The sequence below is a fragment of the Rhincodon typus genome, chromosome 2 (genome assembly GCF_021869965.1).
Source record: "Rhincodon typus isolate 14 chromosome 2, sRhiTyp1.1, whole genome shotgun sequence".
Lineage (NCBI taxonomy): Eukaryota > Metazoa > Chordata > Chondrichthyes > Orectolobiformes > Rhincodontidae > Rhincodon > Rhincodon typus.
The window spans coordinates 3,691,924-3,764,012 of record NC_063333.1 but is presented as its reverse complement, the minus strand read 5'-3'; the positions used below and the strand labels follow the sequence as shown (position 1 = coordinate 3,764,012).

Genomic DNA, 72,089 nt, shown 5'->3' with positions numbered 1-72,089 from the left:
GGACTCACCAGGGTCCTACTTTGATTTCCAAGTTAGGTTTTCCCGATGTCTAGTTTGTTTCATGCATTTGGTAGGATGGGAGGTTGAATATTACAGGGCAAGTTGTGCTATTAACATGTTCTATGAGCATTAATACCTGTTGGAAGAGATCTAGCAGCTGCCTAGCAAGAATCTCATCATGCTGCTTGGAAAAGCACAAAATAAGGAGCCAGATATTCCCAATGCCAAAATGAGACTTGCCAGACTTCTCATCCAATTCTGCCACAAATCTCGCTATAGGACATGTCACCCAGGCTCCTGTGTGATTCTCACACAGGAAATTGCTCGACCTGCTGGGTTTTTCTGGTACTTTCTATTTTTATTTTTCATATCACTATTTTCTCTTTTGCCATTCATCTTAAATTGATGTATTTTGGTTCTCAAACTTTCGCAATGGGTAAAATTTATCTTGATTTTGTTTACATCCCTCATAATTTTGAACACTTCTTTCACATCCCTTCTTCTGCCTGTTACTTTTCCATGTGCCTGAATTTCATTTACCTTAGAACTATTTCCATCGGTCCTTGCAACCCAAAGCCAAAATGTAGTGTCTAGAACTGGATTCAAAATCCAGTGGAGGCCAGAACAGTGTTTTATTGCTTAAATGTTCCATATACCTTCAATTTTGAACACCCAATCTCTACTTCTCATTCTCTGTCCCTTGAAACAAGGAGAATATTTATCATGGAGTATATCCATTCTCTCCTTTTGACATTGAGTATGATTCAAATTATAAATAGAAAAGCCTCTGTACAAAAATATTGCTCCCACTCTTAATTTTAGATGTGTTGTATTTAGTCTTGCATCTGCTACCATTCTTAAGACTCTCCAGTGACAAAAACTATTCTTGCTATTGAGGGCGTTCAGCAAAGTTTCACCAGATTGATTCCTGGGATGGCAGGACCTATGTATGAGGAAAGGCTTGGACTGACCAGGCTTGTACTCGCTGGAATTTAGAAGAATGAGGGGGGTGATCTCATAGAAACGTATAAAATCCTGATTGGACTGGACAGGCTAGATGTGGGAAGAATGTTCCTGATGTTGGGGAAGTCCAGAACTACGGGTCACCATCTAAGAATAAGGGTAAGCCATGATGAGGAAGAATTTCTCCACTCAGAGAGTTGTAAAGCTGTGGAATTCCCTCCCATAGGAAGCTGTTGGGACATGTTCATTAGATATATGCAAGAGGGAGCTGGATGTGGCACTTGCAGTTAAAGGGATCAAGAGGTATGGAGAGAAAGCAGGAATGGGACACTGAGGTTGCATGGTCAGCCATGATCATATTGAATGGTGATGCAGGTTTGAAGGGCCGAATGGCCTACTCCTGCACCTATTTTCTATGTTTCTATGCTTCTATGTGGGTGGTTACCTAGTTACCACTGCTAGGTACAACACAATATGCTGCAATAGAAGTTTAGAAGAAGAGTCACTAGATCCAAAATGATAACTCTACTTCTCTCCACAGATGCTGCCAACCCTGCTGAGTTTTCCCACTAATTTCTGTTGTTGTTACTGCAATAGCAACTTTATTTCCATTAAGAATCCTGTTTGAAAGGGAACAACAATATTGAACATTGACCAAATACAAAAAGAACAGAAGCGAGTCAAGAAATGCTAATTCAGCAATTATACAGGCTTAAATTTGTGAAGTCTGTCAACTGTAAAAGAAGTTTTAATTTCTGGGAAATAAATGGATGCAAATTCACCTTGAGCAATTATGCAGAATGGGTGATGGTGAATTCATAGAATCTCTACAGTGTGGGAACACGCCATTCAGCCCAACAAGTCCACACCGACACTCCGAACAGCATCCCATCCACATTCAGCGCACCCCCCCACCCTATCCCTGTAACCCTGCATTTCACACGGCTTAGCCACCTAACTTGCACATCCCTAGACACTATGGGCAATTTAGCCAGGCCAATCCACCTAATCTGCACATCCAGTGGGTAGAAACCAGAACACACAGAGGAAACCCAAACAGACACAGGGAGAACATGCAAACTCCACACAGTTGCCTGAGGCTGGAATTGAACCTGGTCCCTGGTACTGTGAGGCAACAGTGCCAACCACTGAGCATCCATGCCACCCATTGGCTAACACATTTACATACTGCAGTATCTGCCAGCATCTGCTCTCTCAAAATATCTCAAATATTGTGCTTCAATAGCATTTTTTAACATTCATTCAGGGAATGTGGGCTTTGCTGACCAGCATTAAGTATATTCCTTAGTTGGCCTCAAAAAGATGGTGGCAAGCATCAATGGTGGAGAGAGTGAATGTTTGTGAGTGGATGCCAATCAGGTGGGTGGCTTTGTCCTGAATGTTATCAAACTTAAGTGTTGTTTGAGCTGCAGTCATTCAAGCAAATGGGGAATATTCCACTGTACTCCTGACTTGCACCTTGAAGATAGTGGACAGGCTTTAGGGAGTCAGGTGGTGGGTTACTCACCACTGTATTCCTAACCTCTGACCTGTTCTTGTAACTATTGCATTTATATTGATAGTCCAGTTGAATTTCTGGTCAATGGTAGGCCCCAGGATGTTGATAGCTTGGAATTCGGTGATGGCAACACAATTGAATCTCAAGAGTAGCGGTTAGATTATCTCTTATTGGAGAGGTTCATTGCCTAACATTTATTTGGCATGAATGTTACTTGTCACTTGCAAAACATTGTCCAGATCTGTTTGCATTTGAACATGATCTTGTGCAGTATCTGAAGAGTCATGAGTAAGAACATAAGGTACATAAGAAATTGCATCAGGAGAAGGCCATCTGGCCCATCGAGCCTGCTCTACTACATAATAAGATCATGGCTGATCATTTTGTGGACTCAGCTCCACTTACCCACCCGTTCACCATAACCTTTAATTCCTTAACTTTTCAAAAATCCAGCTTTCAGAACAACATTATTGCAAGTTGTGCTTTCATCAGCAAACATCCCCACTTTGACCTTATGATGGAGGGAAGGTCATTGATGAAGTAGCTGAAGAGCACAATACCCTAAGATCTCCAGCATGAATGAGATGACTGACCTTCAAAAACTATAACCATCTTCCTATATTCCAAGTATGACTCCAACTAATCAAGAGTTTTCCCCCGATTCCTATTTATTCCAGTTTTGCTCAGGCTTCTTGATGCCACACTCAGCTAAATAGGGCTTTGATGACAAATGCTGTCATTCGCACCTCACTGCTGGAATTCAGCTCTTGTCCATGTTTGAACCAAGGCTGTAATGAGGTCAGGAACTGAGTGACCCTAGCAGAGTCCAAACTGGATGCCATTGAGCAAGGTTACTGCTAAGCAGATGCTGCTTGATAGCACTGTTGATGACACCTTTACTGATGATTGAGAGCAGACTGATAGGGCGGAATTGGCCAGGTTGGATTTGTCATGCTGTTTGTGTACAGGACATACCTGGGCAATTTTCCACATTGTTAGGTAGATGCCAGTGTTGTTGCTGTACTGGAAGAGCATGGCTAAGGGTGTGGCAAGTTCTCAAGCACAAGTCTTCAGTATTATTGCTGGAATGTTGTCCGGGTCCATTGCCTTTGAGGTATCTAGTGCCTCCAACTGTGTCTTGATAGCACGTGGAATGAATCAAATTCGCTAAAGACAGGCCTCTGATTTTGGGGACACTGGAGGAAACCGAGGTAGATCATCCACTTGGTACTCTGGCTGAAGACTGCTGCAAATGCTTCAGCCTTATCTTTTGCACTGATGTGCTGGGCTCTTCCGTCATTGAGGATGGAGATATTTGTGGAACCTCCTCCTCCAGTGAGTTGTTTGATTGTCCACCACCATTTATGACTGGATGTGGCAAGACTGCAGATCTTAGATCTGATCTGGCAGTTGTGGGATGGCATAGCTCTATCACTTGCTCCTTATGCTGACACCCGAGGTAGCTTCACCAAATTGATACCTGGTACTGATCCTGGCATGCTCTTCTGCACCTGCCATTGAACCAGGGTTGGTCCCCTGGCTTGATGGTAATGGTTGAGCGGGAATATGCCAAGCCATGCGGTTGCATATTCAGATGGAGTTTGATTCTACTGCTGCTGAATGTCCACAGTGGCTCACAGATGCCCAGTCTTGAGCTGCTAGATCTGTTTGAAGTCTGTCCTATTTAGCACAGTGACAGTGCTGTACAACACGATGGAGAATATCCTCAATATGAAGGCGGGGCTTCATTTCCACAAGGACTATGTGGTGGTCACTCTTACTGATACTATCATGGTCAGACGCATCTGCAGCAGGCAGATTGGTAAGGATGAGGTCAGATATGCTTATCCCCCTCGTTGGTTCCCTCACCATCTGCCAGAGACCTAGTCTAGCAGCTATGTCCTTTAGGACCCGACCAGCTCAGTCAGTAGTGCTGCTGGTAAGTCTGATAAGTGGGGAAGATGCTGTTCTTGCATCAGTTCGTAAGCGTATTCAAACTTTTACATCTTCTGCCTAACAGAAGAGGGTGGAAGAGAGGAGAACCGTAGTGGGAGGGGATTATGTTGGTTTGATTTGATTATGTTGGTTGCTTTCTGATGCAGCAGGAAGTATAGCTGAAGTTAATGCATGAGATACTTTCTCCAAATCATGAGTACTTTCATGGCTGGTGGCAAATTGTGCCTGTAATGTACACGATCTTTTCAAATGTCAAATGTCCAATAAAGGATGGCAACAAAGATTGTCCACTAATGGCAATGATCAATTTTATCCCTTAGAAGTGTGAAAGGAGTACATATTATTCAATATATATCATGAAAAAATATGCAGCAGCTGGCAGATCAACTCTGTTGAATGATGTCATATCAACCTGAACGACTTCTGGGAATGCAACCTGAACATTTACTTAGGTATCTATGGGAATATGTGCTTTCAATACTGCATTGATCCATTTTCAGCAACATAACTACCATCGTATTCAGCAACTACCCATAGTCAATAAATACTGGTCTTGATAATATAGCAGAAGTATCCCTTTTCTATCCAGACATCAAGTGGAATAAAATTAGTGAGTAAATGTCAGCAGTTTGAAAAAATGATAACAAGTCAACAGAACAATTTATATCCCTCCTGAATTTTATACTCACCCACGTAAAATCCTACACTCATGACCGCAGGAGTCACTGGATCATAGAATATAGAATACAGAACATAGAACAATTCAGCACAGGAACTGGCCCTTCTGCCCACTATGTCTATGTCAATTATGATGCCATTCTAAATTAATCCCAGCTGCCTACACATGGTCCACACCCCTCTATTCCCTGCCTGTTCATTTGTCTGCCTAAATGCCTCTTAAATATTACTATCGTACCTGCTTCTACCACCACTCATATTCCATGTACCTACCACCCTCTGTGTAAAAAAAGTTTTCTCACACATCTCCTTTAAACTTTTCCCCTCTTACCTTAAACCTATGTCCCCTAGTATTTGATATTTTCACCATGGGAAAAAGACTCTGATAGGAATGAGATTATGAATGTGTATTTGTTAGACCCTCTCTCTGTATTTCTCAAGGCAAAAGACCCAGTTCTCAATTTGTCCAGTGACACCCATACTACCACAATCCAAGCAGAGAACCTAGCAGCATAAAAGAGAATCACATTATAATTAGATGCTTTCGACATGCATAAATTATATTTCAGAGATCCTGGGGGAAACTTTCAACCAAACCTGTCCATGAAGAAACCAACAGAATTGGATGCACTGCTGGTTTATCCCACCTAAAGTAACTCTCCTCTAACTTCAATAGAGAGTAGTAATATTGAATAGGGTTTAAAACTGCCCTTCCACTCAATTTCATTGAAATTCCACCTTGCAAATTCAAAGTTCTATCTCTAGAAACAAGGGAGCAGAATGATTCACTGAAATCAGCTTACAAAAGTGTTACCAAGCAGCAGTCAAAACATCTATTTACAGACTAACCATTAAGAGAATCACATGATTGGTTAGCTGGTGTAGCCATATCCTCCTCCTCCTCTGGTTCCTCTACCTGGCTACAAGTCCTTTGCAGAAAGGATAAGATGAACAACCATCCTGAGATGACCAGCTTGAAGCTTTGTGACATATGAGAAAGCCAATAATGCAATCAGGCTGCTACTGCAAGCATCAAATTATGATTCACTGCATTGTAAGAGTTAAAAATTGTTTCAGCTGAACAACAAAATGTGGTTGGTGCCATACAGAGCTACTTGAAACATTGGGAAGAGCAGGCCTTAACCTAAGGTTCTAAGGGAGGCCTCATTCTTTTTCAATTCAATTAGAAGTTAATAATAGTCATTGTTTTTCAAAATAGGAGCAAGACCTCTAATGTCCTGCTCATGGTCCCAGTAGTGGCACACACTTAGGCCCAAAATACTACTGAAATTTCTAAGGAACCTGACTGTGCTCAAATTCAGAAGTTACAGTATGCTTGAATGGACTCCAGATGTTCTTGCACTGTCTTGCCAAGACATCCTAGCATATATATCTTAACTGACAGCACATATATTTCCGTTGATTTCTCTGACTACTCCTAGCAGGTACAGAGCAGGGGTACAATGTTTTAGGTCAAAATGAGTGTCAAAATCTTCTTGTCATCCCAGAAGCCTCTGCCAATTCACTCCCCCACTCTGTGGCTCCATTCACCCTATCACCACACCAATGTTTCTACTTCCACAGAAGGCTAACGAAGTTCAGCATGATCACAATGGCTCAACAATTTTTAAAGATGCACCTATCCTATCAGCATCCTATCCAGATGCCTCACAGCTTGTGCTCTGCCCAAGACCACAGGAAATTACAAGTTCAGAACACAGCCCAGTCATCATGAAAACTAGCTTTCCTTCCATTGACTCCGTCCACACTTCCCGCTGTCCCAGGAAAGGAGCCAACATGTTCAAAGACCCCTCCTACCCTGTTTATACCACACAACATGATGACAGGTATTATCAGTGCAAAGTTGGGACTTTGTCTCCACAAGACTGTGTGGTGGTTGTTCTTACCAATACTGTCATGGACAGATGCATCTGTGGCATGGAGATTGGTAAGGATGAGGCCAATTAGAAATGGACAATAAATCCTGGTCTAGCCAGAGACAGCCACATCCCATGAATGAATAATTTTTTTTTTAAAATGCCCAGTTTAGGTCCCACCAGGGCCACTCCACTACTAAACTCATTACAACCTTGTTGAAACACAGACAAGAGAGCTGCATTCTACAGGTGAGGTGAGAGTGAAAACCTTTAACAGGATGCATTTGACTGAGTGTGGCATCAAGGAATTCTGGCAAAACTGGGGTCAATCAGTAGCAGGTGAAAATCTCTCCAATGGTTGGACTCATATCTGATGGTTGACTAAAATGAAATTAAATCAAGAGGAAAAAGTGACATGGAGTCGGAAAGCATAGAATCTGTGTGAGAAGAGCTGAGGAACTGCAAGGGAGAAAAGTCCCCAGTGGGAGATGTTAATAGTAGTAGTCCCTCTAGCAGTAGTCAGGATGTGGGAAAGAAAATAAATCAGGAGATACAAAGGCAAGTAAGAAAGGCACTATTACAATAATCATGGAGGACTTCATTATGCAGGTGGACTGGGAAATCAAGAAAATTGTGGAATGTCTGCAAGATTTTTTTTAGAGCAGCTTGTGGTAGTACCCACTACGGAACAGGGAATTCTGGATTTGGTGATACTACATGCAATGAGGAAGACTTGATTAGGGAGCTGCAGGTGAAGGAATCCATCGAGGGCAGTGACCATAATATTATAATTGAGTAAAGGTAACTACAAAGACATGAGAGAGGAGCTAGCCAGAGTTGACTGAAAGGGGAGCCTAGCAGGAAAGATGGTGGAAAAACAATGGCAAGAGTTTCTGGGGCTAACTCAGGAGGTACAGCATAAATTCATTCCAAGTATAAAGAAATATACTAAAGGGAGGACAAGGCAGCCATTGCTCACAAGGGAAGTCAAGGACAGCATAGAAGCAAAAGAAAAAGCATACAATGTGGTGAAGATTAGTGGGAAGTCAGAGGATTGAGAAGCCTTTATAAACCAGCACAGAATAACTGGAAAAACAATGGGCGGGGGGAGAAGATTAAATAAGAGAGTAAGCTAGGTAGTAATATAAAAGAAGATTAGAAGATTTTTTTTAGATATCTAAAAGTAAGAGAGAGGCATGAGTGGACATTGGACCACTGAAAAATCTGGTTGGAAGAGTAGTAATGGGGAACAAAGAAACAAAGGAATCAAATAAGTATATTGCATCAATTTTTAGAACGGAAGACAGCAGTGTACCAGAACATCAAAAGAATCAAGGAATCAAGATGAGTGTAGTGGCCATCACTAAGGAGAAAGTGCTGGGGAAGCAGAAAGGTCTAACAGTGGATAACTGACACAAACCAGATGGACTATACCCCAGAGTTCTGAAGAAGATAGCTAAGAAAGTTGTGGAAGAATTGGTGGTGACATTTCATGAATCACTAGAATGAGGGAGAGTCCCATGGCTCATGTAACACCCGTATTTAAAAAGGCATGCAAAAGTACGGAAATATAGGCCAGTTAGCCTGGCCTTGGTTGGTGGTGAGATTTTTAGAGTCCATTTTGAAGGATAAGATTGGTGGAATACTTGAAAATGCCTGGTAAAATAGGGCTGTGTTGGCATGGCTTCATTAAGGGGACAAATCTGCCAGAATTCTTTAAGGAGGTAACAAGCAAGTTACACAAAGGTTAGCTAGTGAACATGATCTATTTAGATTTCCAAAATGCCTTTGACAAGACACCACACAGGAGGCTACTTAATAAGATAACAGCCCATTAGGGACAAGGTACTGGTATGGATACAGGATTGACCGACTGGCAGAAGGCAGAGAGGGTAGATAAAGGGGTCTTTTTCAAGATGGCAGCCAGTGACTAGTGGAGTTCCACAAAGGTCAGTGTTGAGAGCGCAAATATTCGCATTATTCATGAACGATGTAGACAAAGGAACCAAGGACATTTTTGTTAAGTTTGTAGACTACACAAATATAGGTGGAGGGACAGTAGTGTTGAGGAAGTGGGGAGGCTACAGAAGGATTTGGACATGCTGGGGGAGTGGGTAAAGAAGTGGCAGATGGAATACATTGTGGGAAAGTGTGAAGTTATGCACTTTAGTAAGAAGAATAGAGGCATAGAATATTTTCTAAACAGGGAAAGGTTTCAGAAATCTGAAGCACAATGGCAATCCTAGTTCAGTATTCTTTTAAGGTTAAGACGCAGGCTAAATTGGTGGAAGTCAAATGTAATGTTAGCACTTATTTCAAGAGGGCTGGAATACAAGGACAAAGGTGTACTGCTGAGGGTGTGTAAGATTCTGGTAATATTGCACTTGGAATATTGTGAGCAGCTTTAGGCACCATTTCCAAGGAAGAATGTGCTGGTGTTGGAGGTGGTCCAGAGGAGGTTGACAAGAATGATCCTGGGGATGATGAACTTGTCATCTGAGGAGAAGTTGAGGACTCTGGGTCTGTACTTGATTGGGTTTAGAAAGATGAGAGGGGATCTGATTGAAACTTACAGAATACTGAGAAGCCTGAATAGAGTAGACACGGAGACGTTTCCACTAGTAGTAGAGATAGGACGTGAGGGTATAGCTTCAGAGTAAAGGGATGACTCTTTAGAACTGAGCCCTAATGGGCACTTATCTTATTAAGCAGCCTGCTGTGTGGTATCTTGTCAAAGGCATTTTGGAAATCTAAATAGAACCGAGATTACAAGGAATTTCTTCAGCCAGATGGTGGTTAATCTGTGGAACTCATTGCCACAGAGGGTTGGGTGGGTTAGGTCACTGAATGTATTTAAGACAGAGATAGATAGACTCTTGATTGGTAAGGAAATCAAGGGTTATGGGGAGAAGGCAGCAGAGTGGGATTGAGAAATGTATCAAACATGATTGAATGGCAGAGCAGACCCTTCTGCTGGCTTTTTTGTCTTACCAATCCTCTGGCTTCCTAGTTATCTCTTTGGCTTCCTAGTTATCTTCACCACATTATATTATTTTCATAAAACATAGTACATTGAACAGAACAGCACAGAAACAGGCCCTTCAGCTCTCGATGTTGTGTCTGCCCTTGGTCCATATCCCTCTATTCTCTGCATATTCATGTCCTTATCTAAAAGTCCCTTAAACACCCCTAACATATCTCTCTTCATCACCATCCATAGCAGCACGTTCCAGGCACGTACCACTCTCTGTGTAAAAACTTGCCCCTCGCATGTTCTTTGAACTTTCCCCCTCTCACCTTAAACACATGCCCCCACTCCTCACAACACACATCCCCACCCAACCCCCTCCAGTATTAGACATTTCGACTCTGGGAAAAAGATCTGGCTGTCACCGTATCTACGCATCTCATAATTTTACAGACTTCTATCAAGTCTCCTCTCAGCCTCTGCTGCTCCAGAGAAAACAACCCAAGTTTTTTTCTAGCCTCTCCTTATAGTTCTAATCCAGGCAGCATCCTGGTAAACCTCTTCTGCACCCTTTCCAAAGCCTCCACATCCTTCCTGTATGTGGCAACCAGAATTGAATGCAATACCCAAAGTGTAGCCTAACCAAAGTCATATAAAGCTGCAGTATGACATCCTGACTCTTGTAGTCAATGCCCCAACCAATAAAAGTGAACATGCCTTATGCCTTCTTTACCACTCTACCTATTTGTGTGGCCACTTTCAGGGAGCTATGGACTTGAACCCCAAGATCCCTCTGTACATCAATGCTATTCAGGGTCCTGCCATTAACTGTATACTCTTCCTTAACATTTGATCTCTCAAAGTGCAGCACTTCACACTTACCCAGATTAAACTCCACCTGCCACTTCTCCGCCCATATCTGCAAGTAATCTATATCCTGCTGTATCCTTTGACAACTTCTACACCATCCGCAATTCCATCGATCTTTGAGTCACCTTCAAACTTACTAACCCACACATCTACATTTTCATCCAAGTCATTTATATATATCACAAACAGCAGAGGTCCCAGTACAGATCACAGAGGAACACCACTAATCATGGACCTCCAGGCAGAAAAATACTCTTCCACCATTATCCTCGACCTTCAATGGGCAAGCTAATTCTGAATCCAAGTGGCCAAGACACTGTGCATCTTAATTTTCTCGATGAGCCTACCACGAGGAATCTCGTCAAAAACCTTACTAAAATCCATGTAGACAACATTCACTGCTCTTCCCTCATCAATCACCTTCATCACCTCCTCAAAAATTTCAATCAAGTTAGTAAGGTATGCCCTGCCCTGTTAAAAGCCATGCTGACTGTTCCTAATTAGGCCATGCTTTTCCAAATGCGTGTAAATTCTATCCCTAAGAATTCTCTCCAATAGCTTCCCCACCATCTATATGAGACTCACCAATCTATAGTTTCCTGGATTACCCCTATTTCTCTTCTTGAATAGAGAAACAACATTAGCTACTCGCCAAACCTCCAGGACCTCTTCAGTGGCTACCGAGGATACAAAGATTTTAGACAAAATTCCAGCAATCTCCTCTTATGCCTCTCAATAACCTGGAGTAGATACCATCAGACCCTGGGGATCTATCCATCTTAATACTCTTCAGGAAATCCAACAGCACTTCTTTCTTTGATCTCAAAATGCCCTACCATATTAGCATTCTCCACACTAATCTCACGATCCTCCACATTGCTCTTCTAAAGTTTTTGAGAAGATTTGTAGCTCCAGTTGTGGATGAGGTTGCAGACTTGCTCGCTGAGCCAGTATGTTTGATTGCAGACATTTCGCCACTCTGATACGTAACATCGTTAATGCGCCTCCAGTGAAACGTTGGTGTTCCATCCCGTTTGTTATTTATATGCCTCGGTTTGCTGGGGTGGTTGGTATTACTTCCGGTTTTGTTCTTCAGTGTATTGTAAATTGGGTCCAGTTCAATGTGTTTGTTGATGGAGTTCCGGTTGGAATGCCAGGCCTCCAGGAATTCCCTGGCATGTCTCTGTTTGGCTTGTGCTATTATGGATGTGCTGTCCCAGTCAAATTCGTGTCATTCTTTATCCATGTGTATTGAGACCAGTGAGAATTGGTCATGTCTCTTGGTGGCTAGTTGGTGTTCATGTATCCTTATTGTCAGTTTACTTCCAGTTTGGTGTATGTAATGTTTCTCAGTCCTTGCATGGTATTTTGTATATTAAATAGTTTTATCGGTTGTGGGTATGGGTTCCTTTACTGATGAATATACCCACAACCAATGAAACTAATGTAATATACAAAATACCATGCCAGGGAATTCCTGGAGGCCAGGCATTCCAACCAGAACTCTGTCAACAAACACATTGAACTTGACTCAATATACAAACCACTGAAGAACAAAAACAGAACTAATACCAACCACCCCAGCAAACCAAGGCATATAAATAACAAGCGGGACAGAACACCAACACTTCACCGGAGGCGCACTGACAATGTTACCTAACAGGGTGACGAAACATCTGCAGTCAAACACACCGGCTCAGCGAGCAAGTCTGCAACCTAATTGTTCTTCTCGCTGAATATTGTCATGAAGTACTCATTTGGGATCTTGCCCATATCCTCTACCTCCAAGCACAAGTTCCCTCCTTTATCCTCAAGTGGGCTACCCTCTCCCTAGTTATCCTCTTATTTTTAACATATGTATCAATTGTATTGGGATTCTCTTTAACCCTACTTGCTAAGGTTATTTCATGGCCCCTCCTTGCTCTCCTAATTCCCCTGCTTGAGTTCTTTCCTGTTTTCTTTATATTCCCCACAGGCCCTTCTGATTTTAGTTTCCTAAATGTTACATATGCCTCATTTTAATCTTTTGACTAAATTCAAAACCTCTCTCGTTATTCAAGGGTCCCTTACCTTGCCATCCTCATCCTGCTGTTTTTTGGCTGTCTCTGACTTCATTTGTCAGCTACAGTTGCATCATCCTCCCTGTCACATGTTTCTTCTTACTTGGGATGCATTTCTGTCATGCCTTCCAAATTACCACCAGAAACGTTTTTTTATTCACTCGCAAGACATGGGCTTTGCTGGCTGGCCAGCATTTATTGACTGTCGCTAGTTGCCCTTGAAAGGTGCTGGTGAACCGTCTTTTCAAACTGCTGCTGTCCATGTGCTGTTGGTAGACCCACAATGCCCTTAGGGAGGGAACTCTAGGATTTTGACCCAATAACAATGAAAGAACAGAAATATATTGCTAAGTCAGGACGGTGAGTGGCTTGGTAAGGAACTTGCAGGTGGTGATGTTCCCATGTATCTGCTGCCTTGCTCTTCTAGATAAAAGTAGTCATGGGGGGTTGAAAGGTGCTATTTTACGGATCATTGGTGAATTTCTACAGTGCATCTTGAAGATAGAATGCACTGCTCTGCTGAGCATCGGTGGTACGGATGGGAGTGGATGCTTGTGCATATGGTGCCAATTCAGCAGGCTGCTTTGTCCTGGATGGTGTCAAGTTTCATAACTATTGCTGGAGATGCACTTATTCAGGCAAGTGACAGCCATCACACTCCTAACTAGTACCTTGTAGCTGGTGGACAGGCTTCAGAGAGTCAGGAGGTGAGTTACTTGCTGCAGTATTCCTAGTCTCTAACCTGTTCTTGTAGCCATTGTGTATATGTGGAGAGTCCAGTTGAGTTTCTGGTCAATAGTAACCCCATGAATGTTGACAGTAGTTGATTCAATTATGGTGACACCATTGAATATCAAAGGGCAGTGGTTCAATTGCCTCTCATTGGACATGGTCAATGCCTGGCACTTGTGTGATGCAAATGTTACTTGCCACTTGTCAGCCGAAACCTGAATATTGCCCAGATCTTGCTACATTTAAACATGGACTGTTTCAGCACTTGAGGAGTTGTGAATGGTGCTGAGCATTGTGCAATCATTGGCGAACATCCTCACTTCAGACCTTATGATGGAAGGAACGACATTGATGAAGCAACTGAAGGTGGTTGGTCATGGGCATTCTGCGGATGTCCTGGAGCTGAGAACTGGGCTCCAAAAACTATGTCCACCTTCTTCTGTGCCAGGAAAGACTCTGAACAGTCGACTGATTGCAATTTTGCTCAGAACTCTGGATGCCACACTTGGTCAAATGCAGCTTTGATATCAAGGACTATACCTCACCTCTGGAATTCAGCATTTTTTGTCCATAATTGAGTCAAGCTGTTATGAGGTCAGGAGTTCAGTGGCCCTGTGGGAATCCCAAACTGGGCATCACTGAGCAGGTTATTGCTAAGCAGGTTGTACTTTAAAGCACTGTTGATGACAACTTCCATCACTTTACTGATGATTGAGAGGAGACTGATTGGGCAGTAATTGGCCGGGTTGGATTTGTTTTTTTTTGTGTACAGGACATACCTGGGAAATTTTACACATCGTCAAGTAAATACTAGTGTTTTAACTGTACTAGGACAGCTTGGCTCATGGTGTGACAGGTTCTGGAGCTCAAATCTTCAATCCTATTGCTGGAATGTTGTCAGGGCCCATAGCCTTTGCAGTATCCAATGTCCTCATCTATTTCTTGATATCACATGTAGTGAATCGAATTGGCTGAAGACTGGTATCATCTGTAATGCTGGGGGCCACTGGAGTAGGACAAGTTGGATTATCCACTTGGCACTTCCTGCTGAAGATTGTTGCGAAAGCTTCAGTGTTATTTTTGCATTGATGAGCTGGACTCTTCCTTCATTGAGGATGGGGATATTTGTGAAGCCTACTCCTCCAGCGGGTTGTTTGTCACCACCATTCATGACTGATTTTGGCAGAACTGCAGAGTTGAGATCTGATCTATTGGTGGTGGTATTGCTTGTCTCTGTCTGTCACTTGCTGTTTGGCAAGCAAGTATTACTATCTGGTAGCTTCACCAGGTTGATATCTCATTTTTAGGTAAGCCTGGTGCTGATCCTGGCATGCCTTCTTGCACTCTCCATTAAACCAATGTTGATCACCTGACTTGGTGTTAATGATTGAGTGGGGGAGTTGCCAGGCCATGAGGTTGCAGATCACGCTGGAGTACAATTCTGCTGCTGCTGTTGGCCTACAGAATCTCAGGGATGTCCAGTCTTGAGTTTCTAGATCTGCTCAAAGTCTGTCCCATTTAGCAACGTGATAGTGCCACCGAAGTATTTACTGTGGAGTAAGACATGGAAGTTAGGGAAATTGGGGGAGAAAATAATGATGTCTTGAAAACTGTCCACATTAAAGAAGAGGAGGTGCCTTACACAACAAGAAAGCGACAGGGACAAGTTACACTGACTAGTTGGCATAATTATAAAGACTATCAGGAATCAGAGACAGTGCATCGGGGACTCCACGAATAGTCCTTTATTCTCCAGGTATGTGACATCATCAGATTGTGTTGAGCTTAGTGGAGCTTCAACTTGAACTCTTCAGAAAAAAATCCTATTTTGAATCCGGCCATGGTAAATTGAAAATTGAAAAGCTGAATGGAAAAAAGTGACCAAAGAACAGGTTATTGTAAAATCTCAATTTGCAAATGTCTTTTGGGGAAGGAAATATTCTGTATTTAGCTGATCACGTCTAAATCTGAAACCAATCCCACACCAATGTGGTTAACACATAGCTACTTGGAATGGGTTGGATATATTGTTGTGCTTTACAGGGCACTGAGGCATGAATAATAAAACCAACCTTGTTAACAATACTTCCACCTCGAGAATAAGAGAGAAAAACTCAATTTTTCATGGAGAACTGACAACCTGACTACGTTTTCCAAATTATTTTAAATCTCTGTTCTCTGAAAAACCCGAAACGAAAAACAAAATAGAAATATAAATTCTGAAGCAGATCTTCGTTAAGTCGTTGGATGATCCACACCCGGACACAGCAAAAACAAGTTTTGCCTCGAGCTTCTTGGATCAGCGCGCGCAGGTTCCAACGGACACTCCATCCTTTCAGGTTTGCCTTCGCGCCTCACCTGCCGGGGAGGGGGGCGGGACTACGTGCCTACGCGATGATGTCAGGTGGGGCCGGCAGGTGGTGTGGATGGGAGTGCGCTTGCGCGGAGAGCAGGTGCTAGGTAGGTAATTGGTGCGGGAAAGGGGAAAGTACAGGAGTCTTTTCCGGCTTGGTTGTGCCGTTTCCAGGTGAAGAGGATAGCAGCCGCTGGCTTCTCTCATACGCTGTGTAGATAGACAACACTGAGCCCACCTCTCCTGTCCTGCGATGGAGAAGCGGCTGCAGGTGAGGTCGTGGATAACAAGGTGTAGAGCTGGATGAACGCAGCAGGCCAGGCAGCATCAGAGGAGCAGGAAGGCTGACGTTTTGGGTCCGGACCCTGCTCCTTCCGCCTCAGTCCAACCAAGTGAGCTATGTTGGCACTCCTCTAAGACCGATTCTCATAGACCTGCTCAACCTTTCTGTCCTGTGCTTTCCATCCGTGACTCCGAGTGGTGTGCTGTATTTGCTTTACCCTTTCAGCCTGCATTCGATAAATCGAATGAAGAAGATGACGTTATTGAGCCCGGGACGTGCCTGCCATTTTTTTTTCAAGGAGGGAAGAAAATCAGTTTACATGGGGAATGACTCAGGCATCTCTGTTTTAAGCTAAGGTGTGAGGGCAATCGGTGAATAAGCACTGACCAAGCCTAGTCATTTCATTACTGCTTAAGCTTCTCAACCATTAGTTTTCTGGAATGTAGAGGGATTTTTTTTAACAATCCATTGTTATTTTTAGTTGCTTTAAAATTCTTTAATGGAATGAGGGCGTTGCTGGCTAGGCAGCATTTATTGCCTATTCTGAATTGGCCAGAGGGCAGTTCAGAGTCAACCACTGTGAGACTGGAGTCACGTGTAGGCTGGACCAAGTAAGGATGGCAGTTTTGTTCCCTCAAGGACATTAGTGAACCAGATGTGGATTTTTCTGACAATAGATTAATGGTCTTAGACCCTTGATGAAGGGTCTAGGCCCGAAACGTCACCCTCTCTGCTCCTATGATGCTGCTTGGCCTGCTGTGTTCATCCAGCCCTGCACCTTGTTGTCTCGGATTCTCCAGCATCTGCAGTTCCTACTATCTCAGATTAATGGTCTTCATTAGATTCTTAATTCCAGGTATTTTACTTATTGCTGGATTTAGTCCAGAGACCCAGATAATACCACCAAGCCATTGTGCCCCCCCCCCCCCCCCGACCCGGGTTTGTTTGTTTGTTTGTTATGTAGATCATGTACCTGTGTGTTTCTTAGACACAGTAAAGAGAATCAAGAATGCAGGAAGGAAACATTGGCACAAAATTGTGGGTCAAAGGGCCTGTACTGGGCAGTACTGTTCTATGAAGGGGGCTGAGACCTGGTTAGAGGCTTTGGGTGAATTGTGTGAATACTGTCCTTACAGGATTGAAGCTTAGGTGAAGGATGGCTGACTGGGCTTACTGAAGGAAGATGACTTAAACTTTATTACAGTATTGTCTTTACTTCTTTGGGTGTCTGGACCTGACTAAAGGGAGGGAGAATGAGCTGGGATTGTGTGAGATGCTGCAAGCACAAGTTTGTACTGGAAAATGAGGTACATTCCAGATTGTGCTCTTTGTACAAATTAAAATTTAAATCTAGGGAATGAGTGAGAATGTAACAACTTTTCAAGCCAGGCAGTGGTTAAAAATTCAAAAATCGGGGAGAGGAGGATACAACTAGAATTCCTGATCCAGGCAATCTAAACTCACTTTTGATCTGTTTCTGATAAATAATGGATTAAAGAACTTGTATTTAAGATCTGCCTTATATAACAACATAACCTAACACTTTACAACCAAAGAAGTGTGTTTTAAAATATACTTTTTAATTATCAGGTTACAGAGATAACCTAACCTCCTGGTCACCACCCATTTCAACACCCCGTCCTACTCCCCCTCCGACATGTCTGTCCTTGGCCTCCTCCAGTGTTGCAGCGACTCTGAATGCAAACTTGAAGAACAACACCTTATCTCCTGCCTGGGCACCCTATAGCCTGGAGGACTCAACATTGAGTTCTCCAATTTCAAAAAACCTTACCATCCATCCCCACTTCCCCTTCCATTCCACCTTCTGACCCTCACTTCCAGCCACCAACCGGATCCATCCCTCCCATCAACCAACCAGGTCGTATCTACCACCAGCGTCCACCTATCCCCTCAATTCTGCCTCCACCCCTTCCCCAGTCTCCCAAAAAGATTCTGCCTCCACCCTTTCTCCCCCACCCCCACATCCAGTCCTGAAGAAGGGTAACACCTGAAACATTGACTGCTCCTTTCCTCCCGATGGTGCCTGGCCTGCTGTGTCCTTCCAGCCTTTTCTTTGTCTACCTTGGATGCCAGCATCTGCAGTTTTTTGTCTCTAACTTGTGATTGGATAGTTTGTAATAGCAGACAATGCATTGTTAGCCACAAACAGTCACCATTAACAGCTATTCACTCTCCTGGCCAGATTGTTATCCACTGCTTTGTCTGTCCAACTGATCTTTTCTCTTTGGGCTCTATCTTCAATCACTTATCGCTTACCCCTCCCCCTACCCAATCTTCCTAGCTACCATCCTTTCTAAGGAAAGGTCACCAGACTCAAAATATTAACTCTAATTTCTCTTCACAGATGCTGCCAGACCTGCTGAGCTTTTCCATGAATTTCTGTTTTTGTTGCAGTGAAAAGTATTGTTTTGCATGCAATCTGGCAAATCATATTTTGCATATGTACATCAGTATAATAGAACAGATTGCAGTATATAGTCTTACAGCTTGGGAAGGTGTAGTGAAAGATCAACTTTTATATATGAGAAGTTCTTCCAAAAGTCTGATAACAGCAAGGGGAAAAGCTGTTCTAGAATCTGTTGGTACATGATGTCAAGCTTACACTTTCTGCCCGATAAAAGAGCGTGAAAGTGTGTATAACTGAGTTAGGAATGTTTATGACTTGGAGAATTCACTGGTGATTTGCCCATATGCTTGCTGCTCCTGTTCTTCTAGGTCACCAGTTTGAGAAGTGATTTTGAAACCTTGGTATGTTGCTATGTCTCATCTTGTAAGTAGTACAGTGTTATGTAGCAAGAATGGCAACTGATTTGCATACAGAATTTAGTGTTAGAATTAGATTTTATTGTCATGTGTACTCAAGAACAGGAATACAGTGAAAAGTGTACAAAGTTGCCATTCTCCAAATCTTAAAATTCTGGTTTTTTATTTTGCATTTTTAAAAAAACGAGAAGAAATAAAAGAAACAGAGCCAAAAGAAAAACGTCCAGATTTTAAAGTCCTCATCCAGATAAAAAAGAAAAAGTACGGATATTAAAGTCTTATCTCACTGTGCCTAGCCCTGGCCTGGAGTTTCAGTCCATGTCTTCTTAGGACAAGCTACACCAATCGCCTTTGCTACTGTTACATTGAGATGATGAATGACCAGACTTTGTGTGTGTCTGTGTGTGTGAGAATATTGGTTGAATGATAAATATTGATCTTGATACAAAGAAGCTCTTCTTCACATCTTCAAAAAGTGATATTTTAGGTCACTTGAGAAGGCAGAGCTGCAATGTAACATTTCATCTGAAAGACAGCATTCCTTGTGCTACACAGATTGACAGGATCATTTCTATTTTAAGAAAGGATACAAAAAATGTTTGTTTTATTATAGGTAACAAGAGGGCAAAGAAGAGTCATGTTCTACATCTAGCATCCTAATACAAGAGCTCCTGGAATGTGACAAAATGCAACATTAGACAAAACAGTATATGATGGTAAATAATTGGTTTCAGCCTGGAAAAAACTATTGAATGAACCTATAGCATATCAACTGCTTGGGAAAGTTAAATATAAAGTTTGTATGTAAAGATGGTTCTACGTGAATCTCCTTTCCCCAATGCCTGTGTCCATGGCTTACACACTGCAGCCTGGGGCTTGATTTTCCCCTGTTTCTGGTCACTGGATCACATGGTAGCATCTTTTAAGCCAACAACTTATGAGCAGCAACAGAAACAAGAGCAAGAGTGCTATGTTTGGCCACTGGAAGTTTTCTTCAGATTTCTTATGTATGTGACTTTGTTGGTAATCTCTGTGCCATTGGCATTAATTGGATTCATCATCTGGGCACCTTTACAAATAGTGAGAAGACCCTTCAATTATTCCTGTGTGAAAACCGCAAAAGTATACATCCAGGAGGAGTGGATGGGATATGGAGAGGGCAAAGGATTTAGCTTTGTGGAGGCAAACTTGTGTTTTCTGCCTAACTGCTTGGCCCGCTTTAACAATCTGTCTCAGACTCAAAGGAGAGCAGTTCAGATTGCCAGCCATATCAGCGATTCTGTCAACCGGCCAAGAATTAAGGTTTGCGTGGACTCTCCAACAAGTGTGACTGCCAGCTTTCAGAACAGCCCCTTGACTGCTGTTAAACAAGTATCCTGCAGCGCGACTGGAACACAAGGACCCAGAGGGTCAGTTCTGGCTGTAAACAACCTACACCACATTGATAGCTCAGAGGAGAGCAGTGAAGTAGATAATGTCCACGAATGTTTGGATGCGCATCAAAGCAACAAGGATCCTTTGGATCTTACAGTGATGGAAGGAAGCAACCTGTCAAGTGCCTTGGATGAGATGCCACCCAATCAGCCTAGCAAGCAGCAAGCTCTGTCTTTCAACTCTCTGAAGAGCCAGGGTAAACCTCAGAAAAAGCGAAATGTGGAAGATGATCTACCTGCAGAAATATCTCCGCTCTTTCCTGCTGACGTAGCCTTTGTCTGTCTTCTGGAAGTGTTTGAGAAACGGGCAGCAGCCAAACTGAAGCAACTCCTTCAACCAGCTTTTGGACACATCCTTCATGATGTAGGTGTTTATGGCTTCCAAGGATGTTGCGAGTTTAAATTCTTCAACAGCGGTATCTTCCTTGCCAGCCGCTATCCCATCCTAGATGCCAAGTTTCATTGCTTTCCTAAGATCCGAGGAGAAGATGGCCTTGCTGCTAAAGGTCTCCTGTGTGTTAAGGTAAGGGAGGATTTATTTCCCAGTCAGAATCTTGACATACACGTTGTCTGCATTTTGAATGATGTTATGTATCGCTGAGTTAATTTCTGTCCTCAGAAGCTTTTGGATTCGTGCACTACTCCAGAGACTTGAGCACAAAATCTAGGCTCACCCCACAACAGTATCGAAGTGCTACACTGAAGTCTGAATAGCATGCCCTCATTTTCTATGTATGAACGTTCAAGCACTGGACTAATTTTTGCTGCTTTGTTGAATGTTAACATCAAGCCTTAAAAGAATTCTGAACTTCACTCTTAGCTACCTGAACTTTCTTTGTGCACATGGCTTAATTTTTTTATTTGATCTGATCTGAAGAATTAATTGGGCCATGGAATAAAAGATGGGTGGGAGGTGAGGGAAAGGGTGGCTGTTGGCTGTGGGATTCTGGAGTAAAACCACTGCTGGACATAAGAGGACATAGGCTGTGAAATGGGCAAACAATGGCAGATGCAAAGTGAAATGGTGAGTACATTGCTAAAAGGAGACCAGAAACCAAAGCTTTTCATCTTGCCCTCATAAATGGTGTATAAAAGGGTCTCTCTCTTTCAAGTCTGTTTCTTGCAAGCTAGCTCTAATGAGTACAAGATGAAAAGCTTTGATTTTGCTATGAGGTTGTTTCCCCTTGTTTGTGGGAGAGTCTGAGACTAGAGGGTGTGATCTTAGAGTAAGGAGTCACCCATTTAAAACTGATAAGGAGAAAGTTCTTCTTTGGTCATCAGTCTGTGGAGTTCTTTACCACAGAGGGCTGTTGAGGCTAAGTTATTAAGTGTGCTTAAGGTTTTTAATTAGTAATGGAATTGAGTTATGGGGTAAAGGCAGGAAAATGGAGTTGAGGATATTCAGATCAGCCAAGATCTCATTAAATGGTAGAACAGACTTAATGGGCCAATTGTCCTATTCTACATCTAAGTCTCGTGGACAAAGTAAAATTGTTCTTGGAGAACACACAAGGCGAAGGATTTAGGTAGATTAAATATTTAGAAGCCATTTCCAATGACAGAGTCCGAACCAAAACAGCCTAGCTTTAAGGTGATCAGCAAAATTCCTAGAGACGACACAAGTAGTAGGAGCAGGTGAAGACTTTATGGCCACTCAAGCATGTTCCATTGTTCAGTTACTGAACTTTAAATCACCTTTTGCTTTCTGTTCAATCCTCTTTGCCTTGCTAAATTTCTGGAGTCCAAAAATTCATCTCCCATCTTGAATATACTTTAATGACTGAACACCACACTGACTGAAGTAAAGAGTTCCAAAGGTGAGTTAAACCTGCTTACGCAACAAGTCATTAGGGTTTGGAATGTGCTGCCTGTTAAGGTGATGGATACAGATGCAAAAGTAGTTTGGAAAATTCTTTGAAAAAAAAACTGAGAATTATTTAGTACCCTAACTAGTATGAATTTTCTCCAGTTATTTTGAAAAGTAATGCTGTGAATCTTGTTTCTGTGCTCCACTGTTCAGTTAAATAGACATTGGAGATGCTATGTATCAAAACCTTGTATGGCATAGCCGCCATGTCCAATAATGTAGCAATCTCTACCAAAATAGAAGAAAACATGAATAGGCTTGCCAAATGGGGTGATAAATGAAATCCAATACATAAATATTAGGTGATTCATTTGGGAAAGAGAAATAGACTACCTAACCTCTTGGAAATTGAGAAATTAAATATTGGTAAATTTTGAAGAACTGGAAGAGTGCAGCGCCACTGCAAAATGTCTTGTCAATTCAAACTGCACCAGAGAAGAAACAAGCAGAACAAAAAAAAAATGCTTGATGTGTAATTGCTGAATTATTTTTGTTGCGGTGCCCTTGAAATTAATTTATGCACAGCACCAGTTCCCTGGCAATCATGAGTATGAATATGACTGATCATACGTTTGGATGGGTTGCTTGCTTGCTTGCCAAGGTAGGATTTGAATTAAAATCCTGATTATTCCAAACAGAGGCATTCTTTACCCTCCTCCTCCTTTCTCAGTGCTGATCCAGCATTTTTGATTTCCAGCCATTTTTTGATCCTGACCACTTAATTTACATCAAATATTGGATGGGGAACCCAACGGGAATGTACAGCTTAGTGTTGTTAAGAAGCTTGCAAAACAATTGGAATTCATCCCAAATCTGAGTTGTTCCTGTTCAAACCAAATGGCCACCTTCTCTGCCATAAAGACTCTGACTCCGTGACCTGAAGCAAACAAAATGCCTCCTTATCTTCACATCAACCTGAGCCAATATGCTCATACTACCCAATAAAAACTGCCCCAGTAAGACATGTTTCATGTGCTGAAACCAGTGTCCAGGCAAAGTTAATAACTGAGGCTGTAAAGAGGGCTTTAAACAGATTCAGAACAAAATAAGTGAATTAATGGCAAAAGTTAAGGGATTAATGAGTGTGGTAGTACAGCAGTCATGGAAACATTGCTGCCGGTAAATTAAAGTTGAGAACTAAATATTCAGGGGTATATGACTTTTCAAAAGGGCAGATAGGAAGGAAAGGTTGGAGGTAGCTTCATTAGTCCAAATTGTAATAAGCACAATAACAATAAATAATTCTGGATTGAGAAATGTAGAGTACATGTGAGTGGAGGAGGTAAGAAATAATAAGGAAAGGAACACACTGGTGGGAGTAGTCCTTAGGCTACCTAGCAGTAGCAATCCTGTAGGATAGGGCATGAATCAGGAAATAATGAGGGCATGCAAAAAAAGTCATGACTTTATAGAATCACAGAATAATAAAATTTTGCATTACAGAAGGAGGCTTTCAACCATCTTGTCTGCACCACCACCTGAAAGAGCTACCCAGCTGGTCCCATTGTCCAGCCCAATCTCCATAGCTCTCTAAATTCATCACTTTTAAATATATATCCAATTCTCTTTTGAAACCTCAGAATCCACCTCCATCACTCTCTCAGGCAGTGCATTCCAAATCCTAACAACCCTGACTTTAGAAGTTTCTTTTCATCTCATTCCTAGCTGTCTTGTTGACAATCTTGAAATTGACCCCTAATTATTGACATTCCAACTAGTGGAAACAGAATACCGTTTTTTTGGCCTACCAAAATTATTCACAACTTTACCTCGATAAGGTCACCTCTTAATCTTCTCTGTTCCATGGAGAATGAGCCCAATCTAATTTTTTCCTTGTAATGATCTTGTAAATTGGGAAATCAAATTAGCAAAGAAGAATTCATGGAGTGTACTCAGGATAGTTTTCTAGAACAATATTTGCAGCTTTTTAGCGACAACAAGGTGCAGAGCTGGATGAACACAGCAGGCCAAGCAGCATCATAGGAGCAGGAAGGCTGACGTTTCGGGTCTGGACCCTTCTTCAGAAATGGGGGAGGGAAGGTGGTTCTGAAATAAATAGGGAGAGAGGGAGAGGTGGATGGAAGATGGATAGGGGAGAGGATGGGTGGAGAGGAAACATACAGGTCGAAGATGCGGGGATGGAGCCAGTAAAGGTGAGTGTAGGTGGGGAGTGAGGGAGGGGATAGGTCAGTCCAGGGAGGACGGACAGGTCAAGGGGGCGGGATGAGGTTAGTAGGTAGGAGATGGGGGTGCGGCTTGAGGTGGGAGGAGGGGATAGGTGGGAGGAAGAACAGGTTAGGGAGGCGGGGACGAGCTGGACTGGTTTTGGGATGCGGTAGGGGGAGGGGAGATTTTGAAGCTTGTGAAATCCACGTTGATACCATTGGGCTGCAGGGTTCTCAAGCGGAATAGGAGTTGCTGTTCCTGCAACCTTCGGGTGGCATCGTTGTGGCACTGTAGGAGGCCCAGGATGGACATGTCGTCTGAGGAATGGGAGGGGCAGTTGAAATGGTTCGCGACTGGGAGGTGCAGTTGTTTATTGCAAACCGAGCGTAGGTGTTCTGCAAAGCGGTCCCCGAGCCTCCGCTTGGTTTCCCTCATGTAGAGGAGGCCACAACGGGTACAGTGGACGCAGTATACCACATTGGCAGATGTGCAGGTGAACATCTGCTTGATGTGGAAAGTCTTCTTGGGGCCTGGGATGGGGGTGAGGGAAGAGGTATGGGGGCAGGTGTAGCACTTCCTGCAGTTGCAGGGAAAAGTGCCGGGGCTGGAGGGAGTGTGGAGCGGACAAGGGAGTCACGGAGAGAGTCCCGCTTTGCAGAACACCTACACTCGGTTCGCAATAAACAACTGCACCTCCCTGTCGCGAACCATTTCAACTCCCCCTCCCATTCCTCGGACGACATGTCCATCCCGGGCCTCCTGCAGTGCCACAACGATGCCACCCGAAGGTTGCAGGAACAGCAACTCCTATTCCGCTTGGGAACCCTGCAGCCCAATGGTATCAACGTGGATTTCACAAGCTTCAAAATCTCCCCTCCCCCTACCGCATCCCAAAACCAGTCCAGCTCGTCCCCGCCTCCCTAACCTGTTCTTCCTCCCACCTATCCCCTCCTCCCACCTCAAGCCGCACCCCCATCTCCTACCTACTAACCTCATCTCGCCCCCTTGACCTGTCCGTCCTCCCTGGACTGACCTATCCCCTCCCTAACTCCCCACCTACACTCACCTTTACTGGCTCCATCCCCGCCTCTTCGACCTGTCTGTTTCCTCTCCACCTATCCTCTCTTCTATCCATCTTCCATCCGCCACCCCCTCTCTCCCTATTTATTTCAAAACCCCCTTCCCCTCCCCCATTTCTGAAGAAGGGTCTAGGCCCAAAACGTCAGCCTTTCTGCTCCTATGATGCTGCTTGGCCTGCTGTGTTCATCCAGCTCTGCACCTTGTTGTCTCGGATTCTCCAGCATCTGCAGTTCCTACTATCTTTGCAGCTTTTTAATCTGTTTCTGTTTTCTGTCCCTTTCTATACCACTCTGGGTGTCATTGCCTGAATAACTGCCCTGCAATGTACCATATCCTTTGCTTTGTAAGGCTAAATTTCTCCTGTCCTGTACCCTCCTGCTTTTCCTTTTATTTTCTAAACCTGTGTGAATACGCTTTGCTTTAAAACTTCAACACTTAAGTGTCGTCCTTTTTGCAATCCACTTCCCTGTGGTGTGTGGGCCAGGTTAATAAAAAAACACTCCTGCAATGTGTCAGTCGGCAGCAACAAATATATCATAAAAATCTTTTTTACTTTCAGATCCAGGTTGGTTTGACTCAGAAAGGCCAACAGATTGTGGGGTATCTCAGCTGCACTCACCTGCACGCCATAGCAGGTAAAGAACATGGGTTGTTGGTCATTGAAGTAACTGAAACTGATTTGAGCTCAGGGCACTACCCTGAGAAACTCTGTCAAAGCTTGGGGCAGAAATGATCAACCTCTGAACAATCACAAGCATTTTCATTTGTACCAGGTATGGCACCAACCAGTGTAGAATTTTCCCTGTTTCCTAAGGGTTCTAAACACCACACTAGACATTATATGTAGCCTTGATGAAGTCAGTCTCTCCAACCTCTCATGGAGTTCAGCTGTTTTGACCAGGATTGGATTAAGGCTGTAATGAGGTCTGGTGCAGTTTGGTGGAACTGGTGGGCAGATTGTTGGTAAGTGTGACTTGACGGCATTCAATGATAATTTTCATTACCATTCTGATGACTGGAAATAGATTGAGAACAAGACAGCCTGATCTGAGGCTTGCCTAGTTCTGCAGTTGAAGTCTTTAGTAATGCCACTAGGCTGTTGTCAGGATCTGTAACCTTCAGGAGTGAAGTCTGGTCCCTTTGACGAAGATGATCCCAGGCAGAAACACATTAGCTTTGTGTCCTGTGGAGAAGGACACTGAAGTCCCATGAACACCAACATTCATTAATCTTTTACAAATTAAAAAATATTTTCCTACCAAGGTCAATAGCTTTATATTTCCTCACACTAAGTTCAATCGTTTTTCTCCACTCACTTAAACTATCAGCATCCCTTTGCAGAACATTATGTCCTCCTAACTTTATAACCATCACACCTGTATACATTTTCATATTCTTTCATAGAATGTGAGCATCACTGGCTAGGCCAGTAATTTTGCCCATTTCTAAAGAAAATATGGTGAGTTCCTTTCTTGAATCACTAGTCGATGTGGTATTGGTACACTCGGTGTGATTACACTTCATCAATGTCATTGACATAGATTATGAATGAGGCCCAGAATTGAATCTTGTGCCACCTGACTAGAAAATCTTTCAACCTGAAAAATGACCCATCTATCTCTGCAGCTTGTTTTTTTTGTTCTAAAATCTTACCATATTAACACACTGCTTCCCCCTTATTTTTTGTCACTTAGATTTTGGTAATTAAATTACATCCACTTGTTCACCTTTTCCTAAAAGAGCAGAATATGCTGAGCAACAAAAGAAAAAAAATGAAATTATTATCAGCATTCCATAATGAGTATTTGTTTTTATTCTTTATTGGGATATCAGGATTGCATTCAGGGACAGCATGTGTTGCCCATCCCACAGGTTGATCAGATCCTACTGTCAAAAATATTTTCGAGAAAAGATTCAGATTTGTGATAGAAGCAAAATACTGCAGATGCTGGAAACCTAGAAAAGAACTGAAAATTTAGGAGAGACACAGCTGGTGTGGCAGCATCTGTAGCAAAATAAACATTTGCTGTGTAGGATCTAATAGTCTTCTCAGAAGTAGGAAACATTCAAAATGAGTACGGGGCAGGCACTGGGTTAGGGTGGATGATGGGGGAGAATGTGAGATATATTAGGGGGAAGCGATGGCCTAGTGGTATTATCGCTGCACTGTTAATCCAGAGACCCACATAATGTTCTGGGGGATCCAGGTTCGAATCTCGAATCCAATAAAAGATATCTGGAATTAAGAATCTAACGATGACCATGAATTGATTGTCGGAAAAACCCATCTGATTCACTAATGTCCTTTAGGGAATGAAACTGCCATCCTAACCTGGTCTGGCCTACATGTGACACCAGAGACAACCACATTGCTGTGGGCCTGAACTGCCCTCTGAGCAATTAGGGACAGGTAATAATTGCTGCCTAGTCAGCGATGCCCTCATCCCGTTAATGAATAAAAAATATCTGTTACAGTGCAAAAGACTGATGGCATAATATGCCAAACAAGGCAAGTGCAAGGTAAAAAGAGGTGGAAATGGGACAAGTTTATTGCCCAAAGGCAAATCCTTGGCTCAATGTCAGCTGGTCCCAAGGCATTTCCTTGGCTATTTTTCAAGTGGCTTGCCCATTGCCGCCTCTTCAAAGGGACAGGATGAGGAGGCATGTCCCAAGTCTGTATCCAACTGGAATGGGAATTGAACTTTGGAACATCATAAGATGGTTGTGGTTGTTGGAGATCAGTTCCTGGTTTTCTGTTTCAAAATATCTCGTACAGGAGTTCCTCAGGGTGGTGCCCTAGGCCCAAGCATCTTCAGCTGTCCATCAATGACCTTCCCTCCATCATAAGGTTAGAAGTGAGGATGTTGCCGATGACCATTCATGATTCCTCAGATACTGCAATAGTCCATGTCAAAATGCAGCAAGACCTGGTATGGTCAAGGTTTTGGCTGAAAAGTTGTAAGTGACATTTGCATGCCATATATGCCAAGCAATGACCATTTCTAATAACATACAATATAGTCATCACCCCCTGACATTCAATAGTGTTACCATCACTGAATTCCCACTATCAACATGCTGGGGGTTACTATTGACCAGAAACAAGAAATATTCCCCACTTGCCTGAACATGTGTAGCTCCAACAACACTCAAGAAGTTTGACACCATCCAAGTCAGAGCAACCTGCTTGATTGACAATGCATCCACAGACATCACTCCCTCGCTACCAAAGTCCAGCGGCAACACAGTCGGTGCACTGAAGAAATTCACCAAAGATACTTAGGCAGCACCTTCCAAACCTGAAAACACTGCCATCTAGAAGGACCAAGGCAATGGCTGCATCAGAGCACCACCACCTGCAAGCCACTTACCATCCTGTTTTGGAAATATATCTCCATTCCTTCAATGTTGCTGGGTCAAAATCCTGGAATTCTCTCGTTAATGGCATTGTGGGTCTTCCTACAGCAGCATGTGGATTTCAGCAGTTCAGGAAGGCAGCTCACCACCACCTTCTGAAGGGCAACTAGGGGTAGGCAGTGAACACTGGCCCAGACAGCAAAGCCCATGTCCCATGAATGAAGAACAAAAAACCTGTTGGCTGACTAGCTAACCAGCTAATAGAACAAATTATGGTGGTGTTACAAATTACTAGAGGTTGTCAGTTTTTGTATTGCACTGTACATGTACTATGGGTAGTGATGGTGGAGATCTGACTTTTTTTTTGTCCATTGCATGGCTGATCAGGAATCTCTTGCTCTCTGGTCATGTTGTGCAGTCAAAGGATTTTCAAGTTTAACATGTAACTGTTTGGCTGTGTTATGAATACACCAAGTCCTGAGGTGAGATTCAAACTTGGGGCTTCTGGCTCTGGCAGGAACACTGCCCACTTTGCCATGATACCCCAGAGAACAAAGAAACAAAAAATGTCTGGAGGAGGTGTAAATGGGAATAACAGATCCATGAACAACAGCTGGTGTCCAAAAAACCAAGCACAGTGAAGGTTATGACTTGAAATTGTTGAACTCCACCACCTATAAGTTCCCCTCCAAGCCACTCACCATCTTGATCTGGAGTTATATCACCGTTCCTTCATTGTCACTGCATCAAAATCCTGGTCGGCCCTCCCTTGTGGCGATGTTGGGCTACCTACAAGACATGGACTGCTGCGGTTCAAGAAGGCAGCTCACCACTACTTTCTCAAGGGCAACTAGGGGCAGGCAATAAATGCCGGCCAGCCAGCAACGCCCAAGTCCAATGAGTGAATTTTAAAAAAAACATGCTTTTGAGGTTGATTATCTGGAATAAATTTTGAGTGGTTTTCATTCCTGAAATCTGTGTAAAATTGATTCCCTCTCTATTTAGAATTGCAAACTAAGAATGCTAATTCAAGTGTGAGTTTGGGTCTGTCTAGTTTCAAGTTTGTGTGCCTTTTCAGAGGATTCTCACATTCGCCAAAGTCAACTGAGTCATATGATAGTATGGATCAATGAGTTCCAGAATACATCTAGGAACGAGGAAGAGAAGGTAGTGTTTGACGTTCTTTGTGGGGATTTCAATTTTGACAACTGTTCATTAGGTAAGTGTCTGTTCGTACAATGGAAAGTAATAATGCTGTCAACTCCACTGCTGATGATACCCCATGGTCACTTGTGTTATTTAATTTTGCCTGATAACATTCGAAGAGTTTGTTCAGACTTTGTGTCGCTTTTTTGATCTGACTTAATTTGTATTACTTCAACCACCTATTCCCCACCTTAGTACTTTTCCCAACTTTGCCAATTTGAATTAGCTCCTCTGCTGAAATTATTAACCATGCCTTTGCCCCTTCATTGGCTCCTTGCCAAACAAGAATTGGTTTTAAAATTCTGTTCCTTGTTTACAAGTCCCTCCCTGACCTCACCTCTCTCAATCTCCCAAATTTCCTTCAGCTCTGCAACCCTCCAAGATATCTGTACTTGTCTAATTCTGGCTTCTTGTACATTCCAAGTTATTATCTTCCAATGTTTGTGGCTGTGCTTTCAGTTGCCTAGACACTAAGTTGTGAAATACCCTTTAAACACTTCTGTCCCTGTAACTCACTTTTCTCCTACAATATATTACTTCAAACCTACCTCTTTAACCAAGCTTTTGATCTCTAACCTAAAATTTCCTCAAGTGACTTAGTATCATATTTTGTTTTATAATGCTCCTGTGAAGTATCTTGAAATGTTTTTATTATGTTCAAGTTGCTAGATAAATATGTTGTAATTAATCATCTGTGTGCAGACTGTTCACTACCAATGTATATTTGAATTAGTGTTCAGAATGTGTCGCTAGCAATTCTGGTTTTTACTACTTCTGTAATCAATGGGATTACTTTGCTTTTCAGTGGCTCACTTGACCATTTCTGAGGCAGTTACTAACTTGGCATGGGACCAGATTCACCAATTTGGTTAATGACTGCCGGTTCACTTTCGTACAGGATGTTATTAGACGAGTAGGGTATTACTGAACTAGTTGGGTTTTAAAATACAATTCAACTGCTAGTTGCTTTAATTTAACTGGTATTAGTAAAATCTAAAGTCTTGCTGGAAGAACCCAGGTTTTTAGCCTGGATCGATGCACAAGTATCTGGTCTTAAGACAGTCTAATAATCTGGAAAATGAAAACGTTATCTTATTTTATATATTAAAGCTGAATACTAAAATAGTTCAAATCCAATCATCTCAATGCTGAGGCCATTAGAGGATTCTACTTGGACTGAATGATGTTAACTGAATAACAATCTTATTTTTCCATCAGAAGACCAATTGGAACAGCAGCATCAGATACTCCAAATATACAAAGACCCCTGCTGTTTTGGACCGGGTAAAGAGAAACCTGGAGTCATAGGTTAGTACTCAGTTAACTTCTCAGTTGTAGATTCATTTGGCACAGAAACAGATTCTGCAGTCTAGCTCGTCCGTACTGACCATGTTTCCCAAACTAAAACTAGTTCCCCACTTGCCTGCGTTATAAATCTGATTCCTATTTTTATTCATTCTTTCATGGGGTGTGGGTCTTTCCGGCAAGGTAAGTATTTGCCTATTTTGAATTGTCCTTGAACTGTGTGTCTTGCCAGGCCATTTGCAAGAGTCAACCGCATTGCTGAGGGTCTAGAGTCACATGTAGGCCAGACTGGGTTAGGAAGTCTGATTTCCTTCACTACATTAGTGAACCAGATGGAGGGTTTTGAACATCAATCTGATGGTTTCATGGTCACTATTACTGAAACTAGTTTTCAATTCAAAATATTACTTCCACCAATTGTCTTTCCTGTTTCTTTTTATTATGTGAGGTTCCACACATATACTGCTGACACTCAGCTCTACCTCATCACCACCTTTCTTCATTGTCTGAAAATTGTGTTTGTGTGTGTCTCTCTCTCTCTCGTGCAGAAATTTCCTTGTTTTTGCTCATTGGAAGCACTGAAGCCATTGTCATTGATCATCATCATCATAAATTCACTGACACCATCTCTATCTCTGGCTGAACCAATGTGTTCATATTTAGATCAAGATTAGCTTCCTACATCTCAAACAAAGAACAAAGAAGATTACAGCACAGGAACAGGCCCTTCGGCCCTCCAAGCCTGCACCGATCCAGATCCTCTATCTAAACCTGTCGCATATTTTCCTAGGATCTGTATCCCTCTGCACCCTGCCCATTCATGTATCTGTCTAGATACATCTTAAATGACGCTATTGTGCCCGCCTCTACTACCTCCACTGGCAACGCGTTCCAGGCACCCACCACCCTCTACATAAAGAACTTTCCACGCATATCTCCCTTAAACTTTTCCCCTCTCACCTTGAAATCGTGACCCCTAGTAATTGAGTCCCCCACTCAGGGGGGGAAAAAGCTTCTTGCTATCCACCCTGTCTATACCTCTCATGATTTTGTAGACCTCAATCAGGTCCCCTCAACCTCTATCTTTCTTATGTAAATAATCCTAATCTACTCAACCTCTCTTCATAGCTAGCGCCCTCCATACCAGGCAACATCCTGGTGAACCTTCTCTGCACCCTCTCCAAAGCATCCACATCCTTTTGGTAATGTGGCGACCAGAACTGTACGTAGTATTCCAAATGTGGTCGAACCAAAGTCCTATACAACTGTGACATGACCTGCCAGCTCTTGTACTCAATACCCCATCTGATGAATGAAAGCATGCCATATGCCTTCTTGACTACTCTATCGACCTGAGTTGCCACCTTCAGGGTACAATGGACCTGAACACCCAGATCTCTCTGTGCATCAATTTTCCCCAGGGCTTTCCCATTTACCGTATAGTTCGCTCTTGAATTGGATCTCCCAAAATGCATCACCTCACATTTGCCTGGATTGAACTCCATCTGCCATTTCTCCGCCCAACTCTCCAATCTATCTATATTCTGCTGCATTCTCTGACAGTCCCCTTCACTATCTGCTACTCCACCAATCTTAGTGTCATCTGCAAACTTGCTAATCAGACCATCTATACCTTCCTCCAGATCATTTATGTATATCACAAACAACAGTGGTCCCAACACGGATCCCTGTGGAACACCACTGGTCACAATTCTCCATTTTGAGAAACTCTCTTCTACTACAACCCTAGTCTCTGTTGCCCAGCCAGTTCTCTATCCATCTAGCTAGTACACCCTGGACCCCATGTGACTTCACTTTCTCCATCAGTCTACCATGGGGAACCTTATCAAACGCCTTATTGAAGTCCATGTATATGACATCTACAGCCCTTCCCTCATCTATCAACTTTGTCACTTCCTCAAAGAATTCTATCAAGTTGGTAAGACATGACCTTCCCTGCACAAAACCATGCTGCCTATCACTAATAAGCCCATTTTCTGCCGAATGCAAATAGATCCTATCCCTCAATATCTTCTTCAGCATCTCTCTGCAATTGCAAAGCTCAGTGCAAGCTGGAAGAACAACACCTCATTTTCTACTTCGGAACTCTGCAACCTTCTCGACTCAATATCAAATTCAATAATTCTAGGGGCTGAGCATCACCTCTCATCTCTTTACCCCTAACCACACACACCAGGCCCTGTCATCACATAGACTGCTGAACAATCCATTGATAAACAACTGACTGCCAGCTACTCTCAGTCTCCATTAGCAGCTATTCATTCTCCTCGGCTGACTTTTATCTATTCCTTTGTCTGCCAACTGTGTTTCATTGCCTCTGGGCTCCATCTCCACCTATCCTTTACTCTTTATTCCCGCTTCCTCCCAGCTCCTCTCACCAGCCTTTTCCCAGCTAGTTAGTTCTGAAGAAGGGACACTGGACCTTAAAAATGTTAACTCTGCTTTCACTCCACTGATACTGCCAGACCTGAGATTTTCCAGGTATTTTTGATTTTGTTTCCATTAGTAAGACTGCTGGTTTTCACCCAACTCTGTGGAGCCAGGTTTATCTGCTACTAAAAGCCTCATTTGCTTTGTTACCTTTTACACTTGACGATTCCAATGCACTCACTGAGCATCCCATCTTTCTCCTTCATAAACATAAGGCATCTGAAAATCTGATGTCCATATTCAGTCTCTCTCCAACTTCCACTCACTCATCAGTGTTCTCTCTCATTTGAAAATGTTAACAGCATTAATTTCAAAATTCTCATCCTTTGTTTTTAAATCCCTTTGTGGACTCCACCCTCCCTAGAATTCTCAGCATCTGCACTTCTCCAATACTTGCCGCTTGTACATCCCTGCTTTAAACCTTGCACTATTCGTGGCTGTAACTTCCGCTGCTAAGGTCCTAAACTCTGCAGTTCCATCTGTAAACATCTCTACCTCTCTATCACTTTCTTTCTCCTTTAAGAATTTTCTTCTGACCCTATGATTTTTGATCAAGCTTTTGATCGTAGAATCCCTACAGTGCAGATGGAGCTTTTTGGCCCATCAAGTCTGCATCAAACTTCTGGACAGCATCCCACCCAGACCCAACCCTATCCCTGTAACCCTGAATTTAGCATGGCCAACCCACATCACTTGCACATTTTTTGGACTATCAGAGGAAACCGGAGCAACCAGCAGAAACTCGTGCAGACTCCCAGCAGACAGTCAACTGATGTTGGAATCAAACCCAGGTCCCTGGTGCTGTGAGGCAGCAGTGTTAACCACTGGTCCACCACCATCTGACCAAACATCTCCCATCTATGACAATCAAATGTTGATATAACTTCTGTGTATTGCCTTGGGACACTTCACTGCAATGAAGGACTTATAGATGTGTAGGTTGTTATGGATGAATAGCTTAGTCCTGTTTCTATGTTCCCGTAAGAAAGCAAAATTTTAAAGCACCTTCATTAAAGATCTAATCTTCACCATTCAACTTGAATTTGTTTGTATTCAGTAGGTCTACCCCCATGGAATCTCAAGGAGTTATTAACATTCCAAATCTCTTAATGGTGGTAGTCTGACAATTCTTGAGCACTGTTATCATATGGTCCTCTTACAAACAGATTATCTGAAGAGATTAACATAATGAAAGTTGTTGCCCACAGACATCCTTGGAAAATAAAAGGCTTGTCCCACCTTTTTGCTTAGGTACGCTATTACAACAAAGAACCATACATGAAGATTCAGTGAAGAGCCCAGAAAACTTGCAGCGGTGAGTATAGGCGCAAGATGGACTAAACAAACAACAGAACTGGACTCAGTTGCAAAATTCTCTGCAGTTGAGTGTCGACTGTGGCTCACTGGGTTGAACACTTGCCTCTTAGTCAGAATTGTTTTTTTTTCATTCAGTCGTGGGACATGGATGTCTGAGCACTGAGCTGTTCTGCACTCACATGGCAAGTACTTTTGGGAGTACAGTTCTGGAGGAGCCATATTTTAAATACGACTTTAATAAACCAACAGCTGCTATCTTACATGAACTAGCAGATCTCGTGCCATTTTTCAGAGGGGAGTGGAAAGTGCCTCTCAACTCCTAGCCAATGTTTAAAAATGATTGTCTGGCCATTTACCTCTTGCTGTTTGTGGGACTGGGCTCTGCATGAATTGGATGCCAGATTTCGTTTATTCACTCTAGGACATGGGTGTCATTGGCTGGCCAGCACTTATTGCCATTCCCATTCCCTAGTTGTCTGTGAGATGGTGATGGTGAGCTGCCTTCTTGAACCGCTGCAGTCCATGTGCTTCAGGTTGACCCACAATGCCAGGATTTTATTCCAGCGACAGTGAAAGGATAGTGATATATTTCCAAGGCTGGATGGTGAGTTGGTTGGAGGGGTATTTGCAGGTGGTGGTGTTCCCATGTATCTGTTGCTCCTGACCACCTAGATGGAAGTGGTCATGAATTTGGAAGGTGCAGTCTTAGGATCTTTGGTGAATTTCTGCAAGGCATCTTATAGTATACACTTGCTATTGAGCATTGGTGGTGGAGGTAGTGGATGTTTGTGGACGTAGTGCCAATCACATGGGCTAATTTGAATTGGATGGTGTCAAACTTCTTGAGTGTTTTTGGAGCTGCACCCATCCAGACAAGTGGAGAGTATTCCATCAGACTCCTGACTTGTGCCTTGTAGATATTGGACAGGCTGTAAGGAATCGGATGATGAGTTACTTGCCGCAGTGTTGCTAGCGTCTGACCTGCTTTTGCAGTCAGTGTTTATATGGCAAGTCCAGTCAAGTTTCTAGTCAATGGCAGCCCCAAGGATGTTGATTATGATGGAAACACCATTAAATGCCAAGGGTTAGATTGTCTCTTCCTGGAGATGATCATAGATTTCATAGAATCCCTGCAGTATGGAAACAGGTCCTTCAGCCCAACAAGCCCACACTGACCGTTGGAGCATCCCACCCAGACCCATCCCCCTATAACCCACCTAATCTACACATCCCTGAACACTACGGGCAATTTAGCATGGCCAATCCACCTAGCCTGCACATCTTTTTGCACTGTGGGAGGAAACCGGAGCACTTGGAGGAAACCCACACAGACACGGGGAGAACGTGCAAACTCCACACAGACAGTCACCCGAGGGTGGAATCGAACCCGGGTCCCTGGCACTGAGGTAACAGTGCTAACTACTGAACCACTGTGCTGCAATCATTGCCTGGCATTTGTGTGGCACGAATATTATTAGCCACATGTCAGCCCAAGCCTGGATATTGTCCAGAACTTGTTGCATTTGAACACAGACTGCTTTTGTATCCGAGGCTCGAATGATGTGGAGCTTTTAGGCAATCCTCGGTGAACATCCCCACTTCTGACTTCGTGATGGAGGCCAGGTCATTGAAGCACTTGAAGATGGTTGGGCCTAGGACCACTGTATTGAGGAACTGCTGCAGAAATGTCCTTGAGCTTAACTGACTGATCTCCAACAACCATAGCCATCTTCCTACGTGCTAGGTATGACTCCAACCAGCAGAGAGTTTGCCCCCTGATTCCAGTTTTTCTTGGGCTCCTTGATTCCACACTTGGCCAAATGCAGCCTTGATGTCAAGGGTTGTCACTCTCAGCTCAGCTTTGGAATTGATTTTTGTCTATGTTTGAACCAAACTGCAATGAGGTGAGGAGCTGAAGATAGTTAGGCCTGAGGAACTCCTGCAGATGAGATAACTGACCTCCAACTACAACCATGAGTGTCCCTGGCAGAACCCAAATCGGACATCAGTGTGCATGTTAATGTTGAGAGGTGCTGCTTGATAGCTCTGACACCTTCCATTGCTTTATTGATGATCGTGAGTAAACTGGGATAGTAGTTGACTGGGATAGTAGGAACTGCAGATGCTGGAGCATCTGAGATAACAAGGTGTAGAGCTGGATGAACACAGCAGGCCGAGCAGGAAGGCTGACGTTCCCTGTAACCAATGGTGTTCCACGGAGATGCGTGCTGTATCCATTTTTGTCATTTATATAAATGATTTAGATGAGAATAAAGAGAGCATGGTTAGTAAGTTTGTGGGTAACACCAAGATTGATGATATAGTGAACAGTGGAAGAAGGTTACCTAAGATTACAAAGAGATCTTGATCAATTGAGTCAACAGGCTGAAGAGTGGCTGATGGAGTTTAATCTGGATAAATGTGAGGTTTTGCATTTTGGTAAAACAAAGACAAGACTTATACAATTAAAAGTTGGTTCTTGGGCATGTTGTAGAACAGAGACCTAAGGGTTCAGGTATATAATTCTTTGAAGTTTACACCACATATATGGTGGTTAACCAAGCTTTTAATATTCTTGCCCTCACTGCTCAGCCCTTTTGATACAGGAGTTATTTTGACGTGGTACAGGACTTTGGTGAGACCTCTTCTGGAGTAAAGAGTCCAGTTCTGGTCCCCCTTCACTCAACCTGAAATGTTAACTCTGATTTCTCTCCATAGATGCTGCCAGACCTGCTTAGCTTTTCCAGAAATTTCTATTTTTGTTTATTATTAACCTGGAGAGCGTTCAGAAGAGATTTACAGGATGTCGCTGGGAATGGAAGTTTAGAGTTCTAAGGAGAGGCTGAATAGGCTGGGACTTTTTCTTCCACTGGTGTGTAGAGGTTCAGAGATGACTTTGAGGTTTATAAAATAATCAGGGGGTATAGATCAGGTGAATGGCAGGTGCCATTTACATATGGTCGGGAATTTAAAGACTAATGGGTATATTTTTAGCATGAGAGTAGAAAGAGTTAAAAAAGACGTGGGTGCAATTTTTTTTTATACAGAGCAGTCGGTGTGTGGATGCAGGTACGGTTTAAATATCTTTTAAATATTGTAACAAGTACATGAATAAGAAATGTTCAGAGGGCCAAATGCAGGCAGGTGGCACTAGTTTATAGAATTATGGTCTGTATGAACTACTTGGACCATTGGGTTTGTTTCTGTGCTGTATGACCACATGACCGCAGAGCTTAGATCTGATCCACTGATTGTGAGATTGCTTAGCTCTATCACTTCCAGCTTATGCTGTTTGGTACAAGCTTGCTAGCTTCACCAGGTTGACAGCTCACTTTTAGGTATGGCTGGTGCTGCTTCTGCAATGCCCTCTTGCACTCTCCATTGAACCAGGGTTGATCCCCTGGATTGATGTTAGTGATTGAGTGGGGGATATACCGGTTCCAGATTGTGTTGGAGTACAACTCTGACTCTGTTGATGACTCTCATCACCTCATAGATGCCCAGTCTTGAGTTGCAAGATCTTTTCAAGGTCTGTCCTATTTAGCATGATGGAGAGTATGTTCAACATGAAGGTGGAACTTCATCTCCACAAGGACTATGCAGTGGGTTACTCTTAACAATTACAATTAACAATTACTCTCAACAATTTCTGGAAAAGCTAAGCAGGTGGGTAGATGCATCTGTAACCGGTGGATTGGTGATGAGGTTAAGTATGTTTTTCCCTCCTTCTGTTGGTTCCCTCACCACCTGCCACAGACCCAGTCCAACATCCTTATGACATGGCCAGTAATGCTGCTGGCCATGTAATACCACTGTTGATGGTAGACAAAGAAATCCCCCAGCCGGAGTACATTTTGCACCCTTGCCACCCTCAACGGTTCCTTCAATTGTTGCTCAACATGGAGTACTGATTCATCAACCGAGGGAGAATGGTATGTGATGACCAGCCGGAGGCTTCCTTACCCATGTTTAACCTGAAACCAAGAGACTTCGTGGGGTCTGGAGTCAGTTTTGAAGACTCCCAGATTAACTCCCTACCAACGCATACTACTGTACTGCTACATCTGCTGGGTGTGTGCTGGTGGGACTGGAACATGTCCAGGGTTGGTGGTGTCTGGAACATTGTCAGGTATGACTGTCAAACTGTTGCCTGACTAATCTGTGTGACAGCTCTCCAAATTGTGGCACTAGCCCCCAGATGTTAGTAAGGAGGACTTTGCAGGATTGACAGGGCTAATTTATATCAATGGCAAGATGCCATAACATGGTTATGTTGTGATGTGCTTCAGTATGTTGAGAAAGGTGCTATAAATGCAAATTTGGACCTTCAATTTCTTACTAAATGTAGCTGCTATTTTAGAAGAAAAAGCTTCAAATTGTTCATCCTACGTGATGGACTTTGAGCTATTTCCATAATGAATTTATATCCAACTGTCCCTGTTGCACATTTCTGCTGGATAAAGCGATAGCTATTAGAGTAGTCATAGAGTAATATGGCCCAAACTGGTCCATGTTGACCATGATGACCACTCAGTTAGTTAAATGTTTCCCAGCTTCACTTTTTGATGGTTCTGACTCAGACACAGAACAGAGTTCCTTTATAATTATGTTTAAAATCGGGAAGAACATCAGTGAACACTGGAAATGTGCTATCAAATCAGAGACTGGTGTCAAACTGTGATCTGTCCCTAACTGAAAGTTAGGTTTAAATTTCCAGTCTGAAACTGACTGTAGTTGTTGCAAAGTAACCACCACTTTAAAGGCTGGTGCTAACTCTTAAAATAGACCTGTTTGAAGTAAATTGTTCCAAGTCAATAGCAGATGGAGGAGTTCACAGGAACCTGCTAAACCTCACTTTTATAAGATTACAATAGACATTTAATCTCCAGATAAAGAAGGAGAGCCTTTCTACGAATTCCCTGTTTTATTGTGTCAGATACCAGAAGAAAGGAAAATACAATTAAAAATAATAGGAGTTATTGCAACACAGGAGGAGACCATCCTGCCCATCAGATGCTTCTATCCATAGTGTATAGTAAACAATGGTGCTAGTTTTTAATGGTATTGTGTCCTGTCCAGTCTGTCCCATGCTCTCAGACCCTGCTGGTGGTATTCAGACCTGGAGGCAGGCGGTGACCACACCCAGAAAAATGGTACTAAGCAACAAGAAAATGCCTGACAAGATCAGCAGCAGAGAGCAGTGGGTGAAGGACTCTGAAGTGAAGCCTTGAGGATTACTGAGAGGACAGGCCTGACCAGCACAGAAAACACGGGTACTGAGTGAAAGATACATGAATGATCCCAGATTTAAAACACACATGTTTTCAATCCTTTCAGAGCTTTGGAGATTGAAGAATTGAGGAAACAATACCTGGAATTTCCCATCAACCCTGCTGTCAACACCACAGGCAGCACAGAGCCCAGAAGTGTAGGAGGTGGACGCAGGATTGATTATTTGCTGTATCGGGAAGACACTGTTGCAAAAGAAGTGATTACTGTGAGTGTGACCTCTCTGTACCCTAATTCTCAGTTCCATTCAGCCAACACTCTTGTGCCCACTGACTTAGATGGGTTTAGCAATGCCTTAAAATTTGCATCCTTGTTCTTCTATCCCTCAGCAGCTTCGCTCCTCATTATCTTTGAAGCAACACTGCAAGCAGACAAGATCTCTGCACTCCCATTATTCTGGCTTCTTGTATTTCACATATTCAACATCCATTATTGGTGCTTGCGCCTCTAGCTATCCTGGTCTGAAATTTCCTCCCTGAATCTCTAACTTCCTTTCCTCCTGAAATATGCTCCATTAAAACCTCCATCTCAGACAAAAGGTTTGTCAGATGATATCTCATTAAATAACACTGAAATATTTTTGATGTTCCTGGGGATTTCATTGCACATCACAAATGCAAATTGTTTTTGTAGTACTGTTAATCAGTGACTCTTTGTCTTCAAAGCTAGTTTCTAGGATGATCAACACTTTTTTTCACTAGTTCTAAAACCATGTTTTTCAATGTTTGTACTTGTGCGGACCACACAAAGCTACTCTTTACAGCACTTTCCTGCAGCTGAATGGCTTTAACTGTTAACTGGGTCAACCAAATAATACTGTGCCCACAAGAATGATGAGTAATTCACCTCCTAACTTTTTAAAGCCTTTATCTATGAGGCACATGAGGAATGTAACAGAAATTTCCGACTTGCCTGGTTGCCACCAGCATTCCACAAGACTATAAGACGCAGGAGCATGAGTAGACCTTTCAGTCCATTGAATCTGCTCTGCCATTCAATGAGATTGCGGTTAACTTAATAATTATTAACTCAATTTATCTGCCATATATCAGTAACTCTTGAATTCCTTACTGATTTTTTTTAAAAAGTCCATCTGAGTGATGAATATACTTGATAACAAGCCTCAACGGCCCTTTGCAGTAAAGATTTCCCACAAATTGACTATCCTCTGAAAGAAAACAATTATCCTTCTCTGTCTTAAATGTGCGATCCCTTACTCTGAAATAATGACCTTTGGCCCTAAACTATCCTACAAGGGGAAACCAGTTTCTGCGTCCTAATAATCTTATATTTCAATAAGGACTCCTCGCATTCTTCTAAACTTCAATGAGTACAAGCCAAACCTACTCAACTTCTCATAAGAAAATCCCTTCATACTTTAAATCAACCAAGAGCACCTTCTCTGGACTGCCTCGAATTCCAGTATATCTTTCCCTAGATAAGGGGCCCAAAACTGTTCACAGTTTTCCAGCTGTGGGTCTGACTAATGCATTGTATAGTTTTAACAAGATGTCCCTTATTTAATACTCGATTCCCACAAGACCATAACATACAAGAGCAGAATTAGGCTATTCAGCCCATTGAGTCTGTTCCACAATTTGTTTCTCAATCTTATTATCCTACCTTCTCTCTGAAATCCTTGATCCTGTTACTTACCAAGAACCTATCCATGTCTGTGTCTTAAATGCACTCAATGACTTGACCTCCACAGCTTTTTGCAGCAATGAGTTCCACAAATTAACAACCCTCTGAAGAAATTCCCCCTCCACTCAGTTCTCAAGGGTCATCCCTTCAGTTTAAGGCTGTGCCCTTGGGCCCTAGTCTCTCCTACTAGTGGAAACATCTTCTCTACATCCGCTGTATCCAGGCTTCTCAGTATTCTGTAAGTTTTAATCATAACACTCCTCATCCTTCTGAACTCCATAGAATGCAGACCCAGAGTCCTCAACCACTCCATGTGATGTGCTGTTCATCCCAAGGATCATTCTTGTAAACTTCCTCCGGACCCCCTCCAATGCCAGCATGTCCTTCCTTGGATATGGGGTTCATGATATTCCAAATGTAGTCTGACCACAGCCTCATACAATCTCAGCAGTACATCACTGCATTTTTTTTCCAAGGTGTCTTGAAATGAATGTTAAGATTGCATATGCTGCCTTAACTGCAAAGTGAACCTACATGTTAACCTTGAGAGAGTAGTGAACTATAACTGTTAAGTCCCTTAAAGCCTTGGATTTCCGAAGCCTTTTCCTGTTTAGAAAATAGTCTACCATTTTCTTCCTACCAAAATGCATGAGTTCACGCTTTCCCAAATTATATTCCATCTGCCACTTCTTTGCTCACTTGCCTAGTCTGTCCAAGTTCTTCTGTAGCCTTCCTGCATCCTCAACACTACTTGTCTCTCCACCGACCTTTGTACCATCTGCAAACTTAGCAACAATGCTGTCTGTTCCTTTGTCCAGATTGTTAATGTGTAATATGAATCGCTGTGATCCCAATTCTGATTCCTGCTAGGAACTCCACTCATCACCAGCTGCCATCCTGCAAAAGATACCTTAATCCCCTCTCTCTGCTTCCTGCCAGTCAGCAAATCTTCTCTCTGTGCTAGTCCTTTCCCCCAATATCATGGGCTGTTGTCTTATTTAGCAGCTCCAAATAGATCATGTCCACTGGCTGTCTTTATGTCTATGTTTAACTTGGTCGTTGCCTCAAAGAATTCTAACAGATTGGGCAGGCGTGACCTCCCCTTGATGAAATAAAAACCAACAGAACTGCAGATGTTATGAATAAGAGACAAAAATAGAAATTGTTGGAGAAGTTCAGCAAGTCTGGCAGCTTCTGGAGAAAAATCAAAGGTAACATTTTGGGTTGAGTGACCCTTCCTCAGAACTGAAGAAGGCCCCTCAATGCATCTCAGCTATCTCTTCCAGAAGTATGGGGTGTAGTCCATCTGGTCCAGGTGATTTATACACCATGAGACTTTTCAGCTTCCTCAGCATCTTCTCCTTAGTAATTGTCACTACACTCCCCTCTGCATCTCTTGAAGTTCTGGTATGCAGCTGGTTTGGTCCACTGTGAAAACAGATGCAAAGTACTTATTCAGTTTCTCCGCCATTTCTTCATTCCCCACATACTTCTCCAGCCTGATTTTCTAGTAGTCCCATGTCCACCCTTGCCTCTTTCTGACGTTTTAGAGTCATAGAGCTGTACGGTATGGAAACAGAACCTTTGGTCCAACTCGTCCATGCCGACCAGATACCCTAAATAAATCTAGTCCCGTTCGCCAGCATTTGGCCCATATCCCTCTAAACCCTTCCTGTTCATATACCCTTCAAATGTAATTGTGCCAGCCTCCACCACTTCCTTTGGTGGCTCCTACATGCACCACCCTCTGCAGGAAAGATTTACACTTTAGGTCCCTTTTAAATCATTCCTCTCTGACCTTTAAACCTATGCCCTCTAGTTTTGGATTCCCCTACCCTGGGGAAAAGACCTTGGCTATTCACCCTATTTATGCCCCTCATGATTTTAAAAACTTCTATAAGGTCATCCCTCACTGTCTGACGCTGTAGGGAAAATAGCCCCAGCCTATTCAGCCTCTCCCTATATCTGAAACCCTCCAACCCTGGCAATATCCTTGTAAATGTTTTCTGAACCCTTTCAAGTTTCACAACATCTTTCCTATAGCAGAGAGACCAGAACTGAATGCAGTACTCCAAAAATCCCTAACCAATGTCCTGTACAGTTGCAACATGACCTCCCAACTCCTGTACTCAATGCACTGACCAATAAAGGCAATTTTAAATTTTTTTTAACTCTTGCAATTTTCTTTTATACTAGCTAGCGTAGCCTCATTTTTTTTATCTTCTGCCTTCATCTTATTGCTTTTTTGTTCATTCTCCTGGTTTTAAAGGTATCTCAATTCTCTGGCTTCCCACTAATCTCCACCACATTTGTATGTTGTTTTTTATTGTGGTCTCTGATATCCCTTTTGTCAGCCATAGTTGACTTGTCCTCCCTTTGTATGTTTATTCTCCTTGGATGAATTTCTGCTGTGCCTCCTAAAGTACCCCAGAAACTCTTGCTGTAACTGCTCCCTTGTCTTCCCTACTAAGTTCCCTTTCCAACCAGCTCTGGCCTCTTTTTGATATTTTATAGTTACCTTTACCCAATTGGTATTACATTACATTCAATTCCAGCTTCTCCCCCTCCAAACTGCAAGGTGAATCCCTATCCTGTTACTGTCACTGCTCCCTTGGGGTTCCTTTACCTTCAGCTCCCTGATGAAGTCTATCTCATTACACATCCAGAATTGACTGTTTCCTATTGGGCTCTACCACAAGCTGCTTCAAAAAGCCATTTCATAGACATTTTACAAATTCCTTCTCTTGAGATCTGCTACGAAAGTCCCTCAACTCGACCCACAAAGATTCTCTACGCCTTCTGACTCTATATCACTTATTGTTATCAATTTAACTTCCTTTCTTACGCGCAAGGCAATCCCGCCCCCTATGCTCATCTGCCTGTCTGTCCCATAGTATGCATAATCCTTGGATGTTTCGTTCCCAGTCTGGATCCCCTTTCAGCCATGTCTCTGTGATACCCACAACATTGTACCTGCCAATTTCAATTGTGGAATAAACTCATTACCTTGTTTCGTATACTGCAGTAAAGCATTTGATAAGGTTCCCCATGGTAGGCTATTGCAGAAAATACAGAGGCATGGGAGTGAGGGTGATTTAGCGGTTTGGATCAGAAATTGGCTAGCTGTAAGAAGACAGAGGGTGGTGGTTGATGGGAAATGTTCATCCTGGAGTTCAGTTACTAGTGGTGTACCTCGGATCTGTTTTGGGGCCACTGCTGTTTGTCATTTTTATAAATGACCTGGATGACGGCGTAGAAGGATGGGTTAGTAAATTTGTGGATGACACCAAAGTCGGTGGAGTTGTGGATAGTGCGGAAGAATGTTGCAGGTTACAGAGGGACATAGATAAGCTGCAGAGCTGAGCTGAGAGGTGGCAAATGGAGTTTAATGCGGAAAAGTGAGAGGTGATTCACTTTGGAAGGAGTAACAGGAATACAGAGTACTGGGCTAATGGTAAGATTCTTGGTAGTGTGGATGAGCAGAGAGATCTCGGTGTTCATGTGCATAGATCACTGAAAGTTGCCACCCAGGTTGATAGCGTTGTTAAGAAGGCATACGGTATGTTAGGTTTTATTGGTAGAGGGATTGAGTTTCGGAACCATGAGGTCATGTTGCAGCTATACAAAACTCTGGTGCGGCCGCACTTGGAGTATTGCGTATAGTTCTGGTCACCGCATTATAGGAAGGATGTGGAAGCATTGGAAAGGGTGCAGAGGAGATTTACCAGGATGTTGCCTGGTATGGAGGGAAGGTCTTATGAGGAAAGGCTGAGGGACTTGAGGCTGTTTTCGTTAGAGAGAAGAAGGTTAAGAGGTGACTTAATAGAGACATACAAGATGATCAGAGGATTAGATAGGGTGGACAGTGGGAGCCTTTTTCCTCGGATGGTGATGGCTAGCACGAGGGGACATAGCTTTAAATTGAGGGGTGATAGATATAGGACAGAGGTCAGAGGTAGGTTCTTTACTCAGAGAGTAGTAAGGGCATGGAATGCCCTGCCTGCAAAAGTAGTAGACTCGCCAACTTTAAGGGCATTTAAATTGTCATTGGATAAACATATGGATGATAATGGAATAGTTTAGGTTAGATGGGCTTCAGATTGGTTTCACAGGTCGGCGCAACATCGAGGGCCGAAGGGCCTGTAGTGTGCTGTTATGTTCTATGTTCTATTTTTGAACAGTAAAGGAATGATGAGCGGGCAGGTAAGTGGAGCTGAGTCGCAAAAAGATCAGCCATGATCATATTGAATGGCGGGGCAGGCTTGAGGGGCCAGATGGCCTACTCCTGCTCCTCGTCCTTATGTTCTTAAATACATAATTCTTTGAAGTTGATACATGTAGACAGGGTGGTTAAAAAAGCATTTAGCATGCTTGCCTCCATTGGTCAGATCTTTGAGTATAGGAGTTGGGATGTCATGTTGATTGTATAAGATGTTGGTGAGGCCTGTTCTCGAGTACTCTCTCGTTTTGGTCACCCTGTTATAGGATAGATATTAATAATAATAGAGGGTTCAGAAGAGACTTTCTGGGATGTTGCCAGGAATGGCAGGTTTGAGTTATAAGGAGCAGCTGGATAGGCTGAGACTTTTTTCATGGTAGCTTCTGTGGTTAAGAGATTGCCTTGCAGAGCTTTTAAAAATCATAAGGGGTATAAATAAGGTGAATGGCGGGTGTTCTTTCCCTGGGGTGGGGAATTTCAGAAGTAGGGGCATATTTTAAGATGAAAGGAGAAAAATTTTAAAGAAATGAGGGGCAACTCTTTTACACAATGGTTTGTGTGTGGAATGAACTTCCAAGGGAAGCGGTCGATAGGGGATTCTATGACAGCCTGATTCTCATAGTTGTCCCCTTATCTGCTGTATCTTAGGTTAGATTACTCCCTGTCTTATTACTTGTTCTAGAAACTTTAATAACTTTTGAGCTCTCCCCATCTTTTAACATTTTTCATAATTTTTCAACTGAATACCCCACCACCCCCACCACTCCCTGCCCCAATTATTTATTCCAAAACCCTATCCACAGCCATAGTTCTGTGATTTGCCAGGACCCGGGACCCAGCACGATTCAGGAGGAGCCTGTCCCGTTGAAACAGCCCATCCTTCCCCAGAAGTAGCTCCAACGTCCAATGGCGTCAAATCCATTTCTCCCACACCAATCTTTGAACCACATGTTTACCTCTTTAGTCATGTTGATCCTGTACTAATTTGCTCATGGCTTGGATAGTAATCTGTAGATTATTACCTTTTTTGGTGGTGTTTTCTAATTTAGCCCAATAGCTGCTCATATTCTCTCAGCAGAACCTCATTCTCTTTCCACCTATATCGTTGATACCAACGTGGACCAGTGCAACTGAACGTATCCCTTCCCACTCTTGATTCCTCTGCAACTCAGATGAGATATCCTGAATTCCAGCACAGGCAGGCAACACAGCCTTCAGAACTCTCAATCCTGGCCACAGAACAGTGCCTGTTCACCTGAGTATACTATCCCCGATTACAACTACATTTCTCTTTTCTCTCCCCTCTTGAATGGTTCCCTTTACCACTGTGCTATGGTTAGTTTGCTAATCCTCCCTCCAGCCCACACTGGGAGCAAGAATCATTAAACCTGTTAGACAAGCTCAAGGGTTAAGGCTCCTTCAGCACTACCTTCTGAATCTCTCTACCTGCCTTGCTTGTAGTCACACCCTCCTGTCCCTGATCACTAACTGAATTCAAGGTAGTTAATCTAACGGATGTGACTGCCTGTCGAACAAAACACCCAGGTAACTCCTCCAGTCGCTGATGTGTCAAAGCTCAGACTTCAGGATGTCAACTCTGAGCTTGAGTTCCTCAAGCAACCAACGCTGGCTCCAGATGAGGTCACTATGAACCACAATGGGGTGCACCACTACCACATCATGCAGATACAACACATTCCCTAGCCTAGCATCTCTTATTTATTTACTTAAGATTTTAATTTGATATTTAAAAATTCCGACTGGTCTTTTAGTTTGTAGGCTGTAACTATTTCCTCTTTTGCCTTCAGTCTGAAAGTAGCCTATACTAGATAATCAAATTAGTAGCTGTCACCAACCAATGAACTTGCAGTTTACCTGTGTCGCTCTTTTGTACTGGGCCCCTGATTTGGGTAAAACTTGAAAGAACTGTGGATGCTGTAAATCAAACAAAAAATAGAGATTGCTAGAAAAGCTCAGCAGGTCTGGTAACATTTCTGGAGAGAAATCAGAGTTAACGTTTTGGATTGAGTGAACCATTTCTGAGGATGGGTCACTCAATCTGCAACACTAACTCCGATTTCTCTCCACAGATGCTACCAGACCTTCTGAGCTTTTCCAGCAATCTCTATTGTTCCCCTGACTCTCAGTTTCAATTTATCCTGTTTTTCCAAAAACTTCACAACCTATGAGCCAAAAAAGTAAACAAAAAGCACCCCTCTCCCCCTGCACCAAATTTCCACGCTGCCTCAAGTTCCCCAAGCTCAGGCTGAAATGACTTGCACATGTTAAGCTTCAACAGCAATCAACACCTATTGAGGACCTAATTCAGGCTTTAGATGATTGTGGGACAGTTATTCAATCAGCCAAGTTAGTTACCTTTATTAACTTTTCCACTAGACTACTGAAGTTTACACTTCTTCTAAAATCCATTTGAAAAAAAACAGCATTACATTTGTTTTCCTATTGCCTGCTGGTTTTTGCTGCTAGCTTTGTGATTTGTGCATGAGGATCCACAAATCTGTGCTGCAGCTTCCTGCAGCCTTTCTCCATTTAAATTCAGCTCTTCTACTCTTCCTGCCAAAGTAAGTTCCTTTTGATTTCCCACATTTTATTCTATCTGACAAGTTTCTGCCCACTCTTAAACTTATTTTCCCTCTGAATGCTGTTTCATCCTTGCTATTTCCTTTCCCTCAAAACTCAACACTATCCAGGACAAAACAGCTTGCTTGATCACATCATACCTATCACTTTAAGCATTCACATATCACAACTGGTGCACAGTGGCAGCAGTGTGTTCTGTATACGAGGAAGCACTGCAGAAACCTGCCAAGGGTCCTTCAACAGTGCTATCCAATCCCACAGCCTCTAGCAGCTAGGAGAACAGGGTAGCAGCACAAACACCACTTGCTGTGTTCCCCTTCAAGTCATGTATCTTGATTTGGAGCAGTTTGCCATTCCTTCACTGTCACTGGGTCAAAATCCAAAGCTGCCTGTTGTGGGTCCTCAACTACATTGGATGCAGCAGTTCAGAATTGTGATTCTTCATCACCTCTAGGTCAATTGCCGATGGGCAATCAGTTCTGGTTTTGGTGACGCTAACACCCCACGAATGTTTGTTTGTTTTTTTTCAAATCTATTTTGTTACCTACAATTCTGAATGAAGTATCCTGATTTGTTGACTGAGAGAAGTTAATCAAATTTAATGAGTTCTTTTCTCCCCTTGGCAGGAGCTGGAAGAATTCACCTTTATAACCCAGCTGGCTGGACTAACTGACCATCTTCCTATTGGAATGAGGCTGTTCATTTCCATGGTGCCAGAGGAAGATGATGCAAGTCATGGCGTTGATGATGGACTTTGACAAACCCACTGCAACCAAACGGATTTGGATAAGTGCCGGAAGCTTCAGAAAGTGAATAAGAGAAATAACTTAATTTTATTTTTAAAAAGAAACAGTAAATAAAACTTTAGAATTTCTCAATACTGATCAGAACAAAAAACGTGATATTGAGAATCTTCAGCTGCTCCAGATGAGCAACGTTGACAATGGACAGTGGGGCATATCCCAAAATAATACTTGGGATTGTATTTTCATCATGGTTGGGAAATGAGCAGGGCTTGTTTAGTGGCAATAGAACCTACCTGTGGCAGGAAACTGATTGAAGTCACAAATTTCAAGGGCATTGACCCTTAATTGATCTGGATACTAATTCCTTGCTCAATTGGAAACAGTGGGAGTGGGTCAGGTCAAGTGTGGGACTTGATTGAGGACTCCCATTGGAAGTTTAGTTGAAGTTTCTGTTTCTCTGAAAGGAGAAATCTGATGCCATATCTTTTGGCAGATGTAAGAAAGCGGCCACTGGAGAGCCAAATGCCTAACACGCAAAGCAGAGCTGACCTGAATCTAATTTTGGTGGCTGTGAAAGAGAAGAAAAGAGTGTTATGTGGAGGCCACTGTGCAGAGCACTGGTCTGTTTTTTTTCAACTGTGTCTGTAGAGGGTTTTCCTCTATTGCACTATATAAATGACACTTAAAGTTCTGGGACTCATTGCTGGTCTCTCAGAAGCAAATACAGTAACTGGTAGTGACACAGATAACTGGATGATCCACGGTGAGAGTAAAGGCTCTGGATACGTGGACTTGCCCCCACCTTGGTAAGTAACTAGTCCAGGCTGTGTCTTCCACTTATGTATTAATATTATTACTAGTTTCTCAGCTGCCCAAACTGCCCCTCTGCCCCCACCCCCCCAAAATCTCTCTCACATGCCCCTGAACCTAGGTCGTGGGCTGAGTTGAAATTTCCTGATGCAGAAGGCCAATTAACTTCTCCCATCAGTTGCTGTGAGCTGTTTCTTTTGAGCAATAAGTCAGAGACTTTATAATTTGTGAGCCAGTCACTCTGTCTACTGCAAGAAAGTACAAAGTACCTGAAGAAGAAACTTTGAAAAACAGGAACTTCAGCAAGCAAAAGGATCATCTGTGAATCCTGTGGGCTGGAAATAGTGGGGCTTGGTTTCCAGCATGAAACCCAAGGGAGGTATGACCAAGTTTGAAGATTTGTCTGGGAACAAATTTGAAACACATACTGAGGTCAGGTGACCCATGATGTCCAGCATTGTTACAGAAATGTTGGCCTTTTTTTGAGTAGATTTAAAAACTCAAAAATTCGAAGCCAAGTTTAAACCTAGTTGGACTCTGTAATTTGCAAACTGAAGAGCTGGAACAGACAGTATTCATGCAGCCCAGGATGTGGAAAATCAACTTCCCATTGAAACCAGACAGGCTTCGAACTGATCTCAAGGGCCCACCTGTGTCAAAACAAAACAGGAGCGCCTAAGGAAACCTGGGAAGCAGAGAGACCCATTAAAAACATTTGTAGACTGATCATCTTCTATGGTGGAGAATGGATGCCAATAGACAGGATATGGCATATATGTAGAAAACCATTGGGTGAACCCCTGGTGGAATGAGTGCTAAAGCTGCCTGATGAAATAGGTGCTCAAACTGCTGATCTAGCAGCCTCGGCCTACATGGTCAGCCACTTGAACAGCATGATTGTGTGCAACAATTTTATGACTTCCTACCAATATGGAAAGATTTGTCTCAGCAGATGGAAAACCTCTACCATCTGCACACCTGCTTAAATTTATTTTCTAGACTGCCCAAGGTCATGAGTTACACAATTATTAAAGAATTCCCCCAATTGGGGACAAAATGGCAGATGAATCAGCCAAGCAGGCACCTACGGGGGTGAACCAGAACAGATAGATGCCGTCGCTGTGAGTCAAACTAAAGTCATGGATCTCATACAGGCTCGTGCAGCAATGAACTCTTAAAGCAACTATGGATGGGAACACACCCAGCCTCCTATAGTAAACCAAAGCATAAACTGACCACCAAAAACGAACTTGTTACAGGCAGACGGTACAAGACTGAAACAGAATTTATCAATGTCATACTGTCCAGGGCCATCAGAGTATAGAAGCCACTGCAGAGAGAATTGGGGGATTTTGTGGCCAGAAATAATCCAGGAAACTATAGACTGGTGAGTCTCATCCGAGATTGGGAAGCTATTGGCAAGAATTCTTTAGGGATAGGATTTACGCACATTTGGAAAAGCGTAGCCTAACTTTTCAAGGAAGTGACGAAGGTGATTGAAGGTAGATGAATGTTGTTAACATGGATTTTAGTAAGGTTTTTGGCAAGGTCCATCATTGTAGGCACCTCCGGAAAATTAAGATGCATGGGATCCACAGTGACTGGCTGCATGGATTCAGAATTGGCTTGCCCATAGACAAGGTAGTGGTGGAAGATTGTTTTTCAGGCTAGTGGTGTTCTGCAGGGATCTGTACGGGGACCTCTGCTGTTTTGTGATTATATATAAATGAATTAGATGAAAATGTAGATGGGTGGGTTTCTAAGTTGCAGGCAATACAAAGATCGTGGAGTTGTGGATAGTGTAGAAGGTTTTCGAAGGATACAGCAGGATATAGAACAGATGCAGATATGGGTAGAGAAATGGCAGATGGAGTTTAATCCGGGTAAGTGTGAGGTCAAAGGTTAAAGAAAGGTTTACAGTTATTGCAGGACTCTGAACAGCCTTGATGTACAGAAGGATCTTGGGATTCAAGTCCATAGCTCCCTGAAAGTGGCCACACAGGTAGATAGGCCGCATTTAGAGTATTACGTTCAATTCTGGTTGCCACATTACAGGAAGGATGTGGAGGCTTTGGAAAGGGTGCAGAAGAGGTTTACCAGGATGCTGCCTGGATTAGAGGGTATGAACTAAAAGGAGAGACTAGAAAAACTCAAGTTATTTTCTCTTGAGCAGCAGAGGCTGAGGGAAGACTTGATAGAAGTTTATAAAATTGAAGTGCATAGATAGGGTTGACAGTCAGAATCTTTTGTCCAAAGTTGAAATGTCTAATACTAGGGGGCATGCATTTAAGGTAGTGGGGATGGGAGGGTTGCGGATTGTTTTTTAACACAGTGATAGGAGTCTGGGATGCACTGCCCCAGGTGGTAGTGGAGGCAGATACGGTAAGGACTTCTAAGGGACTTCTAGATAAGCACATGAATATTCAAGGAATGGAGGAATATGGAACAAGGGCAAGCAGAAAGGATCAGTTTCATTTGGTGTCATGTTCAGCACAACATCGTGGGCCAAAGGGCCCATTTCTGTGCTATCCAGTTCTATATTCTATATAGAAACAGTAAAGATACAATAGAATTTTCAACATAATATTTTGTGTGTACCCATACAATCTTGACAAATGTGCTGACAAAAGATAATTATGACTTTTTTTATTTGACATATCAGGCTAGTGATAGGACTGTGGACCGACCTCCAAGTAGATTTTGTCTGCATCCTACTACTCTACAAAGGGAGGTACAAGTATATCTTGGTCATTGTGATATTTTTAGTTAGAGGATAAAAGTGTTCCCAACCCAAAGTAACATTGGTAAACTTACAAAGGACCTTTTTTAATATTGACACATGTTCACTAGATCCAAACAGAGGGTGCTGCGACATTGCTCATTTGCATTCTGGGAGTGAACTTCACAGTCAGCTTGGGTGTGAAGGGTGTCATGGAAGAACCTGCTGTTATGGAATGGTCAGCCCCAAACATTACTATACTGTTTCCATTCCCCCCTCCTCTCCTCTCTCCAAAAGAAAAGGGGACGTAAGGCTCTGTGGAAAGGAGACTGAAGGTGAGAGGAAGGTCGGCCATGAGAGTTCCAGTGGGTAAAGGAGCGTGAGCCTGAACAGCTTCTGGAAACTGTTGTTAGTGAGAGTAACAGGTAAGTTTTGAGAAATTCAGTGCAGAGAGCATCAGCAGCTTCAATTTAGTATTAAAAGCACTTCGCATTGTGAGGATTAATTTAAGTTAAAGTGGTAAGACGTGGCACAAAAGCTTCAAATTAGTGTGCTCCTCCGGTTTGATGTGGGAAGCTGGGCACACTTCCACTGCTCAAGACCTGCATGTGCACAGGAAGTGTCTCCAGCTGCAGCTCCTGGAAGCCTGAGCTTTGGAGTTGGAACGACGTCTGGGGACACTGTGGAGCATTTGTGAAGCGAAGAGTATCATTGATAGCATGTATAGAGATGTGGTCACACCGCAGACTTGGACTCCACAGGCAGGAAGGGAATGGGTGACCACCAGGCAGTACAGGAATCTCTCCAGGCAGTTCGAGAATCTCTTGTGGCTATTCCCCTGCAAAATAGATAGAAATACTGTTGAGGTGAATGGCGTCTCGGGATAACAGCAGCAGCCAAATCCATGTCACCATGGTTGGCTCGACTGCAGAGGGAGGGAGAAATAGGCATAGAAATGTTATAGTTGTTGGGGATTCAATCAGGGAATAGATAGGTGTTTCTGTGGCAGCAAACAAGACTCCAGGATGGTTTGTTGCCTCCCTGGTGCAAGGGTCCTGAATGTCTCGGAGCGGTTACAGGACGTTCTGGAGGGGGTGGGTGAACAGCCAGGGATCATGGTACAAGTTGGTACCAACAACATAGGTAAAAAAGGGATGAGATCCTAAAAGCAGAAAATAAAGAACTAGGCAGAAAGTTGAAACATAGGACCTCAAAGGTAGTTATCTCAGGATTACTACCAGTGCCACGAGCTAGTCAGTAGAAACAGCAGGATATATAGGATGGACACTTGGCTGAAAAGATGGCGTGAGGGGAAGTGTTTCAGACTTGTGGGGCATTGGCACCGGTTCTAGGGGGAGATGGGATCTGTACAAACTGGACGGGTTACACCCAGTCTGGACCAGGAATAATGTTCTTTGTGGGGAACTTGGTAGACTGGTCAGGGACGGTTTAAAGTCATGCGGCAGGGGGATGGGAACTGGAGGAGTAGGGCCGTAGATGCAGAAACTGATGGAGAGGTAGAAACTAAGACAAACGTGACTTAGAACAAGAATAGGTCGGAAGCGCTGCTGAAAAGAGCAGGGGAGGTGGTCTGAAATGTATGTGTTTCAACGCAAAGAGTATAATAGCAAGGTAGATGAACTTGGAGCTTTGATTAGTACTTAGAACTATGACATTATTATGATTTACAGAGACTTCTCTGAAAGAGGGACAGGATTGGCAGCTGAATGTCATATGATTTAGATGTTTGAGGTGTGATTGGGCATGTAAAGGGGTGGGGGAGTTGCTTTACTGGTAAAGGAGTTTCTCTGAGCTGTAATGAGGGAGGATACATCAGAGGACTCCTGCAGGAAGGCAATATGGGTAAAACTCAGGAAAAGTGAAATCACAGTGCTGAGGGTATACTACAGGCCTCCCAACAGCCAGCGGGAGATGGCAGAATATGTAGACAGCTTTTGGAAAGATGTTAAAACAGGGTTGTTGTGATGGGTGATTTTTAACTTCCCCAATGTTGACTGGAACTCCCTTGGTGCTAGGGGCTTGGATGGGGCAGAATTTTATAAGGACCATTTCGGAGGGTTTCTTGACACAGTATGTAAACAGTCCAACCAGGGAAGGGGTTATGCTGGACCTGGTTTTGGGAAATGAGCCCAGCCAGATGAGTGAAGTCTGAGTGGGAGAGCATTTCAGGAGTAGTGACCATAATATGAGTTGTAAGATACTCACGGATAGGGATAACAGCAATTCTTGGGGGAAAGGTGAACTACATTATTAGGCAGGAACTGGGGAATTTTGATTGGAGACAGCTATTTGAGGGTAAATCCACATTAGACATCTGGGAGTCTTTCAAACGGCAGTTGGTATGACTTCAGGAGTGGCACATTACTGCAAAAATTGCAAGTTGCATGAACCTTGAATGACCAAGGATGTTATGACCTTGGTCAAGAAGATGAAGGAAGCATACATAAGGTCTAGAAGGATAGGAACTGACAAAGCCCTTGAAGTATATAAGAAAAGTAGGAAAGAACTTAAAGTCTGGGTGGGATGCTCTTTGGAGAGTTGGTGTGGGCTTGGATGGCCTGTTTCCACGTAGGGATTTGATGATTCTTAGCACTGCTGCCTCACAGCACCAGGGACCTGAATTCAATTCCACCCTTGGGTGACTGTGCAAACTTCACACAGACATTCTCCCAGTGTCTGAGTGGGTTTCCTCCATATGCTCTGGTTTCCTCCCACATTCCAAATATGTGCGACTTGGGTAGATTGGCCATGCTAAATTGCCCATAGTGGCCAAGGATGCCTAGGCCAGGTGGATTAGCCAAGGGAAATGCAGGATTACAGGGATAGGGCGAATCTGAGTGGGCTGCTCTTTGGAGAGTCAGTGTACTCTTGATGGGCTGAATGGCCTGCTTCTACACTGTCAGGATTCTATGATTCAAAGAATTAGAAGGGCTAAAAGGGGTCATGAAAAGTCATTAGTGAACAGGATTAAGGAGGATCCAAGGCTTTTTATACATATACAAAAAGCCAGAGGGTAGCCAGGGAAGGGTTGGTCCACTCAAGGACAAAGGAGGGAATACATGTGGAAGCAGAACAGGTATATGTGTTCCTAAACAAATACTTTGTGCTGGTATTCACCAAAGAGAGAGAATTGGTGGAGGATGATCTCGGAGAAGGGAGTGTCAAATTTCTAAGCCAATTTGCTATTAAAAATGAAGAGATATGTGTCTTAAAGTATTAAGGTAGGTAAGTCCATCCCAGAATATTGAGGGAGGCAAGAGAACAAATTGCTGGAGCATTGACAGACATCTTTTATCATCTTTGGCCACAGGTGAAGTCCCAGAGGACTGAAGAATAGTCAGTGTTGTCTCAATGTTTAAGAAGGGTAGCAGGGATAATCCAGGAAATTACAGGCCTGTGAGCCTCACGTTGGCGGTAGGAAAATTATTGGAAAAGTTTCTTGGACAAGATCCACACGCATTTTAGAAGCAAATGGACTTATTAGTGACAGGGAGCATGTGTGGGGGAGGTTGTGCCTCACTGACTTGATTGAGTTTTTTTTGAGGAGGTGACTAAGATGATCAAGGGAAAAGCAGTTGATGCTGTCAGCCTTTGACAAGGTCCCTCATGGAAGACTGATACAAAAGGTGAAGTCATGTGGTGTTCAGGTGAGCTGGCAAGATGGATACAGAATTGGCTTAGTCATAGGTGACAAGGGTAGTGGTGGAAGGATGCTTTTTGGAATGGAGGGTTGTGGCTAGTGGTGTTCCACAGGGATCAGTGCTCAGGCCTCTGTTCATAATTTACATAAATGATTTGAAGGAAAACATGGTTAGTCTAATTAGTAAGTTTGCGGACAGTACAAAGATTGGTAGAGTTGCTGATAGTCAGAAGGTACAACAGGATCTAGATCAGTTGGATGCATGGACAGAAAAATGGCAGATGCAGTTTAATCCATACAAATGAGGTGATGCATTTTAGAAGGTCAAGTACAATACAGTGAATGGCAGAACTCTTAAGAGTCTTGATATGCAGAGGGATCTGAGTGTGCAGGTCCATAAATCACCTGTAGGTGACAGCACAAGTAGATAAAGTAGTAAAAAAGGCTTATGGCATGCTTGCCTTCATTGGAAGTCATGGTGCGAAGGTGCCAGAACACCACAGACCACTACCTGCCAATCTGACCAAAGAACACATCTATCAACTGAGCAGTCTGGTCAAGACTTTTGATCCAAACTTTGAGTACCCTACGCACTCTCATCCCATGTAGGGGACTTCTACTGCCTTCCAAACATCCACAAAGCCAATCTGGACATCCCATCATATCAAGCAATTGGACATTGTGTAAGAACCTCTCCGACTATGTTGAAACCCATTGTACAGGGAACCCCCAGCTTCTGACACTTCCTTGGAAGTGACATTGAGGATGAAGGATAGACAAGTTATGCTGCAGCTTTATAGAACTCTAGGTCATACTTTGAATATTGCATACTGTTCTGGACACCACACTAACAGAAGGATGTGGAAGCTTTGGAGACGGTACAGAAAAGGTTTACCAGGATGTTGCCTGGTATGGGAGATTTTAGCTGTGAAGAAAGGTTGGATAGACCGGGTTTGTTTTCACTGGAACGTAGGAGTTGAGGGGCAACTTGATAAAAGTTTAAGATTGTGAATGGCATGGGTAGAGCAGAAGTATGAAGCTTTTTCCCAGGGTTCAGGGGTAAATTACTATGGGGCACAGGTTCAAGATGCGGGGCGGGAGGTGTTTGGAAAAACTTGCCTTGCACATCTCTTTTTAAAGATTGAGTGTCACAGTGAGCCTGATTCAGACAGTAAGGTTATAAATATGAAAACTGATGGCAAATGTTTGTAGATTTCTGAAATGTGCAGGGTGGTAATGGTTACCAGTTGTAATGTACTATGATGTGGCTTGCTGATGACAATACTAATTATATTGGGTGGTATGGTGATGGGCTGAGAGAGCAGGAGTCCATGCTGTTGTGTGACTAAGATTGTTACCTGTCTTGGGGTTATGGATACAAATGAACAAACGATCAATGGAAACTGCAGGCAATGAACGGGCTTGCTTCAAAGATCACAGATGTGAGATGAGGGATGGTTAAGAGTGCATTGACCTCTGTAGCAAGGTGGGTGACCAGTTGAACCAGGAGAGAATAACCTTGGCCGCATTGGTGTTCTCCTGCCATAGCAGCCGAGTGCAATAATGGTATTCTCTGGGTCCATCTGGACCAAACTGCAGTGTGTAAATCTAACGAGCAGTGTACAAGAAGAGTAAATAGGCGATCAGGGCATAGTTATGCAAGTGTTGAACCCGTGGGTGACTGGTAGGGATTCTCCACCTGTGCGTGTGCTGAACTAAGATGTTTGGCTGTTGCTCTGGAGAAAAGATTGGAGCTAAGTCAAATATGCTGCAGAAAGCACATAGATAATATATACTTAGTATATGAAATAAGGACCAGATCAAAACCGGCTGTTAAGTGCGCACACACATCCAAGAACTACCCTGGGACCACAAAATGGGTTGGTTTTAAAATACATAGTACAAGAACATCCTGAATGACAACATTCACCACAAATTGGTACCGATGCTGTTATGATATTTGCAATTCAGCTGCTGAAGTGGTGCCCTCCCCAACTTTAGAAACTGTACTTACATTTAACATGTAGATTCCTGGGACTTAAACAGGAAGTGATATGGGTAAGGCCAGACCCAGACCAGCAGGGAAGATTAAAAAGACATAACAATTTGGCAACAGCTTACAAAGCAGGAGCGTCCACAGTTAATATCCTTGATTTGGTTAATTTGGGTAATAAGCTCTCAGGATTTTAAACAAGTTAAACAGGCTTTAGATAAGATCAATCAAGACAATTGGCAAGAAGCCAAAAGGGAATTAAAGGAGAATTGGGCTAGCCAGCACTTGGTCCTAGAATGGCACATCAGGACAATAAATGAAATCATCAAGGAAAAATGGATGATGTCAGCAGGCAGCAAAATCAAACCATGTGCAGTATCTATGAGCAGTGGAGGGAGAACCTTGAGCAGACTAATCAAGAACAGGTCCTGTCATGGTTTAATGATGAGCAAACAGAGCACTTTTCCATGGGAAGAGAGACCCCAATATTTCAAATTGCCAGTTACGGCAACCAACCAAGGTCTGGTCTGACGGTGACTGCAAGGGAACCCAAGGCAAGGCCTTTAAGTGAAAACAGGAACTGAGTTCCTGAACGAGGAACAAAACTGGGCACACGCAAGCAGAAAGCCTGGCTGGGCCAAAATCAGGTACTGCAGTTTACTGTGTATAAGGTCCTGGACAACTTGTAAATACTTTGATCACTACTGCTGTACAGACTCTACAATGTATATAGCTATTGGTACAATATTTAAGAATTGAATGTTTTTCTTGCTTTTCTATTATTTTGTTAACAGTATTATCATAAGGTTGTGTAAATTTGTTAGGTAATTGAGCCCGGTGCCTGGAAACTGGGTTGTTACTGATTGTTTTAATTTATTATCATGTGAATTTATTACAAATACAGTGGAAAAGAACAACGAAAATTACAGCACAGAAACAGGCCCTTCGGCCCACCAAGCCTGCGCTGATCCAGATCCTCTATCTAAACCTGTCACCTATTTTCCAAGGATCTGTATCCCTCTGCTCCCTGCCCATTCAGGTATCTGTCTAGATACATCTTAAATGATGCTATCGTGCCCGCTTCTACCACCTCCGCTGGCAACGCTTTCCAGACACCCACCACCCTCTGCGTAAAGAACTTTCCTCACATATCTCCCTTAAAATTTTCCCCTCTCACCTTGAAATCGTGACCCCTAAGTGGTGATTGGTGTTGCCACTCTCTAGCACTATCTTAAAACACAAAGTAAACCAAAACACAGAATATAAAGCCAGAAAAATGAAACAAAGTTCATCTCGTAGTGAGTCCCTGCTGATAAATTGACTATAGCTCATCACACTGTTGCCACTCGCCGGTGCCACCTTGCCTCCACCGCTGCCATGAGTTCAAGCTGGGCCAACCTCACCACATAGTCCTGCACTGGGATCAAACTTCTGTCATAGCCCTAGCTGCAGACCTGGAGCCCCGGGCCTGCCTATGAGTCTGGACTAAGGGATTATGCCTGCGAAATGCTCCTCGCTCGCTGGAAGACCTCTGGCTAGGGTGGAACCGTATCCACCTTGGTCTTGTGTTGCTGCTACCACCACCAGATGCCTTCTCCTTCATCATTTATTCAGTCTCACTGCTCCCTAGGCATATGCTGCCATCTTTGTCTGCTTTTCCACGTAGGGCCTGCTCTCACCGATGCCGCTGCAACTGAGATGAAAAAGTAAGAGGAAAAAAAACTTAGAAGAAGAAAAGCAAAAGTAAAAAGGGAAAAGAAGCAGTGGATGTTGATGAGCCCTCGGTTCAGGAGCCCGAACCCTGCCACTGTTGCTACCATCTTGAAACACTTGTACAGTGCTGTGACACAACTCATCCCTTGCTGAAGTAACAGGAGCAATGTGGTCATGTGATCCATGATCTCCTCATGTTACAGAAAACTTAATACTTTTTTTCATGAATGTTGGGTTTTTAATCTGTGTACCTAGCCAGATGGCATGCAATTTCTAAACTGCAGAGCTGGACAATCGACTTCTCATTGAAACCAGAAGTTGCTGGAAAAGTTCAGCAGATCTGGCAGCATCTGTGAAGGGAAACAACAGTTAACGTTTTGGGTCCAGTGACCCCTCCTCACGTCCTGAGGAAGGGTCACCGGACCCGAAACATTAACTCTGTTTTTTCCCTTCACAGATGTTGCCAGATCTGCTGAACTTTCCCAGTAACTTTTGTTTTTTGTCCCTGACCAGGCTGGGGCTAAAGACTCACCTTTTCTATAGAGGTTTATAAAATCAGGATGGGCATGGATATGGTGAATAGGCAAGGTCTTTTCCCTAAGGTAGGGGAGTCCAAAACTAGAGAGCATAGGTTTAAGGTGAGAGGGAAAAGATTTAAGATACCGAAGGGGCAACTTTTTCAGGGAGAGTGTGGTGTGTGTATGGAATGAGCTGCCAGAGGAAATGGTGGAGGCTGGTAGAATTACATTTAAAGGGCAGCTGGATGGATAAGTGAATAGGAAGGATTTAGAGGGGTATGGACCAAATGCTGGCGCATGGGACTAGATTAATTTAGGATATCTGCAAGTTGGATGGGAAAGTCTGTTTCCATGTTGTACAGCCCTAAGACTCTATAGCTGTATGACTATTTTCTTCCACCAGTGCTATGAGCTATTACTTAAAAGCAATAAGTCAAACTTTTTACAATTTGTGAACCACTCAATCTGCATCTCCTTCCAGCAGGTACAAAGTACGTGGTGCAGAGATTTGAAAAAAAGCATATGCGGATCATCTCAGTGGTGGTTGAGAGTTTGAAATTTGCTGTGAGAGGAGCCTTGATCAATTTCTATAAATGCATCTTACACAGTGGCAGTAATGTGTATCCTGATGGCAGTAGTGCAGAAAGCCGTAAGACAAGGGAACAGAATTATGGTCACTTAGCCCATCAAATCTGCTCCACCAATCAATAATGGCTAATACCCCATCCTACTGCCTTATCTCCATACCATTGATCCCCTTACTAATCAAGAACTTATCAAGCAGCATATTTTTTAATGGATAGTGTCAAGCTTCTCGAATAGTGCTAAATACACATCCAAAGAACATAGAACCCTACAGCACAGGAGCAATCGCCACAAGGTCTCAAAGAAATGAAAACGATGGATGACCTGGCATCGATATAGGCACCAGAAAAGACAACAGCAGAAACAGCGCTATGGACCCTGCAAAGTTCTTCTCACTAACTGGGGGTTAGTGCCAAAACTGCGAGAGCTGTCTCACAGACTAGTTAAGCAACAGCCTGCCATAGTCATGCTCACGGAATCGCAACTTATAGACAACGTCCCACATACCGCTTTATCCCCAGCTCTGGATATGTCCTGTCTCACCGATAGGACAGATCCAGGAGAGTTGGCAGCACAGTGGTATACAGTCAGGAGGGAGTTGCTCTGGGAGTCTTCAACATTGACTCCGGACCCCATGACGTCCCATGGCTTCAGGTTAAACATGGACAAGGAAACCTGCTGTTTACCACATACCGTCGTCCTTAAGCTGATGAGTCGGTACTCCTCCATGTTGAACAACTTGGAGGAAGCACTCAGGTTGGCAAGGGCACAAAATGTACTCTGGCTGGGGGATTTCAATGACCATCACCAGGAGTGGCTCTGCAGCAGTACTACTGATTGAGCTGGTCGTGTCCTAAAGGGCATAGCTGCTAGACTGGGTCTGCAGCCGGTGGTGAGGGAACCAACAAGAGGAAAAAACATACTGGACCTCATCCTTACTTATCTGCCAGCTGCAGTTGCACCTGTCCATGACAGTATCGGTAAGAGTGAATACTCCACAGTCCTTGTGGAGATGAAGTCCCGCCTTCCCACTGAGAATAACCTTCATTGTGTTGTGACACTATCACCGTGCTAAATGGGACAGACTTCACACAGATCTAGCAACTCAAGACACGGCATCCATGAGGCGCTATGGGCCATCAGCGGAGGTAGAATTGTCCTCCAGCACAATCTGTAACCTCTTGGTCCAGCAGATTCCCCATTCAAGCATTGCCAGGAAATTGACCTTGGGTTAATGGGAGTGCAGCAGGGTATGCCAGGAACAGGACCACACATATCTGAAGAAGAAGTGTAAACCTGGTGAAGCTACCAGACAGGACTACTTGCATGCCAAACAGCATAAGCAGCAAGTAATAGACAGAGTTATGCGATCCCATAACCAACAGGTCAGATCCAAGATCCAAACTCTGCAGCCCTGCCACCCTGAATGGTGGTGGACGATTAAACAACTCACTGGAGGAGAAGGCTCAGCACATCAGTACAAAGTATAAGACTGAAACTTTTGCAACAACCTTCAGCCAGACATGACGAGTAGATGATCCACCTCGGCCTCCTCCAGTGGTCCCCAGCATTACAGATACCAGTCTTCAGCCAATTCGATTCACTCCACATGATATCAAGAAACAATTGGAGACACTATTTACTGCAAAGGCTATGGGCCCTGACAACATTCCGGTAAATAGTACTGAAGACTTGTGCTCCATAACTTGCCACTCCCTTAGCCTAGCTGTTCCAGTACAGTTGCAACAGTAGTATCTACCTGACAATGTGGAAAATTGCCCAAGCATTACACACAAAGCAGGACTAATACAACCCGGCCAATTACCACCCCATCAGTCTCCTTTCGATCATCAGTAAAGTGATGGAAGATGTCATCAACAGTACTATCAAACAGCACCTGCTCAGTGACGCCCCCTTTGGGTTCTGCCAGGGCCGCTCACCTCCTGACGTCTACAGTCTTGGTTCAAACATGGACAAAAGAGGTGAGGTATGAGTGACAGCCCTTGAAATCAAGACTTCATTCAACCCAGTGTGGCATCAAGGAGCCCTAGCAAAACTGGAATCAATGGGTATCAGGGGGCAAACTCTCTGGTGGTTAGAGTCATACCTGACATGTAGTAAGATGGTTGTGGTTGTTGGAGGTCAGTCATTTCATCTCCAGGACATCTCTGCAGGAGTTCCTCAGGGTAGTGTCCTTGGCCCAACCACCTTCAGCTGCTTCATCAATGACCTTCCCTACATCATAACGTCAGAAGTCGGGATGTTTGCCAATGATTGCATAATGTTCAGCACCATTCATGACTCCTCAGATACTGAAGCAGTCCATGTTCAAACGCAACAAGATCTGGACAATATCCAGGCTTGGGCTGACAAGTGGTAAGTAACATTCACGCCACAGAAATGCCAGGCAATGACCTTCCCGAACGAGAGACAACCTAACCACTACCCCTTAGCCTTTAATGGTGTTACCATCACTGAATCCCCCATTATCAACATCCTGGGGATGACCATTGACCAGAAATTCACTCAACACATAAACACGGCGGTTACAAGAGCAGGTCAGAAGCTAGGAAGACTGCAGCGAGTAACTCACCTCCTGACTCCTCAAAGCCTGTCCACCATCTACAAAGCACAGGTGGAGTGCTTTGGAATACTCCCCACTTGCCTGGATGAGTGTAGCTCCAACAACACAAGCAACTTGACTCCAACGACGACTACGCAGCCCGCTTGACTGGCACTGCATCCACAAGCATCCACTCCCTCCACCACTGACGCTCAGTAGCGGTAGTGTGTACTATCTACAAGATGCACTGCAGAAATTCACCAAAGATCCTCAGACAGCACCTTCCAAACCCAGGAAGACTTCCATCTAGAAGGACAAGGGCAGCAGATATATGGGAAGTCTGTCACCTTCAATGTCCCCTCCAACCACTCACCATCCTGACTTGGAAACATATCACTGTTCCTCCACTGTCGCAGGTTCAAAATTCTGGAATTCCCTCCCTAATTGCATTGTGGGTCAACCCACAGCAGGTGGATTGCAGTGGTTCAAGAAGGCTGTTCATTACCACCTTCTCAAGGGCAACAAATGCTGGCTCGCCAGCAACGCCCAAATCCCACAAATGAATAAAAACTGGAATCAATAGGATTCAGGGGTCCTACCTTAGCTCTAGATCCCAGACACAATCATCTTCAGCTGCTTTATCATAATGTCAGAAGTGGGAATGTTTACTGATAATTGCAATGTTCAGCACCATTCATGACTCCTCAGATACTGAAGCTGTCCATTTTCAAATGCATTAAGATTTGACAATATCCAGGCTTGGGCCAAAAAGTGGCAAATAACATTTACACCACACAAATGTCAGGCAATGACCTTCTCCAATAAGAGACAATCTAAGCACCTGTTGACATTCAATGGCGTTATCATCACTGAATGTTGCACACACAACACTGGCTCCAAGAACCGGTCAAAGGCTAGGAATAGTGCAGGAGTGACCCACATCCTGACTCTCCAGTGCCTGTCCACCACCTACAAGGCTCAAGTCAGGGGTGTGACGGATCAAGAGTATGATGGATGACTGTCCACTTGTCTGGATGAGAACCGTTCCAACACTCAAGAAGCTTGACACCATCCAAGACAAAGCAGCCCATTTGATTGGCACCATATCCAAACTCTCCACCACTGCTACTCAGAAGCAGCAGTGTGTACTGTCTGTAAGATGCACTGCAGAAATTTCCCAAATATCCTTTGACAGCTCTTTCCAAACCCACGACCAACCAGAAGGTCAAGGACAGCATATACATGGGAACATCACCACTTGCCAGTTTCCCTCCAGTTTCACTCACCATCCTGACTTGGAAATATGTTGCTTCAGTGCTACTGGGTCAAAATCCAAGATTTCCCTCCCTAATGGTGTTGTGGGTCTACCTACAGCAGATGGACTGCATCAGTTCAAGGCAGCTCACCATCACCTTCTGAAGGGCACCTAGTGATGGGCAATAAATGCTGGCTCAGCCAGCAACAACCATGTCCCACAAAAGAATAAAAAAGTTAAAAAATGTAATTACTAATTGAATCATTAATTGACACGTGTGTTCAATGTAAAAATACAGTGAAAAGTGTGTACCTTCACCATACATACATGGCGCCATGCACTAACTTAGAATAAGATAAGGAAAAACAGATAACTTAAGAAAGGAGGAGCAGGAAAGATTTCTGAAGAAGGGTCTAGGCCCGAAACGTCAGCCTTCCTGCTCCTCTGATGCTGCTCGGCCTGCTGTGTTCTTCCAGCTCTACACCTTGTTATCTCAGATTCTCCAGCATCTGCAGTTCCTACTATCTCTCTAACTTAAGAAAGTCCAACTTCCCTTTCCACTGCCGCAGTTCCCCCTCTGGGCTTTCCAGCCCTCACCATGCCACTGCCAGAATCCTGCTCCGGGCTTTCCAGCCCATGCCATGCCACTGCCATCGTCTCACTTCAGGCTGCCTCACTGGCCTGCTCTCACCAGTCCACTCTTGATCCACCGCTGTCGCTGTAGCCCACGCTCAATCCTCCGTCGCTGCAGGACACAACCCACGTGTTCAGCTCCCGCCATGTGGTTCCCAGTCGCAACCCAGCTCCTTCCAGCCTCCTTAGGCAGATAGTTAAGAGGGGTGGGGGGTATAGAATTACTACAAAGGGAGAGAGAATGGGGGGAGAAATGAAAAGAGAGAGAACTGGCGAGCAGAGTGGAGCGAGTTAGCCTGCTGTCATCTTGCCGAAGGTACTAAACCCCTTCGGAAACGTTTTCTTTGTTTACTTTAAGGAAAGCCGATCATGATCATATTCTAATCAAATCTTTTGGTCATATTCTCATAAGCTAAAAATGGAAATTACTAAATATTTAGGTTTACAAATATTTAATTACATATATGTATATTTACACATTCCATTTATCTATACATTGATTTTATTAATGAGTTCAAAAAACATTTTTGTAGAATATATATTGCCAGATCATAAAAACATCAATCGTTGGTTTTGCAGCTGCTGAACATTATTGTAGTTGGAATGCTCACTAGGACATCCCGCATCACTGCCAATGTGCCCACTCCAGCTCATAAAGGAACTTAATGGGATGACAGCTCAATAGTTCTTAGCCATGTGGCAATCAACACATACAATTCTTGACATGGGAGTGTGCTATGGGAGTGTGCTATGGTTGCAGCTGCCAGGTTTAGCCCTTTCCCTGTCCAGGTACTTGCATTGGTTTCCAGAGCAGGACTTTGAAGATCTTAGACTTTATACTTCTTTAGACAACTCAACCCTTGGAGGAAGGGTTGCTAGTTGCGTAAAGAGTTCCTGGTCAGGCTAATTGCCATGTCATCTGGGAGGAACATATTTAGCACCCAAACTGCTCAGTTGCTTAGGCATTTAGGAAAGCTACCTTGTTTTTCCTGAGAATGATAACACTGCAGCACAAAACCTCATATAAAAAACTTTGAATTTGAATTAATATTTTCAGGAATATACCATGATTCAAATATTCACAACAATGACCTTTGCTCTTCCATTCAAATGTAAAAATACAATTACCATTTAGCACCGTTGAGAAGAGGAAAGAACTTCAATTTAAGAGTGAGGCTACAAAAAGGTGGGAGGCTACAGAAGGCAAACACAAGGCACTACCTGTTCACCTTCCCTACAGTGCTCCTACTAAGCTATTTTAAAAACGACTGTTAAATTGTACAGTAGACTTATAGGGCTGGAAAACTGGTCATCAGTCTACATTCAGCAGCTGAGAAAGGAGGAAGTAGAATATTGTAACTGCTGCATCGAGAAACAGGAACTCATCAACAGATAAACATACAATCTCAAAAAGAACGCTTATTCTGCACTTCAAATCAGGCTCAGTTACAGTGTTATCTGTCTGAGCTCTTACTTTTAAAGTCACATTAACCTTGTAAATTTTCCTCAACATCAACAAAGCACCATACCTCCAGTACAGTCTTATAAACTCTGTTTCAGGGTATCTATTGCTTGGCAACATTTTTTGATTATTTGTAAATGTGCATTCATTACAGTTGCTTGAAACTGATCTCACATTGGAGTACAGACCATATTTTTTATGTTTTATTTACTGATTGTGCTTTGAACTTTTTGGAGGGAGCTGGAGGCACAGACGCGCGCATACACACATATACATACACACAGACACACCTACATGCACGCACATGCACGCGCGCGCATGCACTTTGTTTAAGAAAGTGAGTCAGTCACACCACCCGTTGAATTTGCAACTCGGCCTTTGCTGGTATTTGAAAGCAGGCCACTAGCTTCACAATCGCTCCTTGTGGTCCACGGTCACTGTTGACCTGCTGTTCTCTGTGCTGCCCAGCAAGCGGTTGACAAACTGGGAGATCTCATCCTGGCCTCGGTAGATGCGTTTAAGCCCACGAGGGAGGCAGCGGCAGGAAGTCAGGTTCAGGTAGTTCAAATTGGGGCTGCTGCTCACCACAACTCTGCAGGATACGGACAAGAAAATGAAAGGGCAATATTACTCCAATGACCAGAAATAACAGCCAGAAAATCAGAAGATTCCTGGTAGATTTATGACCTGCATGCAAGGGTTCAGAATCTGGATGGTTACATGGCATTGAACAGAAATAAGCTATTCCACATAACCATCCAGACCAGTATTTAAGCTGCATTTGAGCTTCCTACCATTTCTTTTCATCCAACCCTATCAGCACATACTCCACTACACAAGATCTAAATAGGAGAAAATCACTAAGCCTACTATTCCATTCAGCAAGATCATGGCTGAGCAATTACTCAATTTTCCTTCCTTATTACCATGTCCCTTAAATTCCCTTGTGTCTCCTTAGATTAAAGACCAGTACTTAGGCATCACAGGTTCAAATCCCATCAAAGCAGCTGGTGGAATTTAAATTCAATCAATAAAATCTGGAATTGAAAGCTAATCTCAGTAAGGCTGACTACGAAAATATCGTTGATATTGAAAAGAATTGATTTGGTTCATTAGTGGCCTCTTGGGAAGTGGATTTCTGTCCTTACCTGATCTAGTCCACATGCAATTCCAGATCCACAGTAATGTGATTGATCCTTAACTGACCTCAGAAATGGTCTAGCAAGCCACGAAGTTCAAGAGTAATTAGGGATTGGCAACGCGCAAGTCCAATGAAAGAATAAGGAAAAGCATGCCAAAGTGTTTTCTATATCTGCATGCTACATGTACAAGGACCATCTCCAACCCCTGCAAAACTATATTTACTGATCCCTAGGTTTTTAATTTTTTAAAAAAACTGCTTTTCTGTCTTCAACCAAAGTGGATAATTTCACATGTCCCCATATTATAACTTTATCTGCTAATTTCTTGCCTGATTACCTGGCTTATTTTCTTCTGCTTCTCTTCACAGCTTTACTTTCCATCTTTTGTAGGATCAGCAAACACGAACATATACTCAGTCGCTTCCTTTAGTTATTGATATTCATGTTATAGGTAATAGGCAACTGAGGCTCACGTACTGAAAATTTCTTTCTCACATATTTGTTTATGTAATTAAATGCATCTCTCAAAGCAACTAAGCTTACGCCTTGATAGTTCTTTCTGCTTCAGCAAACTCAATGATTTGGTGAAAAACCAAAAAGAACTGCGGATGCTGTAAATCAGGAAACAAAACAGAAGTTGCTGGAAAAGCTCAGCAGGTCTGGCAGCGTCTGTGAAGAAAAAAATCAGAGTTCTGAGGAAGGGTCACCGGACCTAAAATGTTAACTCCGATTTTTTCTTCACAGATGTTGCCAGACCAGACCTGCTGAGCTTCTCCAGCAACCTCTGGTTTTGTTGTCAGTGGTTTAGTTGATTATTTATCGCTATAATTTGGGCTCAAAACAGCTCAAAGCCACAGCATGCTGAAATGCAAGACTTCAACTTGCAAGTATTGTGAACAGGATAGTGGGGACAATGATACACCTAAAGGAGTTATATGCAGGTAAATGGCCATGAAATTTAATCCAGATAAGTGTGAAGTGGTCAACTTTGGCATGAACACAAAGTAAGGGGTTATGTAACGCTGTGACACAGTGGTAGTGTAGTTTCCCCAGCTCCAGCCCAGAGGTTGAGGGATCAAGTCCAACCTGCACTGGAAATGTGTCACATCATGTTTGAATAGGTTTATATAAAAATACTTAAGGACTTGTGGCATAGTGATAGTGTTCCTAACTCTGAGCCAATGAAGCAAATGGGAGACTGGGTGTTATTAATAATAGTTTAGAGTATCAAAGTACAAAAGCAAGGATATAATAACAAAACTCTATAAAATGCTTGTTGAGAATATCATTATTTTTCTTTTACTTTTCTCATTTTTGGTTTGAAACTGAGTTGCAGTTGAGAACTGAACGTTGAACAACAACCTGTTTCAAAAAAAAAATGGAGAGAACAAAAAGATGTTTGCTCCAGGGGTCTGGAATGGAAAAATAAAGCAAGTTAATTACTGCTGTAAGAAGACAAATCAGCACAAAGATGTTGCTATGCTCAGGGTCTTGCAATTGGTTGCATGCGAATTGGTCCATCAAGGAAGGAGAAAGAGAAACCAAAAGGTCAACTGGTTTTGACTGGGTTTTTTGGGCAGGAGGCAGATTGCTGCTTTGGAAGCTGTAGCAACATGTTGCTTGGTTTTGCTCTCTCTAGTTATTCTCCAGTTGACTTGTTGAAAGTCCTAAGGAAAGAATCCCAGTCTTTAAGAAATAAGGAAAAATCTTCAAAGCTCTGCAGAGGCAGTTTTTACTGTCCATTGTCTTTGGAATTCAAACAAGGTACAATCCTACTCGCCTGTAATACGATCCATCGGCTTTTCATCACTGAAACAGTTAATGAACTGGCAATTTACAATTTTTCTTAATTTATTCCTTAACTCTGTTTGTCAATGTATGAGGGAGGTTGGTAATCAAAGAAAGATTGTAGATATTAATGAGACTACCTTGTAGTTTATTTGTGTTCTGCTAAAGTTACAAAATTAATAATACATTGTTAATTTTTTGTTAAAGTTATAACTTTGGGTGTCCAACGTCTGTCATTTGTAAAGTTTGGTTAGGAACAATTAAGCAATTTTGAGGGTCATCAAATGTTTTAATTTCACCATGTTGTGAATCTAGTGATAGCGAGTCCAATTCAGTCTAGCTGTGTTGGTGTCATTACACACTGGTTCAGGCTCAACCTTTTATTTATTCATGCACTGGATGTCAGCATCACTGACATTTATTGCCCAAGCCTAATTCCCTGAAGGCAGCGAAGAGGCAATCTCATTGCTGTAGGTCTGCATCACATGCAGGCCAGATCAGGTAATAAGTTTTCCCTCCCTAAAGTACATTCGTGAACTAGATGGATTTTTCCAAAAATTGACAACAGTCATCATTGGTCTCTTAATTCCAAAATTCTTATTGGATTCAAATTCCACTACCTGTATTCCCCAACATTAACTGGGTCTCTGAATTAACAGTCCAGTGATAATACCACTAGGTCATCTCTTCTCCCCCTGCCATCATTACATGCAGTGTTTGACAATGGAAGGGCTTCAGAAAGGATGGATGGATCCAGGGATTAGGAAATTTGGTTTTGTGGATAAATTGGAGAAGCTGTGCATGTTCTATTGGGAGAAGAGAAAATTGAGGATTTTAATAAAGTCCAAAAGCAAAGAGAAATAAACTGGTGAAAAGGTTAAGGCACAGAGGACAGTGACCATAAACAGAATCAATCTCGTGAACTTTGTCCAGTTTGCCTACAATTGCAGTATATTTTCCTTACTGAAGGGGGCCAAAACTACTCACAATATTCTAGATGTGGTCTAAGGCTTGGATAGTTTTAACAAAATTTTCTTACTTTTATACTTCATTCTCTTTGCCTTCCCTTTTACCTGCTGAGCTTATTTGCTAGCTTTCTATGACTCATACACAAGGATCCCAAATCCCAAAGCTGTAGCTTTTTGCAGTTTTTCTCTATTTAAATGCAACACCTTTAATTCTTCCCACCAAAATGCATAACTCCATTATGTTCCATCTTCCAAGTTTTTGCCCAATCGCTTAACATTTTTCTGTCATCTTCAACACCAAAATTTGTTCCCGAGTTAGAACTGATGATTTATTTCTTTCTTTGCTTTATGGGCGATAGTGCTATACACAAATGAAGCTGCCTCACTTCAGTGCTCACTGTCTAATAACTATAATGAAATCTAAGAAATGTATTGAATATTTTATAATACAGCTTTTTTATAATATTATAAAAGCTCTCTCCTCCATCTTAAACAGAATGCTTCTATAGCAGTTTACTGGCTGACAAACACAGGACAGCCTAGGAACAAAAACAG

The 72,089-nt window shown here is 43.0% G+C and overlaps 2 protein-coding genes across 6 annotated transcripts in view; one reads left to right on the top strand and one right to left on the bottom strand.

Annotated features, from left to right (window-relative positions):
- Positions 1–16,035: 16,035 nt before the first annotated feature.
- smpd5 (sphingomyelin phosphodiesterase 5) lies at positions 16,036–50,018 on the top strand. Of its 5 annotated transcripts, none has more exons than XM_048618389.1 (8): positions 16,036–16,083; positions 19,657–20,999; positions 26,149–26,224; positions 30,025–30,165; positions 31,371–31,460; positions 35,160–35,223; positions 40,563–40,722; positions 49,605–50,018. In XM_048618389.1, exons 2-8 carry the CDS (start codon positions 19,854–19,856, stop codon positions 49,734–49,736), a joined length of 1,809 nt encoding a protein of 602 aa, XP_048474346.1. In that variant the 5' UTR covers positions 16,036–16,083; positions 19,657–19,853; the 3' UTR covers positions 49,737–50,018. The 5 variants fall into 5 exon arrangements, with proteins under 5 accessions (XP_048474346.1, XP_020369675.1, XP_048474340.1 ...); XM_020514086.2 differs by lacking the exon at positions 16,036–16,083 and adding an exon at positions 16,091–16,247; XM_048618383.1 differs by lacking the exon at positions 16,036–16,083 and adding an exon at positions 16,091–16,368.
- A 16,591-nt stretch (positions 50,019–66,609) lies between these two features.
- The window catches only part of fbxl6 (F-box and leucine-rich repeat protein 6), a 39,972-nt gene continuing 34,492 nt past the window's right edge, over positions 66,610–72,089 (bottom strand). The window contains exon 9 of the mRNA XM_048613544.1: positions 66,610–68,228. Within this exon, the coding sequence (XP_048469501.1) occupies positions 68,045–68,228 (184 nt within the window). The 3' untranslated portion in view covers positions 66,610–68,044. The remainder of the gene's footprint in view (positions 68,229–72,089) is intronic.

What these genes read in the sequence shown, in the direction of transcription:
- smpd5 (XM_048618389.1), top strand. Translation starts at nt 19,854, where the DNA reads ATGGTTCTACGTGAATCTCCTTTCCCCAATGCCTGTGTCCATGGCTTA. An exon ending in AAGGTCTCCTGTGTGTTAAG is followed by an intron (nt 21,000 to 26,148) that starts GTAAGGGAGGAT and finishes TTTTACTTTCAG; the next exon opens with ATCCAGGTTGGTTTGACTCA. An exon ending in AGAGAAACCTGGAGTCATAG is followed by an intron (nt 31,461 to 35,159) that starts GTTAGTACTCAG and finishes CTTTTTGCTTAG; the next exon opens with GTACGCTATTACAACAAAGA.